The 72,089-nt window shown below is 36.3% G+C and overlaps 1 protein-coding gene and 1 non-coding gene across 5 annotated transcripts; one reads left to right on the forward strand and one right to left on the reverse strand.

The window, feature by feature from the left end:
• Nucleotides 1-5,553: 5,553 nt before the first annotated feature.
• LOC123536432 (tRNA (cytosine(38)-C(5))-methyltransferase-like) lies at nt 5,554-38,674 on the reverse strand. 4 transcript variants are annotated; one of them, XM_045319621.2, is made up of 9 exons: nt 38,566-38,674; nt 33,931-34,040; nt 30,958-31,106; nt 27,833-27,944; nt 23,389-23,496; nt 19,302-19,876; nt 13,299-13,356; nt 11,452-11,608; nt 5,554-5,682 (listed from the first exon to the last, which is right to left on the reverse strand). In XM_045319621.2, exons 1-9 carry the CDS (start codon nt 38,639-38,641, stop codon nt 5,582-5,584), a joined length of 1,446 nt encoding a protein of 481 aa, XP_045175556.2. In that variant the 5' UTR covers nt 38,642-38,674; the 3' UTR covers nt 5,554-5,581. The 4 variants fall into 4 exon arrangements, with proteins under 4 accessions (XP_045175556.2, XP_053384427.1, XP_045175557.2 ...); XM_053528452.1 differs by having other exon boundaries at nt 38,561-38,640; XM_045319622.2 differs by lacking the exon at nt 38,566-38,674 and adding an exon at nt 38,414-38,433.
• Nucleotides 38,675-38,723: 49 nt separating this feature from the next.
• Nucleotides 38,724-38,795, forward strand: Trnae-cuc (transfer RNA glutamic acid (anticodon CUC)). Its single transcript has one exon. It is a non-coding gene; the product is annotated as a tRNA-Glu (tRNA).
• The last annotated feature ends 33,294 nt before the right edge of the window (nt 38,796-72,089 follow it).

Consider the following 72,089-nt stretch of genomic DNA (forward strand, 5'->3'; position numbering starts at 1 on the left):
CGAAGTTTGTCAAAAAAATTAAGTATGAAAGGGGCATAATTTGGTCAAAAATACAAATCAGAGTTATAGGGATTGTTATCACACATGCAGATGATGATGATAAAGATACATTTTAAGTTTCAAGTCTTTATCTTATATTGTACTAAAGTTATAACAAGAAAGCGAAGATTTCCAAAAAACTTTAAGTATGAAAGGGGCATAATTCTGCCAAAAAATACAATTAGAGTTATGGGAATTGTAACCACACATGCAGATGATGATTATAAATAAATAATTTTAATTTCAACGATTATCTTTCAAGGTACCAAAGATATGTCTATAAACGAAGCTTTCGAAAAAATTTAACACGAAAATAATTCCAAGTATAAAAACTTTGTGAACTTGACCTTGGGTATAATGGGCCCAGCGCCTGCACATACTTTGTATACTGGACAATGTTTATGTGAACTTACAGTAAGATATAAGCAATAGTAACAAAGATATGACAGAAACACAAAGGTTGCCGAAAAACTTTAACCTTAAAAATAACCAAAGTATAACACCTTTGTGACCTTGACCTTGGGTATTAGGGCCCAGCCCCTGCATATACTTTGTTTGTATGCTGGACAATGTTTATGTGAACTTACAATAGGATATAAGCAATAGTAACAAAGATATGACAGAAAAACAAAGATTGCCGAAAAACTTTAACCAAGAAAGGTCACGCCGACGCCGGGGCGAGAAGAATAGCCCCCCCCCCCCCCCTTATTCTCCGAATAGTGGAGCTAAAAAGTAACAAGTCATCTTTTCCAGACGTTCGGGGTAAGGGTATTATTTTACCATTGAATAAAAGTATAGGCAATGTAAATGATCCAGATATTAATAGAGTTATTACGATATTAAGTTGCTTTGGCTAAATTGTTTACGTCTTTACTGGACATTAGATTAAAAGTATAGAATCTGATAAAATACTTTTTACAGACTGATAATATGTGAAAAGCAAGTTGGGTTAAGAAAGTATTTTAGTACTGTTGACTATATATTCTCCTTGAAATCTTTAGTTGCTAGTAATAAGAAACTGTTCATGCTTTTGTTGATTATTGCAAAGCGTTTGATTAATTAGGTTTAACGTCGCATCGACACAATTTAGGTCATATTTGATGGTGAAGGAGGACCCCAGGTGCCCCTCCGTGCATTATTTCATCACGTGCGGGCACCTGGGTAGAACCACCTACCTTCCATAAGCCAGCTGGATGGCTTCCTCACATGAAGAATTCAACGCCCCGAGTGAGGCTCGAACCCATATCGGTGAGGGGCAAGTGATTTGAAGTCAGAGACCTTAACCACTCGGGCACCGGGGCCACCTTCGACCTTATCTACTACAGCCTTATGTTGTAAGTTATTCAGTTATATGAATGGAAGATGCAAGTGTAAATTTGCAAACTTGCACACAAATCACTGGTTTGATTTAATAGAAAAGCTATCTACTATAAGTCATGCAGTGCAGTGTAATATATAAAATTTATACAATCAAGTAAATGGTACTTAGCTGAACTTCGTTTCAAACTCTATAACAGTTAATTTAAATAACACTGTTTTATGGTATTGTTGCTTTAGTATTCTGTGGATGTCCCTCTCATATCTTAAATTGCCTATATAGAGACAAACCCCTTTAAAGTCCACTGTCGCTATGGGGACAAGACCCTTTTAAGTTTAATACAGAGACATAACGCTTCGAAACTGCAGGTTCATATTGTGGAGACCTGACCCTTTAAGAGAATTAAATCTTACATACCACTTATAATAATTATTTTATACCTATATATTACAAACAAGAGCTGTCTCCATAGGATGACACATGCCCCCGATGGCACTTTGAATGAATAGTTATGGCCGATGTTAGAGTTTAGGACCATTGATCGACAGACCTGGGTCTTGCGCGCGACACATCGTCTTACTGTGGTTCACATTCATGCCTAATAATTTGAAAATCCATGCATGAATGACAAAGATATGGACAGGACACGCCCATCAATGCACTATCATGAAATATGACCTTTAACGTCTAAGTGTGACCTTGACCTTTGAGCTACGGGCCTGGGTCTTGCTTGCGCGCGACACGTCGTCTTACTGTGGTACACATTCATGCCAAGTTATTTGAAAATCCATCCATGGATGACAAAGATATGGACCGGACACGAATGCACTATCATGAAAAATGACCTTTAACGTCTAAGTGTGACCTTGACCTTTGAGCTACGGACCTGGATCTTGCGCGCGACACGTCGTCTTACTGTGGTACACATTCATGCCAAGTTATTTGAAAATCCATCCATCGATGACAAAGATATGGACCGGACACGAATGCACTATCATGAAAAATGACCTTTAACGTCTAAGTGTGACCTTGATCTTTGAGCTACGGACCTGGATCTTGCGCGCGACACGTCGTCTTACTGTGGTACACATTCATGCCAAGTTATTTGAAAATCCATCCATCGATGACAAAGATATGGACCGGACACGAAAATTGCGGACAGACTGACAGACCGACAGAAAGACGGTTCAAAAACTATATGCCTCCCTTTGGCGGCATAAAAAGCCGTTAAAAACGGCCATTACGGTCACCATGGATCCATAATGGCGCAGTGTGCCTCACGCGCCATAATCGAAATAGCCCCGGGTAACCGGAACGCCAGCACATTCTGACGTTGACGTCATGAAGCAACGTCATTATGGCGGGTGATGGGTTGCTGAATATTTTTCAGATCGATTGTCAAATAATGATGGTATTGTTGAAACAAGAAGGTCATGATGACACTGGATCGCTCACCTGAGTAATATGAGCTACATGTTTCAAATGTCAAACTGATGATAAAATATTAAAAGTCAGTAGGTCACATTCATGGTCAATGAAATTCGATCAGTTTTACAACTGGTGTGCAAAACTGTGTATGTCATCAAAATTTCAAGGCTGTATCTTAAAAAACAAGAAAGTAGGTCAGTAGATCAAGGTCACAGTCAAGTGACATCATATTACTTGGGGTCATCAGGTAATTATAATTGAACAGTCTTGGAAATAGGATCAAATGATTTTTTAAGTATTTTTTCCTATATAACTCACATAATAACTAAGTGACCCCAGGGCAGGGCCTCTTTTAATCCCAGGGGCATAATTTGACCAATTTTGGTAGAGGACTACAAGACAATGCATCATACCAAATATCAAAAGCCTAGGTCGTATGGTTTCAGACAAGAAGACTTTTAAAGCTTTTTCCTATATAAGTCTATATAAAACTTGGGACCCCAGGGCAGGGCCTTTTTTCACCCCAGGGGTACAATTGAACAATTTTGGTTGAGGATCATAAGACAATGCTAAAAGCCAAATATCAAAGGTCTAAGTGTTGTGGTTTCAGACAAAAAGACTTTTTAAACCTTTTTCCCTATAGTCTATGTAAAACTTGGGACCCCTGGGGCGGGGCCATATTTGACCCTAGGGGGATAATTTGAATAATTTTGGTAGAGGACCACTAGATGATGCTACACACCAGATATCAAAGCCCTAGGCCCTGTGGTTTTGGACAAGAAGATTTTTAAAGTTTTTCCTTTCGGTTGCCATGGCAACCAGAGTTCTGCATAGAATTCAATTCTTTGAATAATTTTGAAAGGGGGCCACCTAATGATCATTCCTAAGAAGTTTGGAGTAATTCTGCCCAGTGGTTTTCAAGAAGAAATTTTTTTAGAAAATGTTGACGGACGGACGACACACGACACATGTCACAAGACGGACATTGAACGGTCACAAAAGCTCAACATGAGCCTTTGGCTCAGATGAGCTAAAAGCAATACAAATGATGCTTATTAATTTGTGGAAAATACGTAAATAAAAATGAAAACACCAAGATAAATATGAAGCGAAGGTATAAAATAACAAGAGGGTCATTGACCCTAAAGCACTCACCTGTGTACAAGGCTTCAAGTGTGTTTGTTTAAGTACAGAGTTAGGTTTCTTCTGTGTTAGCCTATATTATATACATGTCACACACACACTTTTGAACCTAGGGCAATAATTTTAACAATTATGGTAGACATTACAAATCTGATATCACACGCCAAATATCAAGGCTCTAGCTATTATTGATTCAGAGAAGAAAAGTGACCATGCCCCCTGGCAGCCATGTTTTTTGACGAATCGGAATAATTTGAACAATCTTGGCAGAGGGTCACACAAGAACCATTTGTGTAAAATTATTTTGAAATCGGGCTTGCAGTTTCAAACAAGAAGATTTTTAAAGTTTCCACTATATACATATAGGGAAAAGTGACCACGCCCTCTGGCGGCCATGTTTTTTGACAAATCAAAATAATTTGAACAATCTTGGTAGAGGGTCACACAAGGACCATTTGTGTAAAATTATTCTAAAATCGAGCAAGCAGTTTCACACGAAGATTTTTAAAGTTTCCACTACATACATATAGGGAAAAGTGACCACGCCCTCTGGTGGCCATGTTTTTTGATGAATCAAAATAATTTGAACAATCTTGGTAGAGGGTCACACAAGGACCATTTGTGTAAAATTATTCTAAAATTGGATAAGCAGTTTCATACAAGAAAATTTTTTAAGTTTCCACTATATACATATTGGGAAAAGTGACCCCGCCCTCCAGCAGCCATGTTTTTTGACGAATTGGTATAATTTGAACAATCTTTGTAGAGGGTGACATAAGGACCATTTGTGTGAAATTATTTCAAAATCAGACCATCGGTTTAGGAGGAGATGTCGTTTGAAGTTTTTTCTATTTTTAGCTCTGGCAGCCCATATGTGCAACCAAGCGGAACCGTTTGATCAACTTTGGTAGAGGGCCACACAAGGAGCATCATGGCCAAGTGTCATCAACATCCATTCATTGGGTTTGGAGGAGATGTCGTTTAAACACAAATGTTGACGACGGACGCCGGACACAGCATGATCACAATACCTCACCATGAGCACTTTGTGCTCAGGTGAGCTAAGGTCAATAACTGCCGGTGTTTACATTCTAGCCATAATGGCACACCTAGTTTCATAATGGCCCTCGTGCAATTATGACACTAGGTGTGCCATTATGGCAAGAAGGCACAACCAAGCCGTATATTAACCTCTTATTATCATTATTATTAAACCTGATTTATATAGCGTCCTTTTCATGATAAACACGTTCAAAGGTGCTTTACACATAGCAAACGCAGCTATACAGGGTGCAAAATTCATCCTCTACTAGTACAGACACAGAGCGATCTGACCAGAGGGACAGAGTGAGATAAAGCCCCTAGAACAGATAGAGAGAAATCCTTTTTAGATACAGGCCAGTCCAGCTAACTTAGCCTAGCTCTTTGCGAATACAGTCTGGTTCTTTAACGTGCTCGTTGTATAGCACCGACACATGCGAAGCAGTCTTTCCTGGGAAGAACCAGTACAGGCCTCTTAGTTAGGTTAGGTTAGGTGGGGGGCACTCAAGAACATAGGGTGCCAGAGTATTACATTTTACCCCTGACACAGAAATTGAATGGGCATAAAATCACAAATCAGAAAGTTTCGTAAAACACAATTTATTCATCAATTCATGAGGTCAACATTCTGAGAAGAACAGAGACTATATGGACATTTAGACTGTTGCCAAGCAACATATACTTCTGTCTGTTTGTTAAACCTTCTGGAAAACCTGAAATTAAATGAATTTCAAATTAATATTTTAATTAGTATAACAAGAAACGCTGCAATGCCACGAAACCAGGTTTTCAACACTTTTAATAAGAATAAACAAGAGGGCCATGATGGCCCTATATCGCTCACCTGAATTTAATTGCTTTCTTGAAAAAAATTCTTCGCTAAAGCTAAACAAGTAACCCCATGGGGTGGGGTCAATTTGACCCCGGAGGTCATAATTTGAACAAATTTTGTAGAAGTCTATTAGGCAATGCTACATGTCAAATATCTAAGATCTAGGCCTTCTGGTTTATTTTTAGAAAATTTTTGAAGATTTTCCTATGTAAAATCAAGTGACCCCTGGGGTGGGGTCAATTTTGACCCTGGGGGTCATGGTTTGAACAAATCTGTAGAGGTCCACTAGGCAATGCTACATGTGAAATATCTAAGCTCTATGCCTTCTGGTTTATTTTTAGAAATTTTTTGAAGATTTTCCTAAATAAAACCAAGTGACCCCTCGGGTGGGGTCAATTTTAACCACGGGGGTCATGATTTGAACAAATTTTGTAGAGGTCCACTAGGCAATGCTACAAATGAAATATCTAAGCTCTAGGCCTTCTGGTTTATTTTGAAGATTTTTCTATGTACAATCAAGTGACCCCGGGGGTATGATTTGAACAAATTTTGCAGAAGTCTACTAGGCAATGCTACATGTCAAATATCTAAGATCTAGGCCTTCTGGTTTATTTTTAGAAATTTTTTGAAGATTTTCCTATGTAAAATCAAGTGACCCCTGGGGCGGGGTCAATTTTGACCCCGGGGTTCATGATTTGAACAAATTTTGTACAGGTCCACTAGGCAATGCTACATGTGAAATATCTAAGCTCTAGGCCTTCTGGTTTATTTTTAGAAATTTTTTTAAGATTTTCCTATGTAAAATCAATTGACCCCTGGGGTGAGGTCAATTTTGACCCCGGGGTATGATTTGAACAATTTTAGTAGAGGTCCACTAGGCAATGCTACATGTCAAATATCTAAGCTCTAGGTCTCCTGGTTTTTGTTAAGATTTTTTAAGATTTTCCTATGTAAAATCAAGTGACCCCTGGGGCGGGGTCAATTTTGACCCTGGGGTCATGATTTGAACAGATGTGATAGAGGTCCACTAGGCAATGCTTCACACCAAATATCTAAGCTCTAGGGCTTCTGATTTTTGAGAAGAAGATTTTTAAAGTTTTTCCTCTTGGTTGCCATGGCAACTCGAATTCTGTACGGAATTCAATTCTTTGAACAATTTTTAAAGAAGACCATCCAAGGAACATCCCTGTGAAGTTTCATCAAAATTGCCCTGTTGGTTTAGGAGGAGATGTTGTTTAAAGGAAAGTGTGGACGCACGCACGGCCGGACGCCGGACGGTGAGCGATCACAATACCTCACCCTGAGCACTTTGTGCTCAGGTGAGCTGAAAAGTATACTGAATCACAGTTCACCACTTTAAAGCATAAACCCTAACCCTAACCTAACCCTAACCCTAACCCTATTTTTAGTAACAATGACCTTGACCTTGATCCCAGAAACCCCAAAATCAATCCCAAGCTACAACTTTATATAAGTTTTCTATACACCAAGTTTCATCATGATAGCTCATTCCTAAGTTAAGTTATTGACCGGAAAACCTTTTTCTATTTTAAGTAACAGTGACCTGGACCTTGACTCCAGAAACCCCAAAATCAATCCCAGCCTTTGTCTTGATATAAGCTACATACATACCAAGTTTTATTCAAATATCTTTACCGAAACAAAAGTTATTGACCGGAAACACCAGTTTGACGCTGCCCGCCCGACGAACGACATACCCCAATCTAATAACTCAACGAAAACCTGGTTAAAAATAAAATACTACTAATTCATTTCATACAGGCTAGCTTGATTGAACAGAACTTGATGCCCATTTCAAAATACCCACTACATAATTCTTCAATATTAAATTGTTGAATTTACTAAAACAAAAGATATTTGCAACCAACATCACCATCCTGTCACAATTTAGATATTTACCAACATTTTAAAAGCTTAACTTTTCTAAACAGAATCATATACCTAAAGTCTATGTCAGCCATTCACATGTATCAAACTAGTAACATTGTAGTTCTCAAGATTGATAATATATAAACTTGCACTTAATATACAATTCTTGGGGACCGTCTTTTGAAATCACTGTCAATATTCCACCTGTTTACTAATAACTTAGGTATACACAAGTTTACAAAAATTTAGCCACAATACAAAATCTGATTTGGACAAGAACATAAATTACGCCACCACTGTATGACCCTGTGAAAAATGCTCTCAAGTACAATCAAGAGGGTCATGATGACTCCGGATCGCTCACCTGAGTAATATAAGCTGTATGTTTCAAATGTCAAACTGATGCTAAAATATAAAGAAAGTAGTTCAGTAGGTCACATTCATGGTCACTGAAAGTCAGTTTTAAGATCAGTGTGCAAAACTTTACATGTCATCCAAATTTCAAGGCTGTATCTTAAAAATAAGAAAGTAGGTCAGTAGGTCAAGATCACAGTCATGTGACCCCTAATCACTTGAGGTCATCAGGTAATTATAATTAAGCAGTCTAGGAACTATGATCTAATAATTTTTAAGTACTTTTTCCTATATAACAAGTGACTCCAGGGCGGGGCCTCTTTTCACCCCAAGGGTATAATTTGAACAATCTTATAAGAGATCCACTAGGCAATGCTACACACCAAATATCAAAGGCCTTGAACTTTAGGGCAAGAAGATTTTTAATTTTTTTCCTCACTTGGGACCCCCAGGGCAGGGCCTCTTTTCACCCCAGGGGTATAATTTGAACAATTTTGGTAGAGGACTACAAGGCAATGCAACATACCAAATATCAAAAGCCTAGGCCTTGCAGTTTCATGCAAGAAGATTTTTAAAGTTTTTTCCTATATAAGTCTATGTAAAACTTCAGACCCCCTGGGCAGGGCCTCTTTTCACCCCAGGGTAATAATTCGAACAATTTTGGTAGAGGACTACAAGGCAATGCAACATACCAAATATCAAAAGCCTAGGCCTTGCAGTTTCAGGCAAGAAGATTTTTAAAGTTTTTTCCTATATAAGTCTATGTAAAACTTGAGACCCCCGGAGCAGGGCCTCTTTTCACCCCAGGGTAATAATTTGAACAATTTTAGTAGAGGACCACAAGGCAATGCAACATACCAAATATCAAAAGCCTAGGCCTTGCAGTTTCAGACTAGATTTTTAAAAAAAATTCCTATATAAGTCTATATAAAACTTGAGACTCCCGGGGCAGGTCCTCTTTTCACCCCATGGTATTAATTTGAATAATTTTGGTAGAGGACAACAAGGCAATGCTACATACCAAATATCAAAGGCCTAGGTTTTGTGGTTTTAGACAAGAAGATTTTTAAAGTTTTTTCCTATATAAGTCTATGCAAAACTTGGGACCCCCGGGGCGGGACCTCTTTTCACCCCTGGGGCATAATTCGAACAATCTTCTTAGAGGACCATTAGATGATGTCACATGCCAAATATCAAGGCTCTAGGCCTTGCGGTTTTGGACAAGAAGATTTTTTTTAAGTTTTTCCTTTCGGTTGCCATGGCAACCACAGTTATGCATGGAATTCAATTCTTTGAACAATTTTGAAAGGGGACCACCAAAGGATCACTCCTATGAAGTTTGGTGTAATTCTGCCCATAGGTTTTCAAGGAAAAGATTTTTTTTGAAAATGTTGACGGACGCACGATGGACGACACACGACGGACATTGAGCGGTCGCAAAAGCTCACCATGAGCCTTTGGCTCAAGTGAGCTAAAAATGTGCCAATACCAGAAAACAATAATCGGACACAAATAATCTTGACTATATGCACAATGTCCAACTGATGCTTATGATTTCTATCAAGTCAATCTAAACCGGACTGAAACTGTAGCAGCTATCTGTAGAAGTTACGGACATAATAAGGTACAGAATGATGTAGCTGTAATATTGTTAATTCATAAGAAGGGATATAATTCAATAAACAAGAAAGATGTCATCATTGTATGAGGCATTCCCAAAATACGACAAAAAAATGAGCTTACTAAAATAACAAGAGTGTCATAGTGATCCCAAGTTTCTCAGCTGACCTTGAGTGTTTGAACTTAAATGTATGTATGACACACTGAATCATACATGGTAACAACTGTATTAAATGTAAACTTGTGACCCCTAAATGAGGCCAAGTGCCACCATGTGAAAAAATTGGTAGAAAAACTTACAATGATGCTACGAAGATTCACCAAGCAGTTCATGAGAAGAAATTATTTTAAGGCTCATCTAACATCCCCTTAAAGGGGCAAAATGCCCCTATTGAACAAATTTAGGAGAGAAACCTTCAATGATGCTATTTAAAGACCGAATGTGATTATGGTGCATCAAGCAGCTCACAAAAAGAAGTTGTTTAAAGATACATGTTTAGCCATAGTGGACTCTAAACGGGGCCTTATGCCTAAATTTCAACATAAGATTCACTTTTGCTCAAAAATGGCCTTAAAACTAAAATTCTCTAAATATTGGAGTAAATTCCAAATCTTCTTCATCAAGAAGTAAGTTTCATCGAAATGCATGCAATGCTTTACAATTTATTCATCACTGAAGGTAATATATGATGTAAATGAAATACATTTAACACTGGGAATGGGAAATCTTCAGTTTTTAACCTAATTTTGTTTTAGTGAAATTTTCAATATAGGCACAGCTGTTGACCACAACAAAACATTGACCATAATTTTGTGAAAGAAGCTGACCTAATAGTGAAAATATTTTTTGTGGTACTTGACTGTGCTCACTACTAAAAACAAGAGCACCGCAATGCGGATCAATATACGACTGAAGGTATTTGTACAAAGTTTCTTTAAAATCCTCCAAGCAGTTCAAGAGTTACAGAGCGGACACTAAACAAAGTCATATGATCTTTGACCCCTAAGTGTGACCTTGACCTTGAAGCGAGCCATCCAAAACATGTGCTCTGCAGGTCGTCTTGATGGGATGAACATTTGTGTCAAGTTTCTTTGAAATCCTTCAAGGAGTTCAAGAATTACAGAGCAGACACAAAATTGCTAATGGACGAACAGACAGACGGACACTGGTGTCATAACATAATCCTTTGGGCATATAAAAAAATTGGGAGAGAACCTAATAACAATACTAAAGAGCATGTCTGATAAAGATCCATCAAAAGGTTCATAAGAAGAAGTCATTTAACAGTATTTCTATTCTAACCCTTAGTGGTCACTAAAAGGTGCCAATTCCCTTCATTTATGTATACAAATTTTGAAGTGGCCCTTGCTACATATAAAATCTGAGGAAGATCAATCAAACAGTTCATGAGAAGTTGTTTAAATGTATCTCTCTATTAAACTCTAGGTGTCCCTAAAAGGGCCCCAACACCTCCATTTGCATAAAAATTTAAGAGAAGACCTTATAGTGATGCTACGTAATATCAAATTTGATGAAGATACATCAAGCAGTGCATTACAAGTTGTTAAAAATGTACTTCTATTTTTAGCTCTAGCAGCCAAAAAAAGGCCAAGTGCTCCCATTTGTATTAGTTTGGAGGAGGACTTTACAAATATGCAACAGACCAAGTTTGATGAAGATCTATTCATAAGAAGAAGTTGTTTAAAAGTATTTCTCCTTTTAGCTCTAGTGGTCCCATCCTGCCTATACATCAATACAGGCCTTTCTGCATATATAAGTACTTACTGAAACTTGCTGGAAAACATAATATATTGGCTATTTCTCTAGGTGTGAAATATCGTAGCTTTAAACATCTAACAATTTCAAATTCTTCATCTTTCCACTGGTCCCTGTTTTGTTCCAAACTGGTTTTGCATTTCAACTTTGATGCTTCATTTATACACTGAAATTATGCAATAACATAATTATTATTACAGTCAAAACACATTAAACTATACACAGCAATCCCATTGCTTGACTGGTCATGCTTAATATAAGAAATTGTGAAATCATTTAATTTCAAGAACTTGATCGAACTTTCGTGGGTTTCGTCAAAATAGCTATTCCCTGGGGATACAAATTCACAGATTTTAACTGTTGAAAATTAAATGAATGTTTGCTGGGTTTGAGTCTGGTGGTTTGACTCACAAAAGTTAGTCCATAACAATCATTATCCATTTCACAGTATAACAGCATCCAAATTTTCCAGATGTTAATTACTAACTGAATGTATGTATTGGGACCAGATGTTAGGATGTTCATTGTTTCAACAACCCAAGTTACTGGACAATTAGGTCACTTAAAAAATTTATAAATTCTAAAGTATGCCAAAATGGATCAGTTAAAGGATGCAAGTCAGAGAGATAACAAAATCGTAAATATAAATATGAGGGCCAAGTTGCTCACTCGAGTACAAGGAAAATGAAAGTTTCAAGAATATTCAGTCAAAAATGTGATTTCTAAAGTTTCAAAGTTTTCTATAACTGGACCCAATAAAGTAAAATTATGGATGATTCACATCAGGCCTAATCTTCACTAAACATTTTCAGTTTCAGCTGAGATTGATAATTAAACTTTGCCATTTATATCTAAACTGCATGTTTAAAATTAAACATTACGGTAATAACTACATTGTATTCTCAATGAGTATTCCGTACTGATGGACAGTGTCAACTGGAATTTAATTTTGAAGTTCTAGTAAAATTTGCTATCAAAATTTCAGTCCTACAAGGTTTGAGTGGTAGCAATGAAGCTTTGATTCCTTGCTACTTCCGTTGTGGTATGTCCTCAGGCAAGGTGTTTTATCTCAATTGTCTCTGTCCGCCCAGCTGGTCCATTATTCAATTCGGGCAATACCATTTAGTATTAAGGGGTGTTCACTGAAAATTGTCTGACTGAATAGCGAACAATGCAGGCCATGATCAGCCTGCACGGACATACAGGCCGACCTTGGTCTGCACTGGTCGCAAATGCAGAATCGCTTGCTGCCAGCAGACTGAAGGTTAAATGGCTTAGATAATGTAAAGATTAAAGGGGTATCTTGTGTATTAATAAAGTTTATCTATGATTCAACCTAGTGACCTTGTTTTAGATCCCATATGACCAAGTTTTAATCTTCACTAGATTTCACAATGACAAACAGTCTGACTAGGTTTCATGTAGATCTGGTAAAAATGTGGTCCACAATGATAACAAGGTTTTATCTAAGATCTCATCCAGATGACCCTATTCTAAACATGGAGACAAACATTCTGACTACATTTCACATTGATCAGGTAGACCTTTGAAGTGTTAGTAAGACTCTTCTATGATTTGATCTAATAACCTAGATTTTGACCCTAACAACAAATATCATTTTGTTCTGTCATATTGCAACATTCCAGCTTTTAATGGTGAAGACCAAAAATGACCCTGCATGCATTATTTCTGGCACAAACAGGAGTCTGCTCCACAGACCTTCTGTAAGCAAGCCGATTGGCTTCCATCTAGCATGGTTAGAAATTGTGAGAGAAAGGTTATTTTAAAACAGCAATCTTGTCTCCTCAGCAAAAGAGGCTCAAAATAGCAGTTTAAATTGTGTGGCCACCCCCTACCTGTATATCTGTTGACATCTGCACCAAGGAGCCAGCTCCATCTATATAATGTCCATACCTGAAATATTGACAACGTTAATTTCACAATGGCCTGCAATAAATCCAAGGTGGCCTTTGGTCAATACAACAGCTTAAAGACCAATAGACTATCACCGATTTACAACAAAAATCATGTTGTTCATTTACAACAACAAGAGGGTCATTGACCCTAAAGCGCTCACCTGTGTACAAGGCTTCAAGTGTGTTTATGTAACGTACTGGTACAAGTATAAAGTTAGATTTCTTTTATGTTAGCCTAATAAAAGCATATTACATACATGTCACACACATTTTTGAATAATCTGAACAATTATGGTAGACAGTACAACTCTGATATCACAGCCAAATATCAAGACTCTACCTATTATTGATTCAGAGAAGAAGATTTTCAAAGTTTCTTATATATATATGCCTACAGTAAGTATATGTCACGCAAAGGGGCATGGACATTTTTTACCTTAGGGCAATAATTTGGACAATTAGGGTAGAGAGTCACACCCTTATATCACAAGCCAAATATCAAAGCTCTAGAGAGAAAGATTTTTAAAGTCTGATAGCTGAAAACCTATTTCTAACCAAAAAGACCCATATGTTGAATGAACCAGAACCATTTGAACAACTTTAAAAGAGGGCTACCCAGAGATCATTTGTGTAAAGTTTCATCGAAATCCATTTAGTGGTTTTGGAAGAGATGTGTTGATGAAAAGCGACCACGCCCTCTGGCGGCCATGAAGGTCACACAAGGGCCAGCAGTTTCACACAAGAAGATTTTTAAAATTTCTACTATAAACATATAGGGAAAAGTGACCACGCCCCCTGGCAGCCATGTTTTTTGACGAATAAGTATAATTTCAATAATCTTGGTAAAGGGTCACGCATGAACCAATTGTGCAAAATTATTTTAAAATCAGGCCAGCAGTTTCACACAAGATTTTTTTAATTTCCACTATATATTTATATATATATAGGGAAAAAAGACCACGCCCCCTGGCCGCCATGTTTTTTGACGAATCCGAATAATTAGAAAATCTTGGTAGAGGGTCACATAAGGACCATTTTTGTTAAATTATTTTATAATCGGGCTAGCAGTTTCACACAAGAATATTTTTGAAGTTTCCCTATATACATATCAGGAAAAGTGACCACGCCTCCTGGCGGCCATATTTTTTGACAAATTGGAATAATTTGAATAATCTTGGTAGAGGGTGACATAAGGACCATTTGTCTGAAATTATTTTAAAAATCGAACCATCGGTTTAGAAGGAGATGTTGTTTGAAGTTTTTTCTATTTTCAGCTCTGGCAGCCCCTATGTGCAACTAAGCAGAACCATTTGAATAACTTTGGTAGAGAACCGCACAAGGAACATTGTGGCCAAGTTTCTTCAAAATCCATTCAGTGCTTTTGGAGGAGATGTCGTTTAAATACAATTGTTGACGACAGACCAACGACTTGACGGACGGAGGGACGCATGCACAGCGGACGCTGGACACAGCGTGATCACAATTTCTCACCATGAGCACTTTCAAAGTTTCTTATAAATATATGCCTACAGTAAGTATATGTCACGCACAGGGGCATGGACATTTTTTACCTTAGGGCAATAATTTGGACAATTATGGTAGAGAGTCACACCCTTATATCACAAGGCAAATATCAAAGCTCTAGAGAGAAAGATTTTTAAAGTCTGATAGCTGAAAACCTATTTCTAACCAAAAAGACCCATATGTTGAATGAACCAGAACCATTTGAACAACTTGGTCAAATCATTCTTAAAATATTAAGGAACAATTTTCGTACTAACAATCAGTGTGATTTTCATCTCTGACCAACTAAACTCAAAATTAATAATATGGTTCATCCATTGTCCATGGACAATATATCTGACAGGTAAAGGACTGTAGGTGAAGGTATTCTAAACATGCTGAAAGAATTTTTTTGTTTCTTTTGTGTTTTGAGTCACACCAACACAACTTAAGGTCATATGGTGACTTTTCCCAGCTTTAATGGTGGAGGAAGACTTGGGCAAGCACCTGGATAGAACCACCACCCTTCAACAAGCCAGCTGGATGGCTTCCACACATGGAGACTTCTATATCCCAAGTGAGGTTTCAAGCTTATATTGATCAGTGGCATGGATCGTGGGGTTGAGAGTTCCATTCGCTGGCTTGGTGTATGTTCTCTGTGATAATTTGATAAAAGATATTGTGTCTAATATCATTCGTCCTCCACCTCTGATTCATGTGGGGAAGTTGCCAGTAACTTGCAGAGGACAGGTTTGTACTGGTACAGAATCCAGGAACACTGGTTAGGTTAACTGCCCACCATTACATACCTGAAATACTGTTGAAAAATGGCATTAAACCCAAAACAAACAAAATAATCAGTGGCAAATGATTGGAAGTCAGCAATCTTAGCCATCTGGCAAAAGGTCACCTGTGCAGAAAAGATTTTTATAATAACAGTCACTGTGATCTTGACCTCTGACATATTAAGCAGATTTCACTCTATAAATATGGGTCAAGCACTGCCCAAGGGTAATGTGCCCGCCATAATTAAGCAATGTAGGTCAAGGCAATCTCAAAACTGTGTGGCAATGTTTTCTTTGTATTAACAGTCATTGAGACCTCGACTTTTGACTCAATGACCTCAACATGAACAGAGGTCTTCCACTGCCTATTGGTAATGTGCCTGCCAAATTTGAGGGTCATAGGTAAACTTTGAGCAGAAACTTTGTTTAGTATTGTCACTTAGCTGACCCATTGCCCATGAGCAAATTTCATTTAAAGTTTGTAGGTCAAGCCCCTTATGCATCCTTTTCGGAATGTGAAAAGTTCCATTAATAAACAGACTTTACTAACTTGGATTTTTAACAACATTTTTCAACAGCTTCTTCATTATAACGTCTGATGCCGTTGGCATGATATGTCATTATGTATTTTTAGTATCATGCTAATTTCCATGTCTATGCAGAAAACCTGATATCTGATTAAAAGAATCTAACATCTGTGTCTTTCCAAACTGAAACTAAAGTATTTAAATAACTAAATGTGTCCATAGGACACAGATGCCCCACTTCCTGTTACTGCACATAGTTTCTTAACTCTAGAGGAAATATTTTTTAAGAGATATGCAACACAAATTTCTAAGCACTTTATGTGTATTTTTCACTAACTCAAGGATCATAACTCTGGTCTAGCTGAGTGAAATCCTAAACAGAACACCTGGTGCACAACTTCACATTCTGTATAACAATCCTCTAATGTATCACGATTCTAGGTCAAGTACATTTTGAAGTATATGGGACAAAAACTTTTATGCCCTTAAATGCATATTTCTGACTAAGTCAAGGACCATAACTCTGGCCTCGCAGAGCAACATGAAAACTAGAATATGTCTGTAGGACACAGGGTGTGCCCCCACTGATACATTTGTCACAAAGAAGGGGCAATAATTCAAATGTTTGCAGTCTTAAGGGGGTATAGTCTCAACAAACATTTTATGAAAAGGATACATTATTCTAGGCCATATACCTTTTGAGCTATGAGCATCACAAACAAAAAATCAACTATTTTGGCTATTTCAAGGGCCATAACTCTGTAATAAGCACTAAGATTCCCAAGAAGAATGCCAAGTGTGCAAGGTCACACCATGATAATGACTCAAGCAAGGTTTTATGAATTTACATCAAATATTTTTTGAGCTAGGCACATTATTAGGTAAAAATGTGCATTTTTGACTATAGGGGCCATAACTTAAAAAATAGGGGGTGAAGCCAGCCAAAAAATAAGAGGTGTGCAAGTTTATATCATGATAAAGACTCATGCAAGTTTGTTTTCATCCATTTTCATCATATACTTTTTGAGCTAGGTGTGTCACAAGGTGAAAATGTGCATTTCTGACTATTTCAGGGGCAATAACTCTGGAAATAGGGGGTGGAGGCAGTCAAAAAATAGGAGGTGCACAAGTTCATATCATGACAAGAGCGCCGCCAAGCGGGGCAATATACGCCCGAAGGCTTACATCATAGGATGGGAGAACTTGACTGTTGAAGCCCCAAAGGACTGGAACAACAAAAGGAAAACTTCAAAAAAAAAATCTAAGTCCACAAAAAAAAAATTCGAAGTCTACAAAAAAATCATTATCAGGTACAGGTATGTAAAAATACACCTTAAAATTGGAGGTACCATCCATGTTGTACCACAGAAAAGTGGTCTCGGTTTTTCCCTACGGCCAATAATAAAAAAGTTTCAAAATAAGCTATTTATTGTAACATAAAAGGGAAGTAATTCAAAAAAAAATTATTTTAAGTACAAAAAAAGAGATCTGCCAAATAAAAACAAGAGCACTGCAATGCAGAGCAATATACACAAAGCAAAGTCATATATGACCTTTGACCCTTAAGTGTGACCTTGACCTTGAAGCGAGTCATCCGGAACATGCGCTCTGCACATCGTTGCAATGTGGTGAACATTTCTGCAAAGTTTCTTTGAAATCCTTCAAGGGGTTCAAGAGTTACAGAGCGGACACGAAACAAACTGATATGACCTTTGACTCCTAAGTGTGACCTTGACCTTGAAGCGAGACGTCCAGAACATGCGCTCTGCATGTAGTCTGGGTGTGGTGAACATTTGTGTCAAGTTTCCTTGAAATCCTTCAAGGGGTTCAAGAGTTACAAGCGGACAGGAAATTGCTAACGGACAGACGGACACCAGCGTCATAACATAATACGTCCCTTCGGGCGTATAATAAAGACTCATGCAAGGTTTAATCAATTTATATGAAATACTTTTGAGTTAGGAGTGTCACAAGGTGAAAATGTGTATTTTTTACCATTTCAGGGCGCCATAACTCTGGAAATAGGGGTGGGGGCACAACAACCAACTTAGGCGCATAAATTCACATGCTCAATAATATTCCTACACAGTTATATGCAACATAAACTTTCAAACACTTTATGTGTTTCACATTATCGTGAAGGACCATAACTCTGGTCTGGCCTAGTAAAATCCCGAACAAAAAAGCAGTTGCATAATCTCTGACGCTATATAACAATCTCCTGATGTCTTATGACCCTAAGTCTAATACATCTTGAGATAAATATCACACAAACTTGCCCTTTATACATTTAGGTCCATAACTCTGGTCCGAAATCCCAAACAAAACATCAGACCTGTGCACAACTTCACATGTTGAATAATATTCCTATTATGTTTCATGACTCTAGGTCATGTATGTTTTAAGATATGTGCGACACAAACTTTTATGCCCTTTTATGCATATGTTTGACTAAGTCAAGGGCCATAACTCTGCTCTGGCTGAATGAAATCTCTAACAAAATCCTCAAGGTGCACAACTTCAAATGCTGAATAATATTCCTGTTATGGTCAAATACTTTTTGAGAAACATGCGACACAAACTTTTAGGCCCTTTTTATGTATATTTTTGACTAAGTCAAGGACCATAACTCTGGTCTGGCTGGGTGAGACCCCAATTACAACACCAGGTGCACAACTTCACATGCTGAAAAACTATCCTTTGAGGTTTCATGATTCTGGGTTAAATACTTCTTTTGATATGCACGACACAATTTCGGATTGATGAATAAGGGCCCCTATAATTTTGATGGGGGCACAAAAAAAAATAAAATTCTCAGCAGAGCCTCACGTTTCTCATGAATTTATTCAACTCAAGTCACTTGTGTAAGATCCTCTATGTAATGGTGATCAGTGTTCCTGAATTCTGTACCACTAATGACAAATACTTAGCATGTAACTTACAAGTTCTTTTCATGCATCAAAGGTGGACATAATTAATGACTTTTGGTACATTGTCTTCTGTGAACAAACATCTCACCTGGGGATGGAACTCACAACCTCCTGATATGTAGGGTGTGCCCTGCCTACTAAGCTAACCAAGTAGGTTAAATGAATAGGTAAAATAAAATTTTGTAAATGAGAGCATACCTCTTTGTAAAACAGCATGTCTTCCGAGAACATGGATTTACTATATCCATCACCATAAATCTCTTCAGATCTTTTTCTGTAATTAAATATTCTTTAAACAAATCTTGACTGTCAAATTTATCTTCAAGAAAATGGTGTAGCTTTAGACATAGCCCATAATCTGCCTGGTCCTCCGTCAATGACTGTCGCATATTTTCTCCATAATTCTCCAGGCAATCTGAATTCTGCAAACAGAAACCAATATGTTTCTGTTTATCACTGGCTTCTTTATCAAAACTTTCACAATCAAGATTGTCTCCCTTAGCTGCATTACTTATAACATTACTACCTACATCCTGTTTTTGTCGTTTACAGTTCAAGTTTTCAGCACTGTCTTCATTTGTTCTTTTACAGACAGAATGCTGACTTGTAGCACCAGTCCCAGTCTGTGTAACACTGTTTTCACTTTTCACTTCACTGTGCCGTCTGCAGATGAAGCTGTGACCTTCCCTTTTCAGTTGCTCGGACTGTGTCTCAGCCTCAGATTTTAATTTATATGTAAGCCAGTCTTGTGGGCAATTTAATTTGACCATTATCTGAAAAACATAACAATTTGAAGCTAAGCAGGAGAGAAGATCACTCAATTATGCACAAAGTTTTAAAATATGTGCAAACTGATCAAAGTAACAGAATTTTAAAAACTTATTTAAGCCTATTAGCTGGTAACCTGCATTTTTGTTTTTAATCAAATGAGTATGACAAGAGTAATACTGCACTTAAATGAATTAACAAGAGCTGCCAGAAGAATAGCATGCTACCTTTCAAACATATCTATCAAGACATTATTATCATATGATAAGAGTGAGAAATGAGTATGTGACAAATGTAATTAATAATAACAGAGATAGATGTAAAGTGTATCAAAACATTAACTAATTACGAAAGGGACATAATTTATTATTAATACTGGAAAATGTCTGCAAGAGTAATACAGAATGTGTCGTATCAAGTGGCTAATCATACGGAATAACTAAATCTATAAAGTAACGAGTAAAAGTGCATCACAACATGAACTTGAAATTCATAACATAGTGATGCTAGAGTTATGGTCATATGACATGGGTAATGAAGTGGAATACCCATTTTAAGTTTGAGTCTAATTCATTTAGTAACAAAAAAGATATGGTGACAAAGCTTTAAAATCAAACTGAAATTCTATGTAAAAAGGGGACATAATTCACGAAATATTTGCACTGGAGTTATGGACCTTGTATCATATGATGAGAATAATGAGGTGGAAGAACTATTTTAACTTTGAGTTTATTAAGTAATACAAAGATATAGTGAAAATGCTTCAAAATTAACATAAAATTCTAAGGATGCTAACTAACACAATTTCCAAATGAACGACTTTTATTCTAGGCCTGTGCAGCTTGGTGGCAGAACCTGCCTTTCACCAGGGCATAATTCGTGAAATATTGGTGTGTGAGTAATGTGCCTTCTGTCATATGATATGGGTGATGATGTGAAACAATAAAGTTTAAAGTTTTAATCAAATCCCTTCTGTAATTAGAGAGATCTAGTAAATATGCATCAAAAAACCCATAAAATTCTAAGAAAAATGGGGGCATAATTCATGAAAAATTGGTGTCAGAGCTGTGGACCTTGAGTAATTTCATATGGGTTATTGTGGAACTATTTTAAGTCTGAATCAAAATCAAATCCATTTCATAAAAATTGAGATAGAAAGAAAGGACATCAAAACTTTAAACCTGAATTGTAAATAAAATGGGGGATACTTCATGAAATATTGGTGAGACAGTTGTGGCTCTTGTGCCATAATGCTGTGAGAGATGATGAGAAATAACTGTTTTAATATTGAAGCAAATTCATCAAGTAATTACAGGGATAAAGAGAAAGTGCATCAAAACATTAACCAAGGTGAGGACAAGGAACATATGCCAATGCAGACAATGATACCAGGTTGAGTATGATAGCTCTCCATATACTTTCCATGTAGTAGATAAAATTCTAAGGGGACTAACTAACACAGTTTCCAAATGAAAGACTTTTATTCTAGGCCTGTGCAGCTTGGTGGCAGACACTGCCTTTCACCAGCCTGGTGGTAGAAACACCTGCCTTTCAAAAGCCTGCTAGAAGATCCATGCCTGCTGGTATAGCCACATGCCTTTCACATGCCTGCTGATAGAACCACCTGCATTTAACAATCCTTCTGGTAAAAACACATGCCTTTCATATGCCTGTTGAAAGAACCACCTGCCCTTTAAAAGCCTGCATCTTTCACAAGCCTGCTGGCAGAGCCACCTGCCTTTCACAAGCCTGCTGGTAGAACCACTTGCTTTTAACAAGCCTGCTGATAGAACCATTTGCTTTTCACAAGCCTGCTGGTAGAAACACCTGCCTTTCACAAGACTGCTGGTGGAAACACCTGCCTTTCACAAGCCTGCTGGTAGAACCACTTGCTTTCACAAGCCTGCATAGAAGCATTTCTTTTACAAGCCTGTGGCTGTGCAGACCACTGCTTTCACAGCCTGCTGATAGAAACCACTTGCTTTCAAAAAGCCTGCGTAGAACACTGCTTTCCAAGCTGCTGGTTAGACCATTTGCTTTTCACAAGCCTGCTGATAGAACCACTTGCATTTTCACCAATCCTCTGATAAACACTGCCTTTCATATAAGCTGTGACTAGAACCACTTGGCTTTTCACAAGCCTGCTGGCTAGAACCACCTGCCTTTCACAAGCCTGCTGATAGACCCATTTGCTTTTCTTAAGCCTTCTGGTAGAAACACCTGCCTCTCACAAGCCTGCTGGTAGAAACACCTGCCTTTCACATGCCTACTGGAAGAAACACCTGCTTTTCACAAGCCTGCTGGTAGAACCACTTGCTTTTCACAAGCCTGCTGATAGACCCAATTTCACAAGCCTGCTGGTAGCTTTTCACAAGCCTGCTGGTAGAACTACCTGCTTTTCACAAGCCTGCTGATAGAACCATTTGCTTTTCACAAGCCTGCTGATTGAACCATTTGCATTTCACAAGCCTGCTGGTAGAACCACTTGCTTTTCACAAGCCTGCTGATAGAACCACTTGCTTTTCACAAGCCTGCTGGTAGAACCACTTGCTTTTCACAAGCCTGCTGGTAGAACCATTTGCTTTTCACAAGCCTGCTGGTAGAACCACTTGCTTTTCACAAGCCTGCTGACAGAACCACTTGCTTTTCACAAGCCTGCTGGTAGAACCACCTGCCTTTCACAAGCCTGCTGGTAGAACCACTTGCTTTTCACAAGCCTGCTGGTAGAACCACTTGCCTTTAATAAACCTTCTGGTAGAACCACTTGCTTTTCATAAGCCTGCTGGTAGAACCACCTGCCTTTCACAAGCCTGCTGGTAGAACCACTTGCTTTTCACAAGCTGCTGGTAAAACCACTTGCCTTTCACAAGCCTGCTGGTAGAACCACTTGCTTTTCACAAGCCTGCTGGTAGAACCACTTGCCTTTCAAAAGCCTGCTGGTAGAACTACTTGCCTTTCACAAGCCTGCTGGTAGAGCAACCATTTGCCTTTCACAAGCCTGCTGGTAGAACCACCTGCCTTTTTTCACAAGCCTGCTGGTAGAACCAACTACCTTTCACAAGCCTTCTGGTAGAACCAACTGTCTTTCACAAGCCTGCTGGAAGATTTCAACATAAGACAGATTCTGCATTTATGACCAAAGTTAGAGGCATATTTTGCTGTTGGGTTTAATTTCAAACATACACAGCTATAGGTCATACATGTATGGTGACCCTCCAGCTTTTCATAGTGTAGGGAGACTCCAGGTGCCCCTATAGGCATTATTTCATCACAGGCAGGCACCGGGGTAGAACCACTGAATTTCCAGTGAGCAACCTGGATGACTTCCTCACATGAAAAATTCTATGCCCCAAGTTAGGCTTGAACTCATATCGGTGAGGGGCAAGCAATCTGATGTCAGCAACCTTTACCACTCAGCATGGAGGGCCCCTAGAGATACATTTTGTTCTTAGATGAAAACATTTATTGTGCTCCTATGTAAATTATACTGTTTAATTATAAAACATTTTGAAATCACCTCTTCTGAAGTTTGAAAACTGAACTGTAGTGGCCTCTTCTTTGCAATGAGAAAGTACCTTAACCTTGAGTTTGGGATGCCAAACTGTAATGGTGTGAGCAGTAATTCCTGGAAACAGACAAAAACATCTACAAATGCAGAGTGTTGGGCCCAAAACAAGACCTGTTTGTAATACACATGTGCTTACTCTTATGAAATTTTCAGACTCTGTTCTGTGACTTTGGCCTTTGAGCTAATTACAAAGAAGGCACTAAGAAATTGTTACTGACACTATGACATTTGAATGCTGAATGCTCAAGCATTCTACAGTTATTTAAAGGAAAGAAAAGAATTTTCATCTTAAAGTCACTGTGACCTTGACCACCTTTACCTTTGACAAAATTTCTCTTCAAATAGTTGATGTTACATACAACAGAAAGTGTTAACTCACATTTCCTTTAATTTGACCCCGTGGCCTAGTTTTTGATAGACATGACCCACATTGGAACTTGACCTAAAGATCATCAAGATTAACATTTTGACCAAGTTTCATTAAGATATGGACATAACTGTGGCCTCTAAAGTGTTAACTAGCTTTTCCTTTGATTTGACCTGGTGACCTAGTTTTTAACCCGACATGACCCAAATTCGAACTTCGCCTAAAGATCATCAAGATTAACATTCTGACTAAGTTTCATGAAGATATAGTCATAAATGTGGCATCTGGAGTGTTATCAAGCTTTTCCTTTGATTTGACCTAGTGACCTAGTTTTTGACCCCGCCTGACCTAGATTTGAACTTGACCTATAGATCACCAAGATTAACATTCTGACCAAGTTTCATTAAGATATGGTCATAAATGTGGCCTCTAAAGTGTTAACTAGCTTTTCCTTTGATTTGGCCCGGTGACCTAGTTTTTGACCCGACATGATCCAGATTCGAACTTGACCTAAAGATCATCAAGATTAACATTCTGACTAAGTTTGATGAAGATACTGTCATAAATGTGGCCTCTAGGAGTGTTATCAAGCTTATCCTTTGATTTGACCTAGTGACCTAGTTTTTGACCCCACCTGACCAAGATTTGAATTTATCCTATAGATCATCAAGATTAACATTTTGACCAAGTTTCATTAAGATATGGACATAACTGTGGCCTCTACAGTGTAAACTAGCTTTTCCTTTGATTTGACCTGGTGACCTAGTTTTTGATCCTACATGACCCAGATTGTAACTGGACCTTGAGATCATCAAGATTAATATTCTGACTAAGTTTCATGAAGATATAGTCATAAATGTGGCCTCTACAGTGTTTACAAGCTTTCCCTTTGATTTGACCTGGTGACCTAGTTTTTGACCCCAGATGACCCAATATTGAATTCATCAAAGACTTTATTGAGGATAACACTCCATTAAGATTGGGCCAAAATTGTGACCTCTACAGTGTTAACAAGCTTTTTCTTTCATATGACCTAGTGACCTAGTTTTTCAACTAAGATGACCCAATATCAAACTCGTCCAAGATTTTTTTGAGGGTAACATTCTGACCAAGTTTCATTAAGATTGGGTCAAAATTGTGACCTCTAGAGTGTTAACAAGCTTTTCCTTTGATTTGACCTGGTGACCTAGTTTTTCACCCCAGATGACCCAATACCGAAAACATCCAAGAGTTTATTGAGAGTAACATTCTGACCAAGTTTCATTAAGATTGGGCCAAAAATGTGACCTCTAGAGTGTTAACAGTCAAATTGTTGACGACGGACGGACGGACGGACGACGGACACAGGGCGATCACAAAAGCTCACCTTTGAGCACTTTGTGCTCAGGTGAGCTAAAAACATTATAAAACAAGAGCTGTCGGAGGACAGCAACGCTCGACTATTCAACAGCCTTGTCAATTGAATGAATACAAAAGTTGAAAAAGGGGCATAATTTTGTAAAATGCAAAGTAGAGGTATTGAACCTCTGTACTGCATGTCATATCATGACAGTGAACAAGTGTGTGAAGTTTCAATCCTTTCCAATTTGTGGATACTGAGATACCAGCTTACATACAAAAACTTTACAAAAAACTGCTAAGTCAAAGGGGCATAATTTTGTAAAAGTGCCAAGTAGAGTTATGGGACCTTCACAGTGCATGTTAGATCATGACAGTGAACAAGTGTGTGAAGTTTCAATCCATTCCAATTAGTGGATACTGAGATATCAGATTACATACAAAAATTTAACCAAAAACTGCTAAGTCGAAAAAGGGGCATAATTTTGAAAAAAAAGAGAGTAGAGTTATGGGACTTGCTTAGTGCATGTCAGATCATGATAGTGAACAAGTATGTGAAGTTTCAATCCATTCCCATTAGTAAGTACTGAGATACCAGCTTACATACAAAACCTTAACCAAAAATTTCTAAGTCGAAAAAGGGGCATAATTTTGTAAAAAAGCAAAATAGAGTTATGGAACCTGTGCAATGTAGATCAGTTCATCACAGTGAATAAGTGTGTGAAGTTTCAATCCATTCCCACAAGTGGTTACTGAGTTACCAGCTTACATACAAAACCTTAACCAAAAATTTCTAAGTCGAAAAAGGGGCATAATTTTGTAAAAAAGCAAAATAGAGTTATGGAACCTGTGCAATGTAAGTCAGTTTGTCACAGTGAATAAGTGTGTGAAGTTTCAATCCATTCCCACAAGTGGTTACTGAGATACCAGCTTACATACAAAACCTTAACCAAAATCGGGACGCGGACGCGGACGCAGACGCCGACGCCGACGCCGACGCATGGGCGAGTGCAATAGCTCACTATTCTATGAATAGTCGAGCTAAAAATAAACAAGAGCTGTCAGTGGACAGCACCCTCGACTATTCTCAGTGCTTGATAGTATAATATAAGCTATGAGTAAAACTTTAACATTACAATAAGAATATTCTAAGTCGAAAAGGGGCCATATTTCATTCAAAATGCTTGATAGAGTTGCCTCCTCCTTTTTACAGATTGGGGTCATGATGGTAAACAAGTATGCAAAATATCAAAGCAATATCTCAATGGACTTTGAAAATATTTGGGGTGGTACACAAACTTTAACACTACAATAAGCATATTCTAAGTCGAAAAGGGGCCGTAATTCAGTCAAAATGCTCGGCAGAGTTGCCTCCTCCTTTTTACAGACTTGGGTCATGACGGTAAACAAGTATGCAAAATATCAAAGCAATATCTCAATGGACTTTGAAAATATTTGGGGTGGTACGCACACTTTAACATTTGTGTACAGTAAAGCTCACGCTATCGCCGACGCCAGGGCGAGTAGGATACCTCCCCTATTCTTCGCAATGAAACAGTTTCAGACAAGAAGATTTTCAAAGTTTTTTCCTATACAAATCTATGTAAACTTGGGACCCCCTCTTTTCACCCCAGGGGCACAATTTGAACAATCTTCATAGAGGACCATTAGATAATGTCACATGCCAAATATCATGACTCTACGCCTTGCGATTTTGGACAAGAAGATTTTTAAAGTTTTCCTTTTGGTTGCCATGGCAACCAGAGTTTAGCATGGAATTCAATTCTTTGAACAATTTTGAAAGGGGGCCACCCAAGGATCATTCCTGTGAAGTTTGGTGTAATTCTGCCCAGTGGTTTTCAAGAAGATTTTTTTAGAAAATGTTGACGGACGCACGACACACGTCACACGACACACAACGGACGACAGACATTGAGCGGTCACAAAAGCTCACCATGAGCCTTTGGCTCAGGTGAGCTAAAAAGATATAGAGCAGACACTATTTGAGTTATTTGATTTTTGACCTCCTAGTATGACCTTGACCTAGAATCTAGAGACCTGTTGCTCTCTGCAGATCTTCTTGAATAACTGATACTAGCTTCATGAAAATCTGTCAAGTGGTTAAGAAGACACTGAATTGACATGATGTTAAGCTATTTCACATCTGACCTCCAACGTTACCTTGACCTTGAGCCAAGGGTTTTGTGCTCTGTATGTTGTCTTGGTGAAGTAAACCACTGATGCTAGTTTTATGAAAATTTTCCTAGCAGTTAGAAAGATATGGAGAACACATGAATGTGGACTGACATGAGTGGGACTATGGCATGACTCCAACATAGCACCCATATACTTTGAATCCGTGCGTTTAATAACATGTGTGTAATGTTTCATGACCATAGGTCAAATACTTTAAGAGACACATGTGAACCAAAATTTTGGCAGGCATTAAAAAGGCCAATACAGATTTGGACTTATTTTGATTTAAATAAAAACTGATGTGCACTCTTATATTGTAAGTAATCAGATAAATTCAAGTCTATTAATTTTTTTTAAAATCAAAATGTAACAGAACATGACATTTTCTAACACACAAAACTAAACCAAGACTTGTAAAGGATATACTCTACCACTTTATTTCAATAAATCATTTGAAAACTTGAAGTAAAATGCTTTCTTGTATAACTGTACCTGAAAGTTGTAGCCACAGTCTTTGAGTGTTTCTATCAGCCTCATTCTGGAATCTGAGCATTCGAACCCTTTTACATTTTCTAGAAGAATGTATGATGGACATTTTTCTGACCTGAAAAAAAAGTATCTTTTATTAAATTTTACTAGTTAAATGAGACATGTTGTGCTGGATTTTTGACTTTAAAGATTTGTCAAACATTTCTGCAAATCTTGTCTAGTAACTGCTGTATTGCATTTTGTTTGACAAAATGATTTCTTTCCATTTCCTTTAAACAACTGAGTAAACTGAGTGTGGAATCTGCCTTATAACAAAAGAAATGACCAAGTAAGTAACAAAATTAATGTTTCTGAAGTAGAGTGCCCTTTCAAGTGGGTTAGAGTCCTTCACAATAGAGGTACCAACCTGACATTTGTGCAGAACTCACATTTTCATCACACTTAGTTTCAAAGATTTGTTAAGATATCCCACTATCTATCAAATGCAAATGTAAAGTAAGAGCACAGCTAGAAAGGAGTTAATGTTCTTTGGCCTTCTTACTCACTTATTGATGAAAAAAAATGTATAAAGTTTTAAAGCTATATTATTCAACAAAAGTGAACTTAAACACAAAAGTAATCAAGAAATACCAATTTCCTAAGTTAAAAAGGGACATAATTCTATCAAAATGTAAGAGAGAGTTATAGTTCTTGACCTACTTACTAATCTACTGATAATAAATGAGTGTACAAAGTTTAAAGCTATTCATGAAAAATGGACATAAACAAACATTGTAACCAAAGAATTCCAATGTTCTAAGTAAATAAAGGGCCATAATTCTGATGAAATGCATACAAGAGTTATGGTCTACTTACTCAAATAATGATGATAAACAAGTCTGCAAAGTTTCAAAGCTTTTATAGTATTCAAGTAAAAGGGACCTGAACAGAAAAAATCAAAGGTTTCTTAGTTAGAAAGGGCCATAATTCTAACAAGAGGGCCATGATGGCCCTATATCGCTCACCTGTTATCACTGCACTTGAGGACCAAGAAGGTCCTCAGAAAAAATATCTAAGTCCAAAGGACAGTAACAACAAAGAGAAGAAATTTAACCGAAAAGAAAAAAAAATTCTTACAAGGTACAGATATGTCAAAATACACCTAAAAATTGGAGGTACCATCCATATTGTACCACAGAAAAGTGGTCTTGGTTTTTCCCTACGGCCAATAATAAAAAAGTTACTAAAAATAAGCTATTTATATAGTAATGTAAAAGGGAAGTAATTAAAAAAAATTACTGTAAATGAACAAAAGAAGGATCTGCCAAATAAATCTGCTGACATAAATGAAATTTCAGATCAGTATCTTCATTAGTTATGGAGATATACCCATTTTAATTTGGAATAAAGGGAGGTAATCTGACACAAAATCAGTCCATAGTTATCTACCCTGATTGGCTCAGTCCAACTAATGACAATAATGAAATTTCAAATAAGTCCTATAAGTACTAACTGATATAAATCCATTTTGATTACAATCAGGGGAGGTAATCAGATATAAAATAACTCTGGAACCTATGATTGGATCTGATTTGTCATGGAATTTAAAATTTATTGTTGTTGAAGATATTTTGGAAGTTTGTATCAAATAAAACCATAAATGACGTCTCTATATGGCTGCAAAAACCAAAATAGCCAATTTTTGACCTTTAAGGGGCCATAACTCTGGAACCCATGATGGAATCTGGCCAGTTTAAGAAAGGAACCAAGATCTTGTGGTGATACAAGTTTTGTGCAAGTTTGATTAAATTCAAATCATAAATGAAGCTGCTATTGTGCAGACAAGGTCAAAATAGCTAATTCTGGCCCTTTCAGGGGCCATCACTCTGGAACCCATAAAGGAATCTCGCCAGTTCAAGAAAGGAACCAAGATCTTATGGTGATACAAGTTGTGTGCAAGTTTGGTTAAAATAAAATCATAAATGAAGCTGCTATTGTGCAGACAAGGTAAAAATAGCTTATTTTGGCCCTTTCAGGGGCCATAACTCTGGAACCCATAATGGAATCTGGCCAGTTCAAGAAAGGAACCAAGATCTTATGGTGATACAAGTTGTGTGCCAGTTTGGTAAAAATCAAATCATAAACAAAGCTGCTATTGTGCAGACAAGGTCAAATTAGCTAATTTTGGCCCTTTCAGGGGCCATAACTCTGGAACCCATAATGGGATCTGGCCAGTTCAAGAAAGGAACCGAGATCTTATGGTATAAATGAAACCACTATCATGCAGACAAGAAATTTTTGACGCATGGACGGACGGACTGACGACAGACGAAGGGTGATCACAAAAGTTCACCTTGTCACTATATGACAGGTGAGCTAACAAAATGCAAGTAAGAGTTAAGATTCTTGGTCAACATACTCATCTAATGATGATACATAAGTCTGCAAAGTTTAAAAGCTAAATAGCTCTTATAGTATTTTAGAAAAGTTGACCTAAACCATAAATTTAACCAAGAAATTCAAATTTTTTCAGAACAAAAATGGCCATAATTCTATCAAAATGCAAGTGAGAGTTATGGTTCTTGTTCTACTTACTAATCTAACAATGGTTAACAAGCGTTAAAAGTTTTAAAGCTATAGCTCTTACAGTTTTTGAGAGAAGTGGACCTAACCAAAGCAGACAAAAACACTGATTGTCACATAGGGAATCAGCTTGTGTTCTACATATTGAGTAAACTGGTCAGCCACATAGGGAATCAGCTTGTGTTCTACATATTGAGTAAACTGGTCAGCCACATAGGGAATCAGCTTGTGTTCTACCTACTGAGTAAACTGGTCAGCCACATAGGGAATCAGCTTGTGTTCTACATATTGAGTAAACTGGTCAGCCACATAGGGAATCAGCTTGTGTTCTACATATTGAGTAAACTGGTCAGCCACATAGGGAATCAGCTTGTGTTCTACATATTGAGTAAACTGGTCAGCCACATAGGGAATCAGCTTGTGTTCTACATATTGAGTAAACTGGTCTGCCACATAGGGAATCAGCTTGTATTCTACATACTGAGTAAACTGGTCAGCCACATTGGGAATCAGCTTGTGTTCTACATATTGAGTAAACTGGTCAGCCACATAGGGAATCAGCTTACCTTTTCAGAAGGTCTAGTACATGCAAAAATGACTTGGTGCGAATGTCTTCTGTATCTTTCTGTTTACCGACACGTGTAAATGGTTGGCAGGGTGGGCTCATCAGTATCATGTCTATCCGCAAACTGTCAAACTTCTTAACTGTAAGTGACTGCAAGTAAAACAAAACATAAAAGACTTTGAAGACAATTATTATAACATTAAAACTTGTTTACCTTTTTAAAACTGATAAAAATCAGTGATGTGTGGTGGCTGTAATAAGTTCCCCATACATGTACCTGGACGTAGTTTATATTTTCTGGTCCTTTGGGATAATTGAGTCCATTCAATTTTATCAGAATAGAATCTGCTTAAGCTGGTGCTTGGGGGCCTGCGGAGTGTTGTATATTTCATTACCTCTCATGAACAGACTCCGTCAAACAGAGTCTGCTATTGTTTTGCTTGGTTGTGTTCTCTGATTCCAAAGGGACCTCTTTATAGATTTTGTTACAGAAAACACATGTTGAAGTATAGGTTTACGTTATAAAATTTCTGAATCAAGAGTTATAATACATGATGAATCTATTGAAGCTTAAAATATAGAAAAGTTTGAAATGTTATGCATTATACATGTGTAATAATATAATTACTAACAATTTTTAATTTGCAAATGAAATACTATTTTCAAGTTTTACGCAAGTTTTCATTAACTTATCAAAACAAGAAAATCTTTTTAAATGACAATAGCAGAGCTTTTGTCACCATAAACTGCAAACCTTGCATCACAGTTGGATATGTGAAAAAGAAACAACAAAAAATACATTTTATGTAGCATATTCATGAGCTGTCAAGCTAAAAAATCTTGCCTTCTGGAGAAACAGCGGCGTTTGGCTTTGTACCTCCCTTTACTGGTATCAATAGATGTATAAATTCTACCTGCTGAATTCATCTTTGCCTGCTTCACAGAACTGGGGTTTGACCCTATCATGAGTGCCAAGCTTTTTTCTTTTTTCTTGAGTACACCATACTATTATTTAAAGTTTATTTTCTTGAATATTTTTCGTTGTATTCTGCATATCTTAGAATATAAAATCACTGTTGCACTTATACAAAATTCTGTTTTGTAGCCAAATTATTTTCCCAAACTGTACTGCCTGTATGTGAATTTAATGATGTTATTTTTAAAGATATCCTATGGCTATCTGTTGCTGAAATATTTTACATTTGAAATCAATGTAAACAAGTACATCATTCTTTCAGACTTTATTGCTAGCAAAATGATTTAATAGCGAAAATAAAAATATTTCTGGACAGCAAATCTGTTCTTGTGCTTGTTTTTGTGTAATACTAATACGCAACATGCCATGAGCACTTGAGCTCTTCGCAGTACCTGAAGAACGTCACCCACTGACTTATATTATCAATTTTTTTACCATTGGGGATGTCACAGCTTTATTATGTCACTGTTGGCACATTTCATTCACTGTCATGTATCGATACCTGAGAACTGTTAGTGGGGAGCACAACGTCTCAGGCTAACTTTAAGTGTATAACACAATAATATTTGTACTTTTACAAGGATCTAACATTAAATTACAACATTTGAAAACAAAGCATGTTTGTGGGGAGATCTATTTAAATCTATTCTTGTGTGCTTGTTCCTTCATGAACACCCAGGATAAAGTTTGGTGGACAAATCAAGCACAACTTTACACTGTGCTAAATGCCATTTGTTCATACATATATTTAATAGCTGCTTTTCTATAGGTCTATGCAGAATATGCTAAAGACTGTTTCTGTTCACGAGGTAAATGTATTACATACAGCAAATTAAAACATTTCTTTCATTTTTCATACTCTGAAGTTTACAATTAATGTTTGGATGTTAATCATGGATGAATACTTCTGTTTTCAGAGGTGGTAGAGTTGGATGTTATATCTTTTGAAATAAGCACTGAACTTTTTGTTCCAAACATTTGACAGTTTAAAGACAAACTGCCAGTTTCTCTTCTGTCATTACATAATGCATTTTACAAACATGGATGACACCAGAAAAGTCACATACCGGTATATAGGCAGTGCATAATGACAAGTTTGACTACGAAACCAGGGGTCTTGATTTCGAGGCCCTGCTTTTCCAACTAAAAAATATTACTAACATTTGGATAAGCGTCTCGTGTATGGGTGCTTTACACCTTGCAATCTAAAGAACCAGGGAAGCATCTGGAATTGAGTGTCACTATCCTCCCATAGTCTTCTGGAGGAGTTGCACATTTTTGTTACCAATGGCAACTAAAAATAAACTTATGTACAAACAAGAGCTGTCACTAATGGTGACAAATGCCCCTGCAGCGCCTTGACCTTTGACCTGGTGACCTTGACCTTTGACCTAGTGACCCCAGTGTCAATAGGGGTCGTGTACTCAATAAGTACTCTTAGCATGTGAAGTTTGAAGGTCCTGGGTGCAGTGGTTCGCGAGTAAAGTGCCTTCATGCAAAAAGTTAACGTTGCCTTCATGCAAAAAGTTAACATTGTGACGAACGAACGGATGGACAATTGAAAACTAATATGCCTCCCTTCGGGGGCATAACAAACACATGTGAGAGCGAACGCAGTGGCCCAGTGGTAACCCAATTTGACTACAAAACGCCATGATCTGGGCAATTCATTTTCGATACAGAACATTATCTTGCCCTTCATTGCATTATATGCATATCATACTACAAAAATAAACATATCAGAAGTTCTGTAAAACATGGTGAGAGTCTTAATAAATCGTACTTACGTCACTTTACCCTTCTTTATAAACACTTTTTCACTGGAATCCATCATACCTAGTTTGTTTTGAGCTGTGAGGCTTCTGTGCCCTGTGCTCTGAGGTAATGGACATGGTAAAATTAGCTTAGAGGTAACCTTTATGGACTGACACAGTGACCATGATGATTTAGGTGTAAAAGTATGTCAATATTGTACCCTGATATTCCTAAATCTCTTACCTCTATTGCACTGGAGTTGATGTTAACATTAAGAAAATTGTGTTTATAAACCAGATTTGCATTGGTGTTTACATCCATTGCCATGACAACATCATACTCTATACCACTACCTGCAAGCAAATTAAAAAGGCATTCTGAGATCAAAATTATATATAACAGGATAGTCAAAAGTATGCACAAATTAATTAAATGATAGCTCTGCTTGTTTGCATGCTGGATTTAAATCCCTCTTAAAGGTAGTTCTGCACGTTTGAAAAATCGGAAGTGATGGTGCAACGTCACTTATCCGCATGGCCAAATATCTCAAAAGTAAGCACAGGGACCTATACATTTTATCTCACCATATTATAGGCCATATGTTAATTTACCTTTGTGAGAAGTTTCATTAAAATCTACATTTTAGAAAAATTTCTATTCCCGAAAATGTTATGAAAGCTGCGATTTTCCCATAGACTCCCATTATGAAAAATTGCGTGAGATCAAAATTTTTCAAATCAGTCTAGCAAAAAATCAAGCACATGACCCTATCTTTTTTATTTGCTGAATTTTCTTAATATATTCCAAAGTTTTGAAAAATCAGAGTTTAATCAAATTCTACATTGTAGATAAAATTTCGATCCAAAAGTGCAGAACTACTTTAATTTAAAAGCATCTGTGGTTACAAATGTATGTAGAGTTGATTGGCAGACACTGTTCAGGGATACAAATTAACATTCAGCTGAGCAGCTAATAGCCAACTGGGCTAATAACTTCCAAAGTTCAGGGGCCCAGTCTAAAACGTAAAATATAAAATACATTACTCTATGCCTAAAAACTACTTACCGGTATTTCTTGTGAATGAAGCATAAATGTACTGTATTAAATCAAAACAATTATTCACTTTAATGACCCTTTTATATCATCAAACAAAATTATTATAGCCATTATTTCAGACATTTTGAAAAAAAAAAAAAAAAGTTTTGTGAAACCTTGCTATTTGGGACATAAATATTATTATGACTAAATTGAAATAAGTCAACATAATGACCGTACAACAAGAATTTAAGCTGCATTACCACCCTTGTTATCCAGATAATACGAAATTATGTGATAATTCCAAAATGCTACAAAATGACAGATGAACGCTTCTGAAAATTTCAGGTTTTTCGGTAAGTTGCTGTGGCTTGATAAGAGATTTTAACCACCAGATGTTGCAAAAAGAACGAATGGTGATTTGTTTCCATGGAACTCAAACTATTTTACTTTATTTTCGTGAATACAATACACAGTCACAGGCACCAGTATTGGACCTGGGACAAAAATATGTTTGTTTTCATCCTAAATGAGTTCAAAATGTAAAATATGTAGTGAAATATGAACCCCCTTCAAAAGATACAGTAGACATATGTATCTTTTGAAGGGGGCTCATACAGTATTTCACTACATATTTTTCATTTTGAACTCCTTTAGGATGAAAACAAACATATTTTTGTCCCAGGTCAGATACTGGTGCCTGTGTACACAGTATGTTAAATAGTTTACAAAATCCATGTAAGTTTAGTTTGGAAATTCATAAAAAATATTTAGATTTGTTTTTTATGCTTGTCAAAATACCATGGTTAGTATAGCCCAAGGAACAAAGCAAAAAAAGTGATCTCAATTACAATTCTTAACACCAACTTAATGTATTGAACTTACAGAAGAAGAGGGAAGGGGATATTGAACAAATATTAAGTTAATGAACGTAGATCTTATCCTATACACTGGGACCAACTCTTTATATTTCAGTATAGAAATGCATGTGAGTCTTGTATTGCAGCTGAAATTTTGGTTGGGGGACAACTTTGTATGGAAAAGTTAACAAGTGTACTAAATTATTAAGTACAATATCAAACTATTATCAGTTAAGGGATTAAGGGATGTACTTCTATGAACTCACAGCAGTATTCAACATATTCCAGCAAAACTGACCTGTTGAAGTGCCATTATTTTCACACTCTTAAAATGCTAACAGACCTCTAGCATACTTAATTTCTAAATATGGGTGTACCCCATCCACCTGTGGAATCTCAGCACATTTAGATTCAGGTGTTAAATTTACTTGTTCTGGCTTGTTTAATTTTTTACCAAAATCTAGCAGAAAAGATACAGGCGTGTAAGCTTTAGAACCTTCTGATAGCGGACTTGAGTTTTAAAACAGAATTTTACAAAGATAACTTTTTCAGGCATTTTATAACCTGTATTAGTTATAAAATATAGTTAACACAGGTAAGTTATTCAAAAAAAGTCTTTTTGCTGTTCTCACAACTGCCCTTTTTTTGTAAATTTGGGGAAGGGTACCAGGTCCCTTTTGGAGGGGAAATTTACGTCGCGAAATCATTGTTTGGAGGAATATATTTGCTGTAAAGTTGTTAAAACCAGGACTGAAAATCAAAACTAATTCCATTTTTTTTTACATGGGGAGTTTTTGGCCAAGGTGGTGAAAAAAGTATACTTTTTAGATTGGGGAATGGGGCCGAATTTCGGCCCTAAAATCAGCATAAAAAAAGGCCTGTCACAAAGTGACCTTTAAAGTGAAATTAGTAGCAAACTGTGGTTACCGGGGTAATCAAATTCTCTTTTAGTCTGATCATGACCTGATATTAAGAGTTTTATTGCTTTAAACCTTTTGCGTAAAACTTTATCAGTCTTGCGTAAAAATTTTTACTGCATAGCTGGAAAGATAAAAGGTCAATAATTCAGGAAATAATTGCATTAATTAGTCTCATTCAAAATGAGGAATCGGCACAGGAGGGCTTTGTAATATTTTATGATAACTGAAACAAGTTATGAAAGTTTAAGCATTTTTTTTTTTTTTAGAAAACTCTGGTTTGTAAGATATGTTTATTTTTTTTTTTTACTCTTTCATAGGTCTAATACAATTTAACATTCCATTAACAGACTTAAAATGTTTATATATCACAGCAAATTTTCCTGTATAACTACTTAAAGGGGTTATTTTAATACTAACTGAATCATTGCTTATGTGATGTACTACAAAGCATGGTATCGATATCGTTAAAAATACTGTATTGTTTCGTTGGTATCGGACCACTTCGTCCTTAACAATATCCAACCCTATGTGATGGTCAAACTGTAACGGTGGCTGCAAAAGTCAGAAATTAAAAAGCAGCTGCTCAGCAACAGTAAGCTTGTCTAGTTTCTGCGTAGAATGCAAACAAACAAAAAATTTTAAAGCCAGTACAAGAGCGTGGTGAATGACATCATGAACCATCACCCTGGCTTCCCGTAAATTTTACAAAGTATCCCAGACTCACCAGTTTCGACGCACATAACAAGCAACATGGCCGCGCTTTTTCATTCAGTAACATACGTGACTCTATTAGATGTTGCATGTACAATAACCTTTTATGCATTGACTCATACCAATAACATCTTATTCTAAACAACTGACTGCCAGAAATCAAAAGGTAAACAACAACTAGTGTGATCGGCCATACTTTTTTCTAACACACCTATTTCGACGCATCTTACATGATACTTGTTACGAAGCTTTTGATTGGCTTAAATATTTGTGCAATCACTGTAAGTAATGTGCTACACCATAACTGTCATGGATGTTGCAGTAAAACTTGACATAAAAGCAGATGCAAGTAGATAATCAATATTAAGGCCAAATGATATAAATAAATCTGAAAACATTTAAACATTCATGAACATAAGGGGCTAAGAACATAAATAATCACTCTGCTTTTTTAATACACATTGTCTGATTTTTTTCTTTCATTTTTCGGGACTGCAGTGTTTATAGAGGAATTTGGCACATTTTGTTTTATACAAAACTTTAGATGAACCCAGTGTTTGCAGCCTACTTGGCAAGAGAAAAAAAATGAAGTGTGTAGTAATGATCGCATTGATATATAATGCGTACACCTTCCAAAACAGTGCATAAAATAGTGCGATTACATATGTCACATGGCAGTGATGTGACCTTGATAGCACCAAAGTCAGCTGCAGACGTATACAAAAAAATTTCCAGTAACTTTTTTAATCTAAGCTTCCACAGGGACGTTTTTAAAATGGATGAAAATTTGCATTAGTAGAAACATTAAAAATCATGTATAGGGTAAATAAGAGTTGATAAATATCTTCAAATCCCGAACTTTGCAACCTTTTTATCGGTAAAATTAACCATGATGTTTTCTGTCATTACACCCAGTAACTACGTCATCGGAAACCCAAAGTTAATCGAGAACGAGGTCAAAACAGAAATGGCGTCGAAATAGGTGTGCGTTAAATTACGTGGTGCGACGATATGATAACCCCTGTAACACTAAAAGGTATAAAAAAAAAATATGACGCTAAAATTATGTAAACTTCTTTCGAGTACTGAATAGTTTCTTTGTAAGCGGATATGTAAAAGATAAACCCTGTTTCTAGGCAGTGCCTTTGTTCATACTGCATCTTCTGTAAGGCTTACACCTTCAAGATTGATAAGACAAACCTAATTTATTTATGCTTCATCCGAAATTCTGTCTGTCCACAATTATATCAAGTAGAAAGGTGGTAATAACTGATTTAGAATAACACATACGGCCATCACGTCCTTGTACCAGGAGATTATATCATAAATACGTTAAAACTACGTAACTTTACCGCTTAAGGCAAAATGCATTCCTCCAATCCCGCTGTAAAGTTCTAACACTCGCACCTTGTTCAAGGGCGCAGCCATCTTTGTCCATTTGGAATAGTTCGTTAAAATAGGTTAACTCAAATTAAGAACATATATAGTATTTGATACCCTACATGTTATATCCCAAGTGGTCTAGTGGTTAGGATTCCGCGCTCTCACCGCGGCGGCCGGGGTTCGATTCCCCGCTTGGGAAGATTTTTTTTTTTTTCCCTAAAACAGTTTTTTTTCTTCTGCACTCGATTTGTTTCAAAATATTTGGAATCAGCTTACTGTATGTGTGTTGGCTATTTTTCCATGACCGCAAGTGTCCCAATGAGAACAAGCTAGTATAAATCTAGATCTACTTCAAATCCAATGGAATGGATGTTTTTAATCTTCTAATGTTTAAAAAGTTTTCGTAATGATAAAGTTTTCCTTTAGTAGACATAATGATGTTTCACAGGGCTTAAATTTTAGAGCCGAATCATATAATTATATGATATAAGGTCTATTATCTACTTGCCTTTGTCTTCTGGATATAGCTCTAATATTGATATTAGGCCTAATACACACCCACCTTATGTTATTGGATGTTAAACTGTCTAAATTGTCCCACCCACTGAAAAAAGCGACATGCTTACAAGTCTGCAGTGACATTGACTTTTTAGATTTAATACTTCATATCAATCTGTATATTTTTTAATCTACTAAGCAGTAATATTCAAACATCTCACTTTAGCAGCAAGATATAACGACGTTACATTTACCAGTGAGCAACGTCAAATTAAATAACATTTTTTTGATTACGTTGTTTCTACTAGAGCTACCTATCATTGTTTTGATAGATAAATGACCCGTACTATGAGAAAACCAATATAGTGCATTTGCGACCAGAATTGACCCGGACCAGCCTACGCATCCATATAAGGGTACTAGATATGATGCTGCCAATTACAGACCCGTCTCATTGACCTGCCTCTGCTGCAAGCTATTAGAACATGTCCTTGTAAGCAACATCTTGAAACACCTAGATAATCACCAAGTACTGCATGATTGCCAGCATGGCTTCCGAGCTCGCAGAAGTTGCGAAACACAACTACTGACGTTGTACCATGAGTTGGCCTCTGCACTAGACAAGCGTACACAGACTGATATGATTATCCTGGACTTTAGTAAAGCGTTCGATCGAGTACCACACCAACACCTTGATTTTTATCAACGACCTGCCTGAGTGCGTCAAATCCAGAATACGGTTGTTTTCCGATGACTGCATCCTATATCGCCACATCAAGTCAGCAGCAGACCAAGCACAACTACAAGAAGACCTGAATTCTCTTGCTGCATGGAAACAAAAGTGGGGTATGGAATTCCACCCACAGAAGTGTAGTGTCCTCAGAGTCACAAGGTCAAAGACTCCCAGAGCCCATACATACAACCTGAAAGGTGTAGGTCTTAGTGTCGGCAGCAGCACGAAATACCTTGGCTTGGATTTACAATCTAACCTAGCTTGGAGGCAGCACATTAATCGCACCACCAAGAAAGCCAACAACATGCTGGGCTTCCTAAGACGAAATTTGCACAAAGCAACAGAAGACACCAAGACAAGTGCCTACAACGCCATGGTACGCTCACATCTGGAGTCCATACCAGAAGGACTTGATCCATAAGGTAGAAATGGTTCAACGCAGAGCAGCGCGATTTGTCACCAATCGCTATCGAAATACCAGCAGTATATCAGATATGCTACAACACTTGCAGTGGGAGTCCCTCCAGACAAGGAGAGAAAAGGCACAGCTCATCATGCTTTACAAGATCGTGCATGACCTAGTGGATATTCCAGCCCCCACATATCTTACACCTGTCACCTCTAGAACAAGAGCAGCACATAAAAACCAGTTCCATCAGTACTCTACATCAACCGACTACTACAAATACAATTTCTTCCCTAGGACCATCCCGACGTGGAACAGACTTCCAGCCAGTGTCGCCGAGGCTCTCTCTTTGGCATCTTTCAAGAGAGAGCTGTCTTCCCAGCCATTCTAAGGGATCAGTATGCCTTTCTGATGCACCTCAAATGACGAGGGAGCACCGCCGGCGGGACCTTGGGCCCTGGTAGCGCCACGCAAGCCGGACTTGTCACTCAGATGGGATTTATTAGAGGGCACTTCTCATGCTTTTATCTTTACTTTACTTTTTGCAACACATCCTTGACCGTTTCTTTTTCCTTACTGTATTATATTTTACTTCATGTTTCTTATTTCTTAACTGCTGTCTTTTCTTGCGCACCGTCAAGTCATGGTCAATGTTGACAGTTTGACGTACAATGTAGATGTAGATGTAGATTTTTTGCTTTCAAACCCTAATGCAATTAGAGAAACCGTTAGCGAACAGTCTGCATCCATGCTAGTCACAAATGCTCTATGTTGGTTTTCTCATGGGGTGGTTCAAATTACGACAGGTGAATTTTCCCTCTCTGAAAAACCGTGCAATAGTTGTTGTTTTTTTTAATTATTCCCCGACCTATGCCTATATATAAACTTTTGCCATCTTCGTGGGAACTTCTGTATTCCGTCTGCAAACCATGAAGTGGACCTTATTCTTCTTATCGTTCGCGACTACACTGTCAGACCAGTAGCCTCGATGAAACTTGTGGTTTGCCGCAGATCCTCAATGCCTCCATACAATTTCTGGGGGATTGAGGTATCTATCGGTCAAGTCGCAGCTCGCTACTGGTCATGCCTTTTGCATCTCTGAAGTATATGCTCCGCAGTCTGATCTTCTTCACCACATGGACAAGTTGGCGATGATGTCAGTCTGTATTTCTTATACATGTTAGCATTGAGCTTTTTGTGCCCTGAGCGGAGCCTGACCATCATCACTTGTTCAGACCGATCAAGGAGATGAAAAGCATCTTCCTCTATCCTTGGTCTCGTTAATGCCTTGATGATGGTGACTTTCTCCATGTAACTCACAGGTTCTGTTGGTTGTTCTGACTGAGCTCCTAGCTTAGCCAGTTTGTCTGCCTCTTCATTGCCTGCAAGTCCACAATGGGATGGAATCCATTGAAGTGCTACTTTGCGGGTTACTCAGGCTCTGCATTCTCCTGGCTAGCTGCGGAGCTTTATTGTTGATCAGAGCTTCCATGACAGACAGTGCATCTGTGAAAAAGACGACTGAGGAGCTTTCTTCTGCCGAGTCTTCAACCAATGAGACGGCCTTCATGAGTGCTTCAGTCTCTGCCTTGTAATTGCTGCAGTGTTTTCCTGTGGCTGCATGTAGTGTTTCTCTCTTGCCAGATGGGTATTGAATGAAAACTATGACTACACAGTGGACCTTATAATAATTATAAACGTAAAAATAATTCGTCTAAGTACTTTCAGGATCTCTATACTGAATCCGATTCTGCAGATTTTGACATACAGTGGAAAAACGAAATTGAATCACAAGTTAGCGATCTTATAGCTGAACTGAACTCAAATACAGTCAACTTTAGTCAAGTACGTATTCTTCCTGATACTTTGATTCTGTTACTTAAATCATGTAAAAGAGGAAAAATGAGTGGCTTTGACAATGTGTTTTATGAGCATCTTCAGTGCTATAATTAAGTTTCCGTATGTTCCACCTAAAATGAACAGAAGTGTGATTGTTACATTACACAAAGGCGGTAGAAAGCGAAAGGACGAACCTCAAAACTATAGAGCTATAACTCCGACCTAAGTCATCCTTAAACTTTTTGAAAGTGTCCTTTTATTGCGTTGTAAAAGCCAAATACAAAGTAAGCTGAGTGACCAACAGGGTGGTTTTCAGGCACAACTTGGGTGCACGATGACCTCATTTGCCGTTAAAGAGACTATACTTTTTGCCAGAGAGAACAATAGTAAGGCGTACGTATGTTACTTGGACTGTCGTCAAGCTTTCGACAGTGTGTGGCACACTGGGCGTATCTACAAATTAAGCAAGTGTGATTTAAATTCACTGTCACTTAAAACGTTTATTAACCTCTATAGCAGTATGACAAGTTGTGTACGCAATAAAAGCTTCACATGTGATTGGTTCTCCATCACCCAAGGGACGAGACAAGGGGGGAAAAGCTCACCTCTATGGGTGTCCCACATGGAATTATATGACACGATCTGGAATGTGCGCATAGATTCTGCGTAAAAAACTCACACTTAATGCCAATAATGACTTTGCATTGCATTCTCTTGGATTTACATCAATAATGACCCATGTTGATTACATTAAACTTAACTTCCTAGGGCAATTGTGTAGACTTCCTTGTAATTACCTGGCAAAGAAGATTTTCATGCATAGACTCTTCAGATTTGAGCAATGCTGCGAAAGACAGAGCTTTGGCTTTATTCCCGATATTTTCAATTTGTTGAGGAAATATAACTTTGTTGAAGTCTTACAAACATTTATGAAAACTGCTTGCTTTCCATCTAAATTTGCGTGGAAAAGTATGCTAAAGAAAAGTGTTTTCGGTGTTCAAATTGATACAGTAAAGACCAGACTGTGTAATGGAACGTTTGAAGGGTTCTATCCAGGTATATTTATGGAGAATGGGTCGTGCTACCTATGGAACCTATGTCGTAAATTTCCAGCTTCAAAAAGGATCTGTGTCAGTGCCGTATTTATACTGACAAAGCTCCGGTCCTATTCTGGTCGTTCAATATGTGACAAATGTGATTCTTTGGTTGAAAATGTAATTCTTCACAAGATTCAATATTGTACATCAAATGAAACTCTGCGGAGACAACTTTTAGTGAAGTTGCTTACGTCGACGAATGTTGAGTATTATAAAAGGTTCATGTCACACAGTCATATAGATCAAATATTTGAATTACTGGCTGGTTGTGTTTCATTTGAAAGTAATACCCTGGGCAAAGATGATATAGTCCTGTACTGTGCGAAGTGTTTCTCTGCATGATCAAGGCTTGACATGTGAAATGTTAGGAAGGTACTTTTATTAAAATGCATGTAGACTTCAATAAGCCTACTGGCTTCTAGTCCAATCCAGAATTTATGTATGTAAATAATCATTTGATATGTACATATTGGGAAATAAATATGTTTAAACCAAAATGCATGTACTATGTATTTTCGTTTTACTAGTAGGTTAGAAATAGTCTGTTCAAGTAAAAGTATCTGTTGTTTACTTGTTTACATTGAACACCATACTTATTTTATGTGCTGCTGAAATATTAACCATAGAAGATTTCACTTATGTTTCCATGTTTACAATTTCACATGTACATGTAATAACTCGTCTTCATGCCTTATTTATATCTTGAATTTCGTTTCGTCAAGGTTTAGTGTTGGCCACACAAGCGACATTTTGTCTATAAATGTGAAATTTTGTCTACGATTCATAGAGATTTCTTCATTACAGTGAAATTTCCATATAGATCTACTTATCGAATGTTTAAATGCATGTTTCGTATTGTAAATACTGTTTTATTGTTATACTGTTGTGTATTGTTCATTTCCCATTTGTACTTTGTCTGCAATGTTCATGTTTTATATGTTTGTATACTCATCATTATATGGTGGAAATAAAGATATCTATCTATATTCGTGGGAACTTCTGTATTCCGTCTGCAAACCATGAAGTGGACCTTCTGCTGCGTTACCGATTTACAGCTGAAATCGAAGGTCTCCTATTTGATTCCAGCGAGAATGTTTTCAGTTCTAGGAAAAAATACAATGTAAAAGACACAGGGGACAAGGTCTCATCTATGCGGAGGATGGGACAACAATTACCACTTGAGGGGGTTGATAAGTTCTATTGCACATGAGGCAATATGAGAGCAAAAGATGGACATTTTCTGGGCTAGCCTGTGACACAACGTTTAATTTTTTTGTTTCCTTTTTTTATGTTTTTTTTTTTTTTTTTTTTTCAAAATAACTTCTGGTATGTATCAGTCACTTGGCACGGAAAGAGCCAGTATTATTCCACGTGAATCCCCAAAATGCAACCATATCTCACTTATATTGATACCAATCTGAAGCTCCTGTTATTACGAATTTCTTGGTGCCTAACTAAGTTAAACTACTAATTCAGCGCAGTAAAGCAGGAACACTTATATGGACCTATATAGAGGAAAGAATGGTCACTTTCTCACGAGGCGGCCAAAGGTAAAATTCAAAAATGACTTTGTCCAGAGCATTTCTTCTTCATACATGGAGAGATTTTGATGTAACTCGGCACAAATGCCACCTTTGTTTTAAGAATTACGTCTTTTTTGTTGTTACTTTAGATTATATAGTAACTTTTTTATTACTGGCCGTAGGAAAAAGATCGAGACCTCTTTTCTGTTTAGGTTCTTTTGACCTATCACTACCTGGTTAAAAGTTTTTTGTTGGCTTATTTAGTTTTTTTTTAGGATTAATGTTACATTAATAGTTAAACTTATATGATTACTTTTTATAATCGGCCACAAATTTCATATGAAAACAACTCTAGGTTTTTATATATGCAAATTTTAATCCAAGTGTTTTTTTAATAACATATTGTATATATAGATTAGTACAAAATTATTAATGCATAGAGGCGAGAGCGTTGGCCTACGGATCGCAGGGTTGCGAGTTCGATCCCCGGGCGGGGCGTATGTTCTCCGTGACGATTTGATAAAATACATTGTGTCTGAAATCATTCGTTCTCCACCTCTGATAATTCATGTGGGGGAGTTGGCAGTTACTTGCAGAGAACAGGTTTAAACTGGTACGGAGTCCAGGAACACTGGATATATTGTTATTACAGAAACATGGTACAGAGGGAAGTAAAAAAGGCCAAGTCTGAGTACATGTCTTATAAACTTGAAGAAAATAAAAATGATCCTAAACAATTATGGTCAGATTTAAAATCACTTGGATATAGTAACAAAAGTAAATCTTCTCCTAGTATATTATTCTAAACATAGATAGCGCTAATTCTAAGCGCCTTCTAAGATTGCAAATCATTTTAATATCTTTTTTACCAGTGTTGCTTCAAGTTTAGTTTAAAAATTACTTTCGCCTTGCAACCTGTTTAGTGTTGATTCTGACAGTTTTAAACAATTTTATAGGAACAGAAACCCAGAGTCTAAGAAATTCAAACTACACACTGTTAGTGAAGACTATATCTACAAAGAATTGAGTAAACTCAACACCTCTGAAAGCACTGGTTTAGACAATATTCCAGCACGCTTTTTGAAAGATGCTGAACCTTATTAAAAATACACATTACCTATTTAGTAAATAGCTCCATTTCTAGCAACACTGTACCTAGTGAACTTAAAAGTGCTAAAGTTAAACCTTTGTTTAAGAAAAATAATAGATCTGATGTTTCAAATTACATACCAGTTAGCATCCTGTGTGTTATATCAAAAATTCTAGAAAAAAACTGTTTATAGTAAGCTAGAGTCTTTTTTTTTTTTTTTTTTTTTTTTTTTTTTTTTGTTAAACAAGGTCTTTTATACGAATTTCGAAGTGGCTTAAGATGTAATTACTCCACTGACTCATGCCTTATTCACTTGTCCGACCATATCAAAAACTCCAAAGGTCTGTATACAGGAATGATCATGTTGGATCTCCAGAAAGCTTTTGACACGGTGGACCATATAATTCTTTGTAGCAAATTAAAAGAAATGGGTGTGGAGTCAGTTGAGTGGTTTCATTCTTATTTGTCCGGTCGTAAACAAACAGTAAATGTGAATAATTCTATTCAGATTTTATGAATATTTCATGCGGTGTTCCGCAAGGAAGCATACTGGGCCCTTTACTTTTTCTATGCTATGTCAATGATATGAGTACTAGTATTAGTAATAAGTGCAAATTAATTTTATATGCAGATGATAGTGCTATCCTATTTTCTCATAAAGATCCAGATGTAATTGAAAATGTTCTAGGAAGAGAGCTTGAAAACTGTAGTAAATGGTTAGTTGACAACAAATTATCACTGCATCTTGGCAAAACTGAGTGTGTCTTGTTTGATTCTAAAAGAAAACTAGCGAAGGTTGACAAATTCAATGTATTTTGTAATGGTCATACCATAGAATCACAAAAATCTGTTAATATCTTGGCAGTGTATTAGACAATGATGTTTCTGCTACATCCACAATTATCAACATTGTTAAAAATGTCAATTCTAAACTGAAATTTTTGTATAGGCAAAGTTATTGTTTAAACATGAATATAAGAAAGAATTTATGTAATTCTTTAATACAATGTCATTTTGACTATGCCTCTTCATCTTGGTATAGTGGTATTTCAAAACAGTTGAAAAACAGATTACAAGTGACTCAAAACAAAGTTATCAGGTTTATCTGTGGTTATGATTACAAGAGATCTTTGAAAGTGTCAGACTTTTGTAATATTGGATGGCTTGATATTTAAAACAGAGTCAAACAACTAAGACTCAATCATGTTCATAAAATTTTTAATAATAGTTGTCCAGCATATTTACACAATAACCTCTCTCTTGTCTCTAAGAAACATTCTTATAATTGTAGACATAGTGTTAACAGCTTTCATCATTTCATGTACCTCAGGTTGACAGTTCTACATCGACTACTTTTTATTTTCAAGCTATAAATGACACTGGAATAGCCTTTCAAATAACATAAAAATTAAAAAAAACAAAAAAAAACACAACAAGTATACTTTTAAAAAAGCAATCAAAATAGAACTCATTGAATGTATGAAAAGTGCTGAAAAATAAGACTTTATCTTTTATTAGTTGTATGATATCATTTTATCAATATGTGTGCAATATTTCCTGATTTATTCTGTGATATGTATGTCATAATTGAATATAACTGTGATACTTGTAATAAACAGGGATTTCTTTGATAGACAAATACATGTAACTCTTGATTTAGACTATCATTTATGCTAGTAAGAGTTGTCTTTCTTAGAACACTGTTGTATAATTTTTCACAAGGACCCCATTGGAAATAAGTAGAAATACTTTATGGGTTATCCTGTGATATATATGTCACAAAATTTATTTTATTTATTATATAAAAGAGCTAGTCCATTTTTCTTTAATATCAATCTGAGATATAATTAAGACATAGCTATTTCTGTGATATAATTGAATGTTTGTTTGTAATATTGCTGGTTTTTATAATGTGATATTTGTAATATTTGTATTCATGACATATATATTCACGCATCTATCTATCTATCTATCTATCTATCTAACACTGGTTAGGTTAACTGACCGCCATTGAATGACTGAAATACTGTTGAAAAACGGCGTTAAACCTAGAACAAAACAAAAAGCAATAGTCTAATGCATAGAGCGTATGGCTATGAGTAAGAAATGTTTGGTTCCAAATGTGTCATTAGTAGATTCTACTTCCACAAATAATGACCACTTAAGCTTACCGGTGAGTCATAGGTATCACTGTCATGGACGTGTGCCAAATGGTCTACTGATGCGTCTAGTGTGATGTGATGTGTGTTGTGTGCTTGTCATCTTCCGCTTTCAGCCTCTGCCACTGGCTAGCCCTTTGGGCAAAAAAAAGCCGAGTACGTAAGTCTTCCCTGCCAGTACATAGCCTCTCTGTAGACAAGTCCTATGCAGTGCCTTCTCGTGGGGACACATGGATACTGAGCACCCTGCGGCCTCAGGCAGAATTGTATAGGACTCGGAGGAGGTCTGCCCCCAGACATGCGGCATGCAAGGCCCACCAGTGTGATGACATGTCCTGCTGCCCATGAACAGATGCCCTGTGATTCCAGGGTAGGTCTTTTGGCTGGAATCTAAGGGAGAGGTAATCCCGACATAAAACCTAGAGAGCTGAAGACAGATGTACCAGGACAGTTGGCGCTCTCTAACAAACCATGGTACCATGCATTTTTCACCATGACTACACAATCATCTAGATTTAGTTGTGATGGCGCTGGTTCTTTGAGATCCTTCCAGACAGAATCAGTGCCAGACTCTGAGCCTCGACAGAGTCCACCTCATACTGCTGGAGGTAACTCCCATCGCCTTAAAAGCTACGAGACGAGGGAGAAAATCTACTGGCCACCCGGGAACAAAACAGAAGCCAATGCAACCTTTCAGGGTTATGTATTGGAATGCAGAATGACTCCTCAATAAGAAAATGGACTTAGAGAACACCTTGTTTGATAAGGACATTAAAATCTGCTGCATCCAAGAGACTCACCTTGGCGAGGACAAATCCTTCAAGTTTAGAGACTACCAGTGCTTCCGTTGTGACAACTTGGGTAGGAGCAAGGGAGGAATCCTAACACTGGTGAGAAACAACATAGCAGCAACACAGATCACCGTGGATATGGATGACTCCGAGTATCAGGTGTTTTGCCTAAAACTTAGAGATGTGGAGTTAAATGTTGTCAACCTCTACTCCCCAAATGACAAACCTCTATCCCTTGACACGGTCCCAGTGCAGGACTCAAACTTTCTAGTCAATGGCGACTTCAACAGCCATTCACAGAGCTGGGAATATGACCAAATAGACAGGAGAAGAGGTACAGTCCTGGCAAGAAGATCACAACTTGTTGCTGATCAACAACCCCGACGACCAGGACGTCTGTTCCAGACGTTGGCACACAACTTCCACTCCTGATCTTGGTTTCTGCACTGAAGACATCCACATGAATATTGCAAGAGAAGTAGGCCAACAACTAGACAGTAACGATGACCGTCATGTTTACCTCACCTTCCAGTATACGACCATACAGGAGTCGGAACTACAAAAAGGCTGACTGGAAAAAATACAGATATCTTAAAGACGAAACCTGCAGACAGATTCGCACTGAAGGCAGGGACATCAACAAAGTCACAAAGGACTTCAATGCAGCCCTACTCCAGGCAGCTAAAATGTATTCCAAGAGGTCCCAGGAGAGATTTCAAGCCATACTGGAACAATGACTTAGAGGGCCTTCAGAGGTAAATGTCAAAAGCAAGGCAACCGTCCCAAACCAACAACATAAAACTTCAAAAGGCAAGGGCCAAGTTTCAGAGAGCAAAGGTCCAGGCCAGAAGAGAGAGCTGGAAAGAAAAAACTGCCTCACTCAATATAGAAAGAGACAGTACAAAGCTCTGGAAACTCACTCGGCAATTGAATGATGAAGACGGATGCGAAAGAGGCACTACATCTGTAGAAGAAACTGGTTCTCTGCTGACTGGAAAACAGACTGCAAATAAGTTTGCTGAAAACTACGAGAAAGTAAGCAACATCACAGTCAACAGAGGACGGCAAAGAGAAGTTAGAAGGAAGGAAAGAGAGAAAAGATCCAAAAACTCCAAGGAAGGAGTGATGGAATCAAGCCTCACACTTAATGGCTACTTACAGCACTGAAGAAGCTCAAGGCCAAGAAATCACCAGGACCAGACCACATCACCAATGGGATGCTGATCGATGTGGGAAGTTTTGCAATGAAACCCCTTCTAGATGTCTTCAACCTGAGCTGGAAGGAGAGATCATGGCACCTGTCCTAAAACGTGGAAAGGACAAAAAAGTAGCAAGCTATCGCCATATAAGCCTCACCAGCTCAGTGGGGAAGACCATGAAAAGCATCACAAACCAACGCATGAAGTGGTACTTGGAAGCTAACAATATCTTGGCCCACCAACAGGCTGGCTTCAGGTCATTCCGGTCAACAGAGGATCAAACATTGCACAAGAAATCGAAAAATGGATTTCAGGCAAAACAGGTTTCTCATAGAACATTTGATACGGTATGGGCGTAGACGTTCTTCTTGTGAAAGTACAGAGGAATAGTGTTGGAGGCACGAAGTCCTATCTCTTCAACCGAAGGGCTAGAGTGAACCTTAATGGAACCTCTAGTCATAAGTTTCTGCAGAGACATGGTGTTCCCCAGAGTACTCTCTCCCATTCTCTTTCTTCTCTTCATCAACGATCTGGTGGCTGAACTTCCAAGAGGAGTCAAAGCTGCTCTCTACGCGGATGATTTGGTGCTTTGGTGCCCAGAGGACTATGCGACAAATGCTAAGTACAGGATTCAAGAAGCTGCAGACAGGCTTACAGCCTGTGCAGAAGAATGGTGTGTTCAGGTCAACACTGAGAAGTCATGCACAACCCTGTTTTCACTGTCAACAAAGCAGACAAATGATGGCTATATTAGGATGTGTGACACCCAACTTGCAGAAGTGGAAGAGGAGTAACAAGGCACATCTAACCAATGCAGAAAGCAAGGCACGAAAAAAGCTTCCCATTCTACGGAAACTTGCTGGTATAAATTTGGGAGCTCACGAAAACATACTCAAGACAGTATACCTTAGGACCATCAGATCCATCCTAGAGTATAGGCTCCTCAACTTGGATAACAGCGGCCAAGACAAATCAGCAGCTGTTAGATGCAAAATCAGGCTCTCAGAATCGTCACCAGAGCCCTGAAACAACAGCCATTAAGGCCATGGAAGATGTTACTGCCCTCCCTCCACTTGCCAAGGGAGTCTAAAACCCTGGTACAAGCCAGCAAACACCAATACCTGCCAGATCATCCCATGAAAGCCAAACTTAAAGGGCTTACAAAAACCGTTTAAAAAGAGGCAGCTTTGTACACAAAGCCTGGAAGCTCAACAAAACCTTTGCAGGACATCTTGGACAACCCGCTACTCCTTTCACTGTTCAAGATCTACCAGAACCGTGGAAACATGACCAGTCAAACCTGACTATACATACTAATGTTCCTGGTCTTCCCCCTGGTACTTCAGATGAAACGGTCAAGCTATACTTTACACAGGCCATGATCCAAGACACATACCAGTCAGAGACATGGACACAGGTGTACACAGACGGCTTAGCCTCAGAGTTTGAGGCCATCAAACAAGCTATTAAACTCATTGAGGAGTCTCCAGAGAGCTGCCTCAACGTGGTTATCTTTACGGATGCTCTGTCAGTTCTTCAAGCACTGGAAAATTCCAAACAAACATTCATATCCAGGGCACTGTTCAGGAGAAGGTGACAATGAGCAAAGCACTGACAAAGCCAAGGCCAACCAAGGATAACTACCACTTACTAGACAGATAGGATCAAGTCATCATCTTTAGGCTCCCGCACAGGACATAATAGATTAAATGCTTACATGTGCACAAGGCTTAAATTGTCTCCTTCCCCGATGTGCCCTTGTGGCCTGAAACAGCAAACTGCTGAGCACATTCTGCAGAGATGTCCACGTCTGGAGAACCAAAGGAAAAGTGTGTGGACAAACAGCACCCCAATGAAAATCAAAATGCACGGCAAGATGGAAGGACCTGAAGAAGATGGCATCCTTCGTTGCTGGATCATGGGTGATATGGTGTAGGCGGTGAACGCCAAGAAGAGAAAGAAAACTGTCATGGACAATGAAAATGTTGGCATTTTTTGTCTGAACAGTACAAACTTCTAGAGTTGTCAGCTTAAAATAATACAGATGGGAAAAAAGAAACATTTGGTACGTGTTCAATTTTCCATCAGTCAAGATTTTTTTAAAAGATATTTCGCTATATTTGACATAGCATGAAACCAAAATGGAAACGTTTACTAAAATAACAGAATAGAATTGATTAATCAATAATCTAATAGGCTGTCAATCAGTGAAGGCGTTATACGAAAGTGTTGTCTTCTTGTCTACTGAAAGAGAAAGTTTGCTCTAAGTGACGTCATCACTTTGTAAATAATTAATGTCCTTTCTCATTCTATTATTTGAATGTATTGTTCTGCAAACGTATGCTATCATTTGTTGTTAGTTCAATTGTTCAGATGATTCAGTATTGTTATTTCAAAAAGTGTACGTATGTTAAGTTCCATTAGCTTGGTGACAATGTTAAAGGAAATGTGCATGGTTTAATGAAGATTGTCGTACTACAAAAAACAACTTCCTACGAAATAAGACAAATTTCAAATTAAATCCATCTGAAAATAATAAACTGTCCTTTTTATCTAGCCGGAATGTTTTTGCCAAAAACAAAGCGTAAAGCTAGAAGTGCTTATTTTGATAAAGAAAAATGTAAATTATCATATATGGGTCGACATTTGCCAAGAAAATTTTGGAGTTATATTAAAAAATTCAAAAGTAAAAGAAAGAATGTAAATACTTATGTCGACATTGAAGATTTTAAGAATCATTTTGCTAACATGTCTACATCTGCAGATAATCAGTTTGTTGCAGATACGTTCACTGAGTCTCGGGATGAAACATTATATATCGACCAGTTGGATCTGCCTTTTACAGTTGATGAAATTTGTAAAACTATTTCTTCTTTAAAGAAACACAAAAGCTGTGATTTAGATAACAATGTGGCAGATTTTTTTATTAATGCAAAGCAATTTATAAGTCCTTACTTATGTACAATTTTTAATAGAATATACGATACAGGTATATATCCGGAGGCATGGACTAAAGGTGCCATTGTTCCCATTTACAAAAAAGGAGATACGCATAATCCTGCTAATTATAGAGGAATTACTCTAGTTAATGTTATGTCGAAAATATTTTCATTAATGTTAAGAAATAGGATAAATAAATGGTGTGAATCAGAAAATGTATTTAGCGACGCTCAGTTTGGTTTCCGGGATGGTTGTTCTACATCTGATGCCATCTTCTTACTACATTCTACTATTCAAAAAGTATTAGCTTATAAGTCTACATTATGGTGTATATTTATTGACTACGAAAAAGCTTTTGATACTGTGATTAGAGACGCATTATGGGTGAAATTAGTAAGATCTGGAATTAGCTGTAAAATGATAACTATGATTAAAGCGATTTATAGTAATGTTAAATCTTCTGTAAAAATAGGTGCAGATATGTCTATGTCACAATTTTTTGACGTAACTCTTGGTGTAAAACAGGGAGAACCGTTATCTCCCTTGTTATTTATCCTTTTCATCAATGATATTGTAAAACACATTAATTTTGACACATTAAATGAGAATGACCTCCGGCTACTTTCTATGTATGTAATCCTTTATGCTGATGATATTGTTCTATTTACTACGGATCCTTCTAGTTTACAAGAACAGTTAGATAATTTGTATCAATATTCTGTTAAATGGGGACTTAAAATAAATATCAGTAAGACTAAACTTTGTGTATTCGAGAAACGAAAGCAGGTAAACAATATTGATATATGTATAAACGGTGAAAAAATTGAACAAGTTGATAGCTTTACATATTTGGGAGTACAATTTACATATACTGGTAACATGGCTAGTACCGTAACAGCATTGTCAGACCAAGCTTTAAAAGCGTATCATAATCTTTTGGCGTTGTTCGATAGAGTTCCTTTAGATATTAAAACAAAATTGTATCTATTTGACTGCATGGTTGTACCAATTATATTATACGGAGCAGAAGTTTGGGGGGCATACAATTATAAGGAAGTAGATAAATTACATATTAGATTCTGTAAGCAAATATTAGGAGTACGAAAACAAACACCAAACGAAGCAGTTTACGGTGAACTTGGTAGATTTCCACTGTCGGTTTTAGCTAAGGAAAGAGCAATTAAATTCTGGTTAAAAGTAAAAACGAATGCTGGTACAACTATTAACACTATGTACATTGAACAATGTAACAACACGAATAGAAAAAGTTGGGGATATTGTATGAACTCTTTGTTAGAAAATTTAGGATATTCATACCTTTTAACTGATTTTGATGAAAATATTAATTACTTCAATAGTCTAAAAAGACGTCTGCGAGATAAGGACATACAAAACTGGCATGTATCTGTAAGTAGTAAGCCAAAACTTGACTATTATGTGAAATACAAAAACTGAATTTTGTTATGAAACTTATCTAGATGTTTTAAAAAATGAGACATTACGTAAACAATTTACATGCTTTAGGTTAAGTTCTCATACACTTGAAATTGAATCTGGTAGATATAATAATATCAGTAGAGACAATCGATTATGTAAATGTTGCAATCAAAATAATATCGAATCAGAGTATCATTTTCTCATGTGCTGTACATTGTATTCCGACTTGCGTCGTATGTATCTTGGGCCAGTGTCCTAGCCAAATATGCAAAAATTTGTTAATTTAATGTCTACACATAAGAAAGGTCTTTTGTTGAGAGTTTCTAAATATCTGAAAGAAGCTTTTGTTAAGCGTTCTGATACCCTAAGAGATTTGACTGTTTCTTAATACGTATTTGTATATATTTTGAGTTGTCGCATTTATGATTTATGATTGTGTTATATATGTTATATATGTCTTGGCCATATTCACTTTGATATTTGTTAAATGGCCAAAGGCAAATGTATTTGCCGATTTGCCAATAAACTGAAACTGAAACTGTTAAAATGATATATTATGATGTTGTATGATACTGATTTTCAAAAGGACAGAAAAGAAATAGATCAATACTTCCATGTGAGGTGTGAAAATCCTTATCAACACAAGGTTTAGTGATGACTTACTAGTAATTTTCACAGTGATGATCATTTTTATAGTTCTTGTATATTAATTTATGTGTAGTATTGGCAGTGCTATTGTTATTGGTGTTGTTTTAAAATATATTTTTGTAAGGGTGAAGAAAGGTAGTTGATAACATAATAAGTAATCAGTTTGTATTGCCGTGTTGTTGTTGTTTTAATATTGACAGCTTTGAATGTGAAATTGTTTTATGATTGTCACTGTTACTGCCACAGCTGCACATATTCTCAGGGTATTCAGGCAAGGCAAACATTAAAATGACAAAAATAAATCTTATGGCATTGCAACATCCTATTTGATCATAACCAAATATCAGTGGACATCAAGGAAACCGGTTCCACATAACAGAGGGCATGCACTTTATTTATTTTGTTTTAATCAAAATTACCTTATGATAATTTCTCATACAACATATTTTGCTTGAAAGATTTTTCAGTACATTTCTTTGTCAAACTAACCGTCTATCCGTTTTATATTTTAAGGTATCCGATCCATGAATAGATAATATTTCGATGTCTGATGACTCCATGTGTTTTTGGTATCATTTGTAAGAGCTGTGTCTGCTGAACAAGAATTGGTAAATAAGATAGCCATGGATAATGATATGAACAAATAATTACAGTCATGTTTTTTTGACTTCGAAATGATAAATCTTACAATGTAAAAACTGGATTTCTGTTGAAGTATCATTGAAAGCTATAAAGTGAAAAAAATGAAAACTTTTTACAGAGAGCTATTTCCTGAGCGGGAGACAATTTTCGCGCATGCGCACTCTACGTAGGGCAAAAAGACATGACCGCACAATATAAATTACTTTAGGTTCGTTCAGGTAAGATAGATTAATAACATAACTGTCTTAAATCAAAGCATACTTTGTAATCAATTACTTCACTGAAAATATCTTTATAGTGGGAAAACAATTCGTAATATAATGATAATTTTATGTAGATTTTCTTACCGTTGAGTGTTCCTTTGCCACACGTAAAGAGCGCATGTGCGTTAAAATCAAAACATCCTTAAAATAGCATAGCAACCGATAGCTTTTGTAAAAAAAGGTCTATAGAATATCTTTGTCATGTAATTTATATTTCTTTTTTTTTTTTTTTTTTTTTTTTTGCAGTAGACAATACACTTTCAAATGATACCAAAATTGTATGAGCTTACAAGGCATCAATATTTGATATAGCATATTTTAATAGCACTGTTATATAGAACATTTTGCGGACCGGATACCTTTAGCATATCATATAGCATAAAGGCATGGTAAAACCCCTTCTAAGAACTCAGTCAACTAGAAATATTTAGAGAGTACGTTATTTGAAAGCTAGGGAAAGAACTATAGCAAAATATCTAAAAGTGCAAAAAACTTAATACGTGTACTGCAGTTTTCGTAACTTAAGAATTTTGTACTTTATAATGTGCTGTTATAATTGTCGCCTTTTAATATAAGCAACAGAATGGTTTATTTTCGTATCATTCGATTAAATTAAAGTCATATTCATGACAAGTTTTCGGTATATTTGAACAATCATTTATTTTATAGCATATTATTATGCATTAAAGCAAAGTATAACGCATTCTATGTCCTCCTTTCACTCAAACTTTGTAAGGAGCAAGTAAATAAGTTTTGTTTGTAAAAGTAACGGCAACATTGCTATCGAGACGTGAAAAACAAACCTGAAATACAATTGTGTTACGTATCTTGACTCTTCCTACTAAAAACAACTGCAGTTTTTATCTTGTGATATGAAATCTATATTCTATTTGCAGTTTTCATTTCACAAGAATATTTTGTATTTTCTTTGTGTAGCGGAAGGGTACTGCATGTGTTTTTTTTTCTTGTCGCAGATTTTCCTTCTAAAAACTAAACCATTTTATTTTCTTATCATTCGGTGAAATTAAAGCTATATTTTATGAAAATAAATAATGAATATCCACACGTGTCGTAGCATTTACAGAAAGGGCATGTATATCTGTGATGGGCATGATTTATAAAGCTGTGGTCTATATTGGCGACATGATAATGATGTATCCAATATTGTCAAATTATCATTCTAAAAGCACTGTAGAAATTACAAGTCCATTATTAAAGTATGGCATTGGACCAAGCCATGCATGCTTTAAGTCCAATCAGAATATAAATTGTTCTGATTGTCCAATTACAATTTCCACATATCCACAATTTCCCGTTTTAGTTAATCTGTTCAGACATATGACAGACGAGATTAAAACAAAACATACGTTTTCATTTATTATCGAATTTCTGTGACTTTAATACAATAGACACGTATTGCGTTTCTATTACAATTGAGTGAATTCTGACAAACGGTATTATATTGTCATTGTAAACATTCTCAATTTTGCTGAAAAGTGAGGGAATTGTCTTGGAGACCTGTAAGTAGTATTACTTAATTAACAATTGCTTTCTTTCTGGTTCTAGAGGCAAAACACGGGCAAAGCAACACCTTATCTAAATATATGTTACGAATTCAAATTTTAAAATGACAGCATTTATTTTAAAGTGACTAACCCACACATTCTGAATTGAATTTTTTTAAATGATTTATCACCGAAAGACAAAATACCGCCGCTGTTTCATATATTAACATGAAATGTAATGGTTGACCACTTAATAGTTTCCAGAATTACGGGAACATTCGAATTTTTGCAGTTTTTTTATGTACAATTATAAAGCGTTACAACGCTTTATTTTGTAAACATTGATAAATATAGAACGAGACGCGACAGTATGTTTAGACGCTATCATCACGTGGGCAGAAAATCAAAAGCGCGAAGGTAGTTTGATAGGTAAATTTATACACTCGCCTACAGATTAGAAAAGTCAGCATTATTTACTTTGTCTTATTTATGTAAGAACCACTATCGTACCGAATAACACGGACCGTTCTATTGTTAAAAGCACACAACCACCGAACTATAAGTAGCGCACGGTATTATGGTGTTTAAAACAAAACAGTAACTTAGAATTAAGTCAAAATACCAAGTTTTCAATTTAGTCATTGATTCATCGTTGGCCGAGCGGTTATGGTATTTCTATTTTACCTTCTCGTCGGGAGTTCGATCCCCATTTTTCTTCAGTTTGCATTACATACTTTGTGTAAGTTTGTTTTTCTCTAGTTTCTAATTCATTGTTTTGTTTCTTATTTTCTTATACAATTTGAAGTATCTATAAATCAATCAATACTAAAATTATGGCCGGGCAATGCTTGTATTAAAGTGAAGTGTAAGGTTGTTATAAAACTAACCTGAACATCTTTAAAAATATCGCAAGAAAGCTTTAAAACATTAGATCATATTAAAGATGGAGTAATTTAAACATAATTACTTGTCAGTTGTGACATATAATTTTAGTGAACATGTTAAGACTAGATTTACTAACTCGTTTTGTTTTCACTGAATTGTAGTGAAGATAAAGACAAAAATGAACGGGTCTGTGAATCGAATTCACGACGAAAACATACAATACGACTACCGTAACAGCATCAGGCCAGTAGTCTGCCAATATCTTGAGAAAATGTGACTCCTGATGGCATTTTTTGTTAATGTTCGGATATTAGTATAAAAGTGTTCCTTAGGATCAGACATGAAATTTAAAAGGGGCTGTCGCCTTCTAGGGTTCTTTTTTACTGTATAATTTGGTCAAAGGTCAAACGGGTGCATTTACAAATACACAATGCCGTTTTGCACTCATTTTATTTTCATATACCAACTAAATTGGTTTAAATATTGTGGCTCGACGCCCTTTCGTATTTTGTAAATAAAACTGATGATAATTTTAAAAATATATATACACATTTGTAATATATATTATATTTAAGAAATAATAAATATGTGCCTATATTTTATTAACTGATAAAATTATTGGAACATATTTATTATTTCGATTCTAACCACGTAAATTCTTCGCATTTTACAGCACTACATTTTAGCGCGATTGTCATTCGGCTGGCCATATGCTATTATAAAAACCTCCCCACGAATGGAAAGCGTTGCATCAAACGGAATTTTCCGATATTCAGTAAATTTTAATTAAAGTATTAAGTAGTTATTGCCGTGAAAATGTTATTTTCAATAACATCAAAGGTCGGATATAGAAATCAGAGGTAAATACTTAATTCAAGGTTTATATATGCAGTTTCTAAAAATAGTACACGTCACCTACATGATGGCACTGAAACATACACGCCAGAACATTGCGGCGGCATATAAACACGTAAAAACTTGAGTCTGGAAGATTGGAAAATTAATTATAATTTATTTACTGTCAAAGTAGAATCTAGTTGACATTTGTGGTGCCTACAACGCAGAAATTGTAAACTACACACACGACCAGACATAGATGCACTGGTGTTGAAGTTGAAACTTACCGGGCTGAAACATATTCTTACGGTAAAATATAAAAAAATAAATTCATCAGTTAGATATTGTTTGTTTCAGAAAATTTGATGTACTTTTTATTACTACTACATAACACTGAAAAAGTCGAGTATTTAGTCGGTATATAACGGAAGCAGAGTAGAATCTCAGTCGTGTTACAATCGTAGGGCGGAATGGAAGAGCTATATTTAATCGTAGATTCATGTATAGGCGATTTCGCTATATGTTTATATAGCAACTGCTGCGGATCGTGTTAGAATAATATATAGAATATATATCTGGGAAAAGTGGCATACGATGGCAAAGTATGTTATACTTGATATGTTTGCTAATCTTTATATGTGGAGCAACTACAGAAATATTTTTGGTACTGTCGTATCAAAGGGTTATTTCAATGTAATTTCTAGGTCACAAACATGTCAAGGTCAAAACTGAACTTTTAAAAATGTCTTCTTAGTTATTAAAGGTATCAGCTATAAAAAGAATACATGTATTGTACACATTTTGAGAAATGTGTGTGAAAGAGAAAATATGATAGGTTTTAAGGAAGATGACTAGAGCGGAAAATGAATTACATTTAAATGTATAAAAATTCTCACGTAAATAGTTAAAATCATGTATACAACCAAGTATTTTTAGCTCAATAAGTAGAGCGCATACCTAAGGATCGCGGGGTCGTGAGTTAGATCCCCGGGAGAGGTGTATGTTCTCCATGACTATTTGATAATAGACATTGGCAGAAATAATTTCGTCCTCCACTTCTGAATCATATGGAGAAGTTGGCAGTTACTTGCGCGGAAAGGCTACTACTTGTAGAGGCTCTGGAGCACTGATTATGTTAATTTACTACCGTAAAATTACTGAAATACTGTTGGAAGTAACATTTTTATAATAATTTTATATGAGATGCTTCTCCAGCTCCTAAAGAAATGACTTAAAATCTGGTGATGATTCATTATATGATTTTATATTTATGCGGTGATGCTCGCGGTGATGCTTAAATAGGACCATTTCAGAGGAATATCTGAATATTGGTCACATCATATATGTACACAGTACATGTACGGTAATAAACAAAAGAGAACAGATCTGTAGGATTTCAACTAGTTAATCTATACATTATTTTCTTTATTTGCTGTAATTTTGTTCTTTTTTCACTATCGGTCAGGCTTTTATTATCATACTTTATGTATTTGTAATTAAGTAGCACATTTCAAGAACTATCACCGAAGCTCTTAATGCGATATCTGCATCATTTTTTTTTCTGAAAATTCAGCACGCTATTTCTGTTTCGATCCTTATTATCTTTGGCTTCTACACTCTCACTTCCTGTCAGGTCATAGCAATTTACAGATCTGACACTTGGTTTCAGACAGGATGTCCTTGATAACACTGTGAAAACAAAGCTTGTGTCTTGACATTGAAACATTAGTCCTTCAGATGTTATACAAATAAGAATGTTAAAATAAAGGTATAAAAACAACAGAAGGTCGCTTTAGAATTTGTTTTATAATTGTCACTTTATGACACATTCAGTGAAATATTGAAGTTATACCTTCTGATAGTTTTACCGATATGATTACTGAATGATGAAATATGGTGGTTCGATAGTAACTAAGAGATATACAATGCGTAGAGAAGAGCATGAAGAAAAGATCCAGATTCAAAACGATGGATTTATAATACACAAAAACTGCCGATTGAATATGCCCGGCTAAGACGTCTATAGCTTGTGAAGTGTTGAGGGGTGGGTTTATTCATTTTTTATATAAAGGTAAAAAGTTATGTTTATATAAGGGTAGTTCATTCTAGCATTCCACACTAAATTTAATTGACAAAATATTTATTTTTACACGTTTAAGGCTACAATATCATTAGCTCACATTTGTTTATTTAACAAATAATCAAGGCCTTTGAGTGGTTTATCGTCTGATTCACCACGGTTCAGAGTTCAGATGTGTAGGAATTGAACCACGAGGACGTTAGCCCGAGTGGTTAAATACTGAAGCATCTGAACGATGAACTGTGGTAAATTAGACGATAAATCACAAGAAGCCTTGATTGTTTGCATTCTGACATGCTCATTGATATATTTTAATATTAAATATTATGCTGGGCTTCATTTACGCGAGGAGTAATGTATCGGACGTCATGCGGCAATTTGACGTCATAACTGACGTCATAATGCTCTCGCGCGTCAACTGTTGTTTATCGCAGAATATACAGAGCTTGATTTTCTTCTTTGTTTAACTGGAAATCAATTCGAGCCATGTTAGAATTTATATTCTAACATGGCTTGAATTGATTTCCAGTTACACAAAGAAGAAAATCAAACGCTGTATATCCTGCGATAAACAACGGTTGACGCGCGGACCGGTAAGAGAGCATTATGACGTCAATTATGACGTCATGTGGCCGTCTGACGTCCGATACATTACTCCTCGCGTAAATGAATTCCAGCATAATATCTATGAAATATATCAACGTGCATGTCAGAATGAAAACAATCAAGGCCTTCTTGTGATTTATCGTCTAATTTACCACGGTTCATCGTTCAGATGCTTCAGTATTTAACCACTCGGGCTAACGCCCTCGTGGTTCAATTCCTACGCATCTGAACTCTGAACCGTTGTAAATTAGACGATAAACAACGCGAAGGCCTTTATTATTTGTTAAACATCAGTAGATTCCTTCGTGATATCACCAACCAGTCACTCGAAAATCTGAGGGTGTTGTAACAAAAAACAAACATGCTTTACCTTTATATTCACAGTCATAAAGATCATACTAATAACATTCGATATACTATTAAATTCACCGATTGTTATCAAGCCTTATTGAAGTTATGACATCTATAGAACCAACATAAACAAAAAATAGTTACAAAATTGTAGATACTGTAAACACTTGAAGAGCGGTTACCAGTTCTTACAAAAGCCTAATGTTCATGTGCAAAATGATGTTTTAGCTGATTCAAAAATATATAGTGTGCTATTTTCATGCTAATGAAATGGGAAAAAAACGCACATAACATTTGCGGTTATCTTATATCTATATTTACATTTTGATTAATTATCGCTTGCTTTTTATACATAGATAGTATTTCTGAACGTCCACACATTCATAAAATTGCTACAACACATGCGTAAACCACTGGAATAGAGTTTTGATTGACAGCATAGACCATTTTAGATAATGCTTGAGAGAATTTGTACAATTCATACTATCCCACAAACACTTAATCAAACCGATTCTTTAGATCTGGCAACGGTTAGTACAGTCAAGCCATATTCGCTAGAGCTCGACGGGACTAGCAAAATGTTAGCAAAATGTGTTCGAGATATCAGTAGTACAAGCCAACGTGTAGTATACATTATACAGCCCTGCAGCTGACTTCGAGCCAAAAATAGTACTAGTAATTGGATAATCCGAATTCGAGCAAACGAAGTCTTTTTGTTAGGTTTAACGTAGCACCGACACAATTATAGGTCATATGGCGACTTTCCAGTTTTGATGGTGGAGGAAGACCCCAGGTGCCCCTCCGTGCATTATTTCATCACGAGCGGGCACCTGGGTAGAACCACCGACCTTCCGTAAGCCAGCTTGATGGCTTCCTCACATGAAGAATTCAACGCCCCAAGTGAGGCTCGAACCCACATCGATGAGGGGCAAGTGATTTGAAGTCAGCGGCCTTAACCACCCGGCCACGGAGGCCCCTCAAGTTTGACTGTACTAGTCTTTATAAAGTACGTGCCATAGAACTTTCTAACTGTTATGTTCATATAGACAATCATACAGGTCATAAACAGTATTTATGGAAATTGTTAGCCTGAAAACGGAAATTTTAGAAACATGAGAAAGATAGCTTTCATAAATGAACAAAAATGTCAAAGCGTACGAAAAGTTAAGCTCATTCTATAGAAATAACTTTGGTCGTTTTTAATTTTGCCAGTCTCAGATGCAATAAATCTATTTAGAGTAATTTATTTTACTTCTCAAATTCATAATTATCACCGAAATATTACAGGTTTATTTTAGAATGTAGCAGAAATGGCGAAAATATTATGTTTATAACACTTATGCACTTATTGACCTTTGACCTTGTGCTATGACCTTACTATGACTCTTAGAAGGCGACAGCCCCCTGAAACTTTTCCAGTTTTAATAAAGTTAACAATGAACATGGCTGTCGGGCATTTAAAAAGAATGCCATCAAAGGCAATTTCTAGCCCTCTTTTTTGGATATATAGGCAGACTACAACGAGAAATCTCACTGCATCGTTAACGTATTGTCCTTAAGTACTGACCTGGCACTCATTAATCTTCGCCAATATTAACGGGTGTTTTCGTTATTTTACGCGATATTTGTGTCCTGAAAATATCGAGATTTATCAAAATAATTAGTCTAAATAACCAACTACACCTTTGTGCCGTTGGTTATTTAAATTAAGCTATCCGACTTAGAAACACGTTACCATGGATTCGAAGTCATTTCTAACCATTTTTTAAACATAATTCCTTGTGTTTGTATTTGTATATATATTATATTATTTTATGAAACATTTCATTTTGTGTAATTAACAACAGTTCTTTGAATTTTCCGTTGAATACATGAATGCTTGTCCGGTCCCGAAGATTTTTTTTTTAATTTTGTAGAACGGTTTTATGTTAATGGATAGTAGAGTATTTCGTTGATAAATTATGTGACAAGATTTCCGTCTGTTAATTTAATAGATAAAATAAGACACAAAAACAATTTGGTCAGACAGAGGACTCAACAAACAACAACAACATTACCTTTATTAAACTCAAATCACAAAATGACACAAGAGTATACAGTAAAACATTACATATATCTGAAAAATCTCGAACACACAACCCTGACACAAGTGGCAAAACGCTTTGTCCGCACAATTAAATCTGCACATGATACATGATGTTATATACTTGGCTTTTCAATAGTTATATTGTTGTTTAGGTTCGGACACCGAAAATTAATTTACAGAAACATACGGAATATTCATGAGTGCCAGGTCAATGCTTACGGACAATACTGACTTCTTTTTATGTTATTGTTTTGTTTGTTTTAATTTCAAAACGTCATAATGTGTGCGATACCTATACGTGTGCGCTCTTTTGAAAATCACGTGACATTTGCTGCCGGGAATTCCGTTGTTTTTATAAACCGGGAAACCTTTATCAGAAATTGTAGACGAATATTTATATTTTAAATGTATTAGAAAAGCAACGATTTTCAATAGAATTTGAAGAAAAATACATTGTAAAAACATCAAATATGCAGCATATAGGTGAATAAAGCTAAAGTTTGATTATTTTCTTAAATTTGACTCCACGAACGATGTGTGGGGAGTCGCTTTGAGATAATTTTCAGTTTGTTATTTGGGATATGAAGATTTATGACGTTTTAAACAATAATAAGAATATATGAATATTAAGCGTGCAATATTTATTGTTTTATTTAAAAATAAATTAACTAAACAATTGCATGATGCATTGTATATAAGGCAAAAGGGTTGACCAAAAAAGCTCTCAATATCAACACCAGCAACATATTTCGTGACAAAGGTATAGCCCATACAAGTACAAACATTGATGCAATTTTAACATAGATTTCTTTTTTCAAATTTCGGATTGATGAAGGAGGCTGACAGCAGCACAGCCAACCTTTGATTCATCTTTTGAACCGTCTGTGTAAATTGCAAACTAGTCATTGTAAGTTGATTTGATTTCATGAAATTTGGACTTGAATATTTCAGGGTTTGTTTCAGACTTTCTAAAGGCAGTTTTCAAATCGAAAAGAACTGTAGGGGTATGAAGGGTCCATGGTGGTGTATCTGGAATTGAATTTTCTTTAATACCATCGAATTTGAAGTCAGTTTCATTCATAGAAGATTACGTTTGCCAAATAATGCAAGACTATTTTCAGCCGAGGCCAAAGCTATTGATTTAGCTCTAAATTTTATATAAAAAAAATAGTGCAGAAAAATTTATTATCTTTTCCGACTCGCTTTCTGTTTTACAGTCAATTCATAACAGAAATATGGAAAATCCATTCATTCAAAATATTCTTCCCAGGCTTCATGAACTATCTTTAAAATAGTTTATCATATTTTGTTGGATTCCTAGTCATGTTGGTATTCATGGAAACGAGGATGCTGATATTGCAGCAAAGAAATCCCTTTTATTATCACAATCTAATTTGAAATTACCACAAACCGATTTTAGGCCCAATATAAAGAAATACATTTTATCTAAATGGCAATCGTCATGGAACAGTGCTTCATTCAATAAACTTCATGATATCAAACTTACTCTAGGGGAATGGCACCAAGGGAACAGATCTGTTCGCAGGGAGGAAGTTGTTCTTTCTCGCTGTCGAATAGGTCATACCCATTTGACTCACTCTTATCTTTTGAATAAAGAAGATCAACCCGAATGTGTACCATGTCAAACACCGCTCACTATTAAACACATTTTAATCGACTGTGTGGACTTTGCTGCACAGCGCGGTACATACTATGACGTTCAATCTTTGAAAGAGTTATTTGAAAACGTTTCAGTCGGAAATATGTTATCGTTTTTAAAGCAGATAGGAATATATCAAAGATCTAACACTTTTTATTTTATTTACATCTTGCAATATTATTATGTTTGCAGCTGATATTTTAACACACACGTACATACATTTTTACATAACTGTTTTTAGATATGCTTTACATTTTACATGGATGTTTTTAGATACGTTTTACATTATTCATAGTGTTCTTTACATTTTACATGGATGTTTTTACGTATGCTTTACATTTTTACATCACTGTTTATGCTTTACAGTTGGTGTTTGCAATATGACTTGTCCTCGGCGATATATGACCATTTTGTCTCGATTCGCCGTAAAACCCAACTCACTCACTCAAATTTCGGAACCAGATAGTAAGTAAAAAATAAAGAGATAACAGTGAGCTTTCTAAAAACATCGGCATGCTCCTGACGTGCTCCACATTTTGTAAGATGGACAGCCTATAGAACATGGAACTATTTTTGACTGCTGAATATATTTTCTTGGTGAACTCAGAGAACGTTCTCCTTTTGTCTCTTATTGCAATACCGTAGTGTTATATTTTCAAATGTAAAACTTAAAAATTAAAAAAATATTGACTGCTAAAAAGGGGAAGGGAAAATTTATTTAATCTAAACTGTTTAATATTTCGTGTTCGCAAGGAAGTTTCTTTAAAAATTGCAAATAACCTTTTTGTTTTGTGTTTCAGCATGAAACTTCTGCTGTAACAATTTAATATCTTGCATCAAAGCTATCGCTTTAGTGATTCAACATAAATATGACATACTTTTTTCTATAGAAAAATTATGCACTACCGTTAAGGTAAAATAATGCAGAGATAAGCTAAAGACAACACGATTTTGTACGACCAAGAATCAGACATGATCATTTTTGCGAAATTAGCTTTATGACAATTTCAATCATTACGACTCGGGGTCACATATATTCTATTTAAACTGTTCCAAGGATCATACAAAGCAAATTATCACGGCTCCGAATCAAATTCAAATAATTTAGTATTACCAAGATGAAAATTAGCTTAAAGCGCAATAATTTTAGTCCAACTCCTACCGACAGTTTGTTTTAAGCTGTATGTTTCAGAAGCATACTTAATTGAATTAGCTTTAAGACGAATTAAAGCCCAAGGTTATACTAATTCCAAGCAGCATCAAGACAAATGAAATGTGATGGACACTTAGTCCATCGTGTAACTGCTATTCGATCTCCGTGGCAAGTACAAAAGTCCAAGAAACGCACAAATTTGTATCCAACACCTACTCAACTGAAGGAATGTAAATGTTACGCGCATATAGCCAATCTGCGCATTTGGTAAATCGCGCAGCGCTGATTACCAATTGGTTAGTAGCGCAACGGTTTGTAAATCGGGCAACCTTATTTACATTTGTTATATGCGCATGGTAACTGTCTTGCGCGTTTGGTAAATGAGTCTGCTCTTTAACATATGGATGATATCTCCCGATAAAATTGAATCTACTTGTAGGCCTAAATAAAATTGTTTAATATTAAAACTGACGGAGATCAGGCATGCGTAAAGGTGTGAATTGACTTGGTAGTCATGTAGTCATGTCAAGCATTTCAATGAACGTAATCTATATATTACAAGTAAACTTCTTCAGCAAGGCTTCCTTTATTACAAATTGCGTAAATATTTTGCTAAATTTTACTATCGTAATTCTGAATTAGTTTTAAAATTCAATAGTAATTTAAAGACACTTCTGCGAGAAGGTATTTCTAAACCCGTTTTTTATGGGGATGTGGTTTATAAACTTCGTAAGATCTTGGGTCATGGTAATTTTCCAAATGTATTTGGTAAAATTATAAAACGTTTTATTAAAAGAGGTTACGACCCAATTGTTTTGAGACATACCGCATGTTTAGTGTTCAACCCGTTTACAGTTGGACACTACGCTTCCCACTTTGATTGTGTCTGACGGAAGAGGGGGAGGACTCTATGATAAGCAGTTTTTAAATCCTACCAGGACTGAACTGTTTTGATATCTGTCTTCTGGCCTGTTTCGTCGGGCTCTTAAGGGTGTTTCTCTTGTTGCTCTGTCTTCTGAAAAGGCATTGAGTACATACGTTTTTGGCTCTAAAGGTTTGCTTTTTATATTTTTATACACGAGCATTTTTGTGTTTTACATGCCATGCCTTTTTGTTTCCATTACGTGTGTTAGAGATTCACCTGGAGGGGATTACTTTTATTTACACTGTCCCGTGTCTCGGGAACATGGTGGGGGTAAGAGTGAGGTTGGGTGCGCACCATTAACCGGTTTAAGCTCCCCAGTGGTGTTTTTGCTACTGACCGTTCCAAGGCGGTGCCCCACTGTGTTTCTTTGTTTGTTCGTTTTGTCCTCTTGTGTAGGCTTTGTGTGTGTGCGCGTGTATGTGTGTGTGTGTTCCTTTGTTTGTTCGTTTTGTCCTCTTGTGTTGGCTTTGTGTGTGTGCACTTGTATGTGTATGTGTGTGTGTGTGTTTGTGGTGGGCACTTCTGCGTGCTGTAGGTTTTGTTTTGGGGAGGCTGCGATTTTGGTACGTGGCATTCCCTGTTTGATATTTGTCTTTGTTTTTTTTGGTCGCTGTGCTTACTTTGTAGAGAATAAGAAATGTATAATTTTTTAACAGTAAATCAGCATATTTATGCGGTAATTTCAACGAGATGTTCACATCTCTGGTAATTTACGGACTATAAATTTCTGTTGAAGACGGTAATAGTGTCACTTGTCACAGGTGTTAGAAAGCTTTAAAATGACACCAAATATCCAAAGTATATTTTAAAATGAAATTTATTTATTTTTTATTTTTACTTTTTAAGTCGTAGCCTGCGCGGGATGTCGATCCAGCGCTAATAGCAAATCCTGATATGACACTGATATTTCAAATATATATCATTTCTTACAGATCGTATTGATATTTTTTTAATGTTTTATAGTAAAAAAAGATACAAGAAAAAGTAATATTCGCAAGAACGTTAACGAAATTTTGTTGCTGCGCAAGATGTGTGTCCTGCACTAATAGAAAATCTGGAAATTACTCTGATAGCTTGAATACCTTCCATAAACCATATTAATAAAATCTGGAAAGTAGATAAAAAGCTGGAAAGTAGATCCCTCGGAAGCACCGGGAACAAGGCAAATAGTGAAAATTGCAGACTCAGTTTGATTGAGTCTGTTCATGGGCAGTAATGGAAACTTTCACATTGCTTTACAATTACAGAGTAAAATTGTAAATCTTGGTTTTAAAATTATATGCTGCATAAATTTGTTTCAACATCAGTACATACATAGCAGTCGGTCACCAGGTTTCAGTATCTACAATATGACACAACATGCAATAAAACACAAACATGCGTGAAGGTCTGATTTCCTTCGGATAGCACACGTCGTCCTCTATTTTTATTATTACATGTATAGTATTTTTACTTCATTCGAACACACACAGTCATTTTATACCGAATATTGTACATAAAGGAGGCGTAAATAAAGGATTGAATTGTCACACACTTAAATTAGCCCATTTCACCATATCGCCTTATCCTATTGAAAAAGTGCAATTCTTTTTACCAACGTGAGCATATCTCTTGACATGGCTAAGATTAAAAATAAGATAAAAATAGACAGAATTAAAAGACGATTCTTACAGATCTTTAATACTTGTATCATTTTTTAAATGTTATATAGTGAGATAGAATAACGAGTAATTTTCGTCAAAACTTGAACGAAATTTTACAGTTTGTAGCTGCGCAAGATGTGTGTCCTGCGCTAATAGAAAATCTGAAAATAACTCCAATAACTTGAATATCTATCATAAACCATGTTAACTTTTACTTTGTTTTGCGATTACAAACTAAAATTTGAAATAATAGCTTTTGCAAATCTAAACATAATGTTACATCTGTAGCCTGCGCGGAATGTTGTCCCTGCGCTTATAGCAAATCCTGAAATGACGCCAATATTTCAAACATATTTCAATTCTAAAAGATACTATTTATGTAACTTTTTAGAAAATGTTTTTAGAGTAGAAAATAACTAAAATGAAAAGTGATTATCGTCATACCGAGAACTAAATATTACATTTGTTATCTGCGCAAGATGTGTGCCCTGCGCTAATAAAATATCTTGAAATAATCCTGATAGCTTGAATACCATTCATAAACCATGCTAACTTTAACTTTGTTTTATGGTTACAGACTAAAGTTGTAGCTTTTGCAAAGACGAATGTAATGGTAAATCTGTAACCCGCGCGGGATGTCAGTCCTGCGCTAATAACATATCCTGAATTCAAATATACTAGTATTTCATTTATATAACATCATTTATGTACCTTTTAAAAATATAGTAGAAAATAAATAGAAAAAAGGAGTGATTTCCGTCATAAAGAGAACGAAATATTATATGTGTTATCTGTGCAAGATGTTTGTCCTGCACTGATAGAAAATTTTTACACTGCTCCGATAATTACATAAGCTATGTCAACTTTAATTTTGTTATACCATTAAAGACTAAAACTGTAGCCAGAATGTAAAGTTACAACTATATAACGGTCCTGCACTAATGGCAATTCCTGAGATGACATCGATATTTCAAATATATGTCATTTCTTAAAAATCTTATTGATATTATTTTTTCCTGTTTTTATAATACAAAATGAATAGAATAAAGAGTAAATTCCATCAAAACGTGCATGAAATTTTACATTTTGTAGCTGCGTCATGCAAAATATATGTTCTACGCTAACAGAAAATCTGGAAATTACTCTGTTAACAGGAATATCTTTCATAAACCATGTTAACTTTACCATTGTTTTACGATTACAGGCTGAAATTGTAGCTTTTGACAAATTGAATATTTGGTTACATCTGTAGCCTGCGCGGAATGTTGTTCCTGCGCTAACAGCAAATCCTGAAATGACGCCAATATTTCAAACATATTTCAATTCTTAAAGGTACTATTTATGTAACTTTTTAAAAATAATGTTTTTAAAGTAGAAAATAATTAGAATGAAAAGTGATTTTCGTCATAACGAGAACGAAATATTACATTTGTTATCTGCGCAAGATGTGTGCCCTGCGCTAATTAAAAATATGGAGATAATCCTGATAACTGAATATCATTCATAAACCATGCTAACTTTAACTTTGTTTTATGGTTACAGACTAAAGTTGTAGCTTTTGCAATGACGAATGTTATGTTAAATCTGTAACCCGCTTGCAAAATAAAGGAATACTACAATAACAAAATATAATATCATATTCTATTCCCTTTCTACTAAAGGAAGTCGGTTCTGCGTTAATATCAATTCCTGTAATGAAGACGATATTTCTATCATCCTATTGATATTATTTTTTCGCGATTTGATATTAGGGCAGGCCAGGCCCCGTGTTCACAAAACATTTTCAGTCTCAGCTGAGTTTGATAATGAAACGGTATTTGTCATTTATATCTAAACAGCATGTTTAAAAGTAAATTTTACATAAATAACTATTTTCAAGTGACTATTCAGTATTGATAGTTAGTCTTATTTGGAATTTAACCTTGAAGTTTTAGTAAAATTGATATTAAAATTTCAAACTCAAACTCAGCTGAGACCGAAAAGTGTTTGTGAACACGGGGCCAGGCAATCAGCGAAATTAACCAATGTAGTAAATGATTTAACAAATACATAGTTATGAGATTGATGTATTTTGTAAGTTGGTGCTTATTTCTAAGTTGTTCGTTGAATTGTTTGTAACAATCAAGACATATTTCAATAAAAAAAAATGATATATATTGTAAATATTGAACTAGTAACATTTTTCGGGGGTTATACTATGATTGCTGAAGAGAATTGAACCACGCCATGAGAAAACCAACATAGTGCATTTGTGACAAGCATGGATCCAGAACAGCCTAACAGCATGGATCCTGACCAGACTGCGCGGATGCGCAGGCTGGTCTGGATCCATGCTTGTCGCAAACGCACTATGTTGGTTTTCTCATGGCGCGGCTCAATTTAATTTAATCACTTAATCAAGAAAGAAACCAGAAACATCCAATTTTAGCATTTCCTTTTTTGCTTTGATCAAAGTATTAGCGCAGTACAAGCATCATGCGCAGATAACCAATGTAAT

Source organism: Mercenaria mercenaria, chromosome 17, assembly GCF_021730395.1.
Source record: "Mercenaria mercenaria strain notata chromosome 17, MADL_Memer_1, whole genome shotgun sequence".
In the NCBI taxonomy this organism is placed as follows: Eukaryota; Metazoa; Mollusca; class Bivalvia; order Venerida; family Veneridae; genus Mercenaria; species Mercenaria mercenaria.

Bases quoted from the DNA above. Each gene is read 5' to 3' on its own strand.
- LOC123536432 (XM_045319621.2), bottom strand. From the start codon at position 38,641: ATGGCTGCGCCCTTGAACAAGGTGCGAGTGTTAGAACTTTACAGCGGG. The intron at 23,497-27,832 runs GTACAGTTATAC...GTCTGTTTCCAG, and splicing joins ACTGTGGCTACAACTTTCAG to GAATTACTGCTCACACCATT. The intron at 11,609-13,298 runs GTAGGGGGTGGC...GCATAATTTCAG, and splicing joins AGATGTCAACAGATATACAG to TGTATAAATGAAGCATCAAA.